Source organism: Miscanthus floridulus, chromosome 8 (genome assembly GCF_019320115.1).
Source record: "Miscanthus floridulus cultivar M001 chromosome 8, ASM1932011v1, whole genome shotgun sequence".
In the NCBI taxonomy this organism is placed as follows: domain Eukaryota; kingdom Viridiplantae; phylum Streptophyta; class Magnoliopsida; order Poales; family Poaceae; genus Miscanthus; species Miscanthus floridulus.
This window is the reverse complement of record NC_089587.1, coordinates 189,208,918-189,276,089: the sequence shown is the minus strand read 5'-3', so window position 1 is coordinate 189,276,089 and position 67,172 is coordinate 189,208,918. Positions and strand designations below refer to the sequence as shown.

Sequence of the window (67,172 nt, the reverse complement as noted above, 5' to 3'; positions counted from 1 at the left end):
GTTTGCACTTGCTTCTGGTGAAGCCCTAGGGGCCAACCAAGCTAAGAGTGTTGCTGCTAAGGTAGAGGGTCCTTCCTCTACCCATGTTCCTACTGAGAAGATCCACACTGATGTAGGATGTAGCAGCAAGGCCATAGAGCTCCTCTCCTCAGCTGTGGGTGCAAAGAGGAAGAGAGGCACCTTTAGTGAGGATGAGATGCTTATGTTGACCAACATGTCTAATGCTATGTGAAAGCATCTAGGCCCCTAGTTGGGTTTCAGTGATTAATGACAATACAAGATTACTATGACTAACATGTGTTTTGCAGATGCAATTAAGTTAGGTCATGGTAATGGAGATCAATTGGGCAATCAAAGTTGTCATGCCCCTACGATGGAAATTATTTTGGTTTTCAAAGGATGGACGACAAGGTTAAGGATGACTAGTTCTAAGTGTTGATTGGAGTTGGAGTGACACTTAGAGTAGTTTAGGACTTTGTTTTTCCTTTGGCCATACTATTAAGCGGGGTATGGACGGGTAGCTTGACCTAGGTGAGTCTAGTGAGTTAGGTGTGGTGCACACTTGTTAAAACTAGCTCTAGGTAGCTCCTATGAATGCCTAAGATCCTTTGGAGCAAACTTCATTCATATATGATTGAGAGTTGGAAGTGAATGGAGGGTCAAATACTGACCAGACGCTGGCCCTGGTGCAACCAGATGCTGGCCACAGGGTCCGGTCAGTTCATTTGATCAACAGACTGTGTTCGGTGCGACCGGACGTTGGAGAGGTCAAGTGACCGGACGCTGAAAGGTAGCGTCCGGTCGACTCTAGTAAGATTCCAGAGAAGGGAATCTGCGATCGGACGCGTCCGGTTAGTACTGACCGGACCCTGGGGGTTCAGTGTCCGGTCGAGTCCAGTAAGGTTCCAGTAAGGGTTTAATGCGACCGGACGCGTCTGGTCAGTGGTGATCGGACCCTGCCAGCGTCCAGTCAACTCATTTTCACTGGTTCGTGGGTTGAACTGACCGGAGCATCCAGTCAGTACGACCGGAGCGTCCGGTCAGTACGACCGGAGCGTCCGGTCACCCCGTAGAAGCTCATAACGGTTTGTTTTTCAGGCTGCCTTATAAATAGAAGCTCCACTTGTGTGTGGAGTCATTTTTGCTCATTCCAACAGCTAAGAAACACATTTGTGAGTGCCAAGAAGAGCAAGGTCCTAGTGAGGTGATTGAGATTCGAGAATCCAAGAGAGTAGCCTCATTAGTGAAGCCTCATTAGTGAATCAAGAGTAGCTAAGTGTGCATCCATCTTCTCATTAGGCTTCGAGTGGTCAAGTGAGAGTTCGTGCTTGCTACTCTTGGTGATCACCATCACCTAGATGGCTTGGTGGTGATTGGGAGCTTGGTGATCACCCAGCGGAGCTTGTGGGTGACCCAACTCAAGTTGTGAGCGGCTTTGGGTGATTCGCCGCGACGGAGTGTCGAAGAATCAACCCGTAGAGAGCACTTGATCCTTGCATGGATCAAGGGGGAGCTACACCCTTGCGCGGGTGCTCCAACAAGGACTAGTGGGGAGTGGTGACTCTCTGATACCTCGGCAAAACATCATCACGTTCCTCTCTCTCTATTTACTTTGAGCATTTACTTTAAGCAATTCAATACTTGTTCTTACATTCATAGAATTGCCATGCTAGAGTAAGTTTAGAACATAGGTTGCAAGTCCGTTGTGCGTTAGATTAATAGAAACACTTTTCTAGGCACAAGGGGTTAATTGGGCTAACCGTAGGATTTGATTATTGCAAGAAAATTTAGAATTAGCCCAATTCACCCCCCTCTTGGGCATCTTGATCCTTTCAATCGATATCAGAGTCTCGTGCTCATGTTTTAAGCTTAACCGCTTAGAGCAAGATGTCTCACGGGGATAGACCTCCTCCTATCTTTGAGGGAGATGACTTTCCATATTGGAAAATTAACATGGAGGCGTACTTAGAAGCTCTAGACGTTGGTATTCTTAGAGCCGCCTCACAAGGCTTCCCAAAACCTCAGGATGCTAATAACCTACAAGGCGATGAGGTTAATTATGAAAAATGGAATGCAAAGGCTCACAACACCATCTTTAGAGGGCTTTGCAAAGATGTGTTCAACCATGTAAGGAACCACAAAGACGCCCATGCACTATGGTCGGACGTTTGTACGCTCCATGAGGGAACCAAGAGTGAGCGTGAGGAACGCTATTATCTTGTGATTAAAAAGCTAAATGCATTTGAAATGCTTCCCAAAGAAAGTGCTAATGAGATGTATTTTTGTTTAAATGTTCTTGTAGAGGAAGTCAATGGGCTTGGAATTACTCAAATGTCACCATCTGATGTTGTGAGAAAGATCTTGAGTGTCATCCCCATTGACAAATATGGGCACATTGTGACCGTGCTACATTAAGGTGATCTTTCCGCCGCTACACCGACACAAATCTTGGGAAAGATCAATGCTCATGAGATGTACATGCACATCACGCCATAAGATGGCTCATCCTCTACAAAGAAGAAAGAGAAGGACTTAGCATTCAAAGCTAGCCAAGATAAGGGCAAAGCAAGACTTGAGTATGAGAGCTCAAGTGATGAAGAAGATGATGAAGAAAGTCTTGCTCTCATGGTGAAGAAGACCGCTAAGATGCTAAAGAAGCTAAACAAGAGTGGCATCAAGTTTGGTGGCAAGAAGAAGAAGTTCTTCACTAGCTCAAGAAGAAAGCTAATCTCTAAGATGGATTGCTACACTTGTGGCGAAATTGGCCATCTAGCTCATCAATGCACAAAGCCCAAGAAAGACAAGTTCAAGAACAAGAATAAGGGCAAGAAAGATGACTCAAGCAATGAAGATAAAGACAAGAAGAAAAAGAATAAGCCATACAAGAAGAGAGATGGCAAAAAGAGGGACTTCTACAAGAAGAAGAAGAGTGGAAAGGCCTACATTGTTGGTGATTGGCTCACGGACATTGATTCATCAAGTGGATCATCCGATGATGATAGTGACAATGAGAAGGTGGCCGCCATTGCTATTGATCTTGCATCTTCACCGCCACCATCGCCATCATCCTCTACACACCTATGCCTTATGGCCAAGGGTGAACGCAAGGTAACTAAGAATGATGATAGTAGTGATGATGAGAAAGCTAGTGATGATGATAGTGATAGTGACGATGATGATTCACCTACATATGATGATCTTGTCAAAATACTAAGAAAATACACTAAGATCATTAGAAAGAGTAGAGCTACAAATGAAAAGCTTGATGCTAAAAATGATTCACTCTTAGCTAAGTACGATACATTGGAAAAGGCTAATGATGAGCTTAGAGAAACTAATGATGCTATATCATCCAAACTCAAAGAGCTCAAATCTTCTAAGAAAGAGCTTAAAGATAAACATGATAAACTTGAGTGGGTGCACAATAAGCTCATCACTAGTCACAACAAGCTAAAAGATGAGTATACAACTCTTAAGATCAATCATGATACTCTTGTCATTGCTCAAGAATTCCTACCAAATGAGCCACATGATGCTACTAACCATGTTGTTAAGATTGATATAGCTACATCATGTGATGATTTGATTGATGAGAGCATTGAGCAAGGATCTAATGGCAAAGGCAAGCAAGTGGTTGAGTGCAATGACTATGATGAATATGTCAAGCTCAAGAACACAAATGAGAAGCTCATGAAAGATCTTGAAGAAATGAAAAGCCACAACACCATTATGCTAGAAACTCTTGATCATGACAAAGAGTTGATTCTTGAGAATGAGAAGCTCAAAGAAGAAAACAAGAAGCTCAAGGAAGAGAAGAAAGATGATGCTCTAAAGGAAGAAAATAAGAAGCTCAAGTTGGAGAAAGAGCATCTCAAGATTGGATTGAACAAGTTTGCTAGAGGCAAGCATTTCCAAAGTGAGCTACTCATGAACACCGTCATGAAGATGGATAGAAGTGGCATTGGATATGTGGCAAGTATACAGAAGAAGAAGGCTCAAGTTCAACAACAACAATCAAAGCCAAAGCCAAAGCCAAAGAGATGTTTTGAGTGTGTACAAGAAGGTTACTTTGCTCATGAGTGTCAAACTCCACCGCCACAACCCTTGCCCAAGCATGCTAGACCCTTTGCCTTCAATGCTCACTACATGCTTAGAAAGGACTCTAGTGGAAAGATAAAAGTCATGTTCTTAGGTCCCCTTAACAAGAATAAGCCTAAGAAGATTTGGGTGGCTAAGTTACTTGTTGAGAAGGTGAAGGGCCCTCAATAAGTTTGGATTTCTAAAGCTTGAATCTCTTGTGTGTAGGTAAACTACAAGACCGGTGGAAGTCATTGGGTTATTGATAGTGGTTGCACTCAACATATGACCAGTGATCCTCGTATGTTCACCTCACTAGATAAAGAGGTAGATGAACAAGAGAAAATAATATTTGGAGATAACTCAAAGGGCAAGGTTAAAGGATTGGGCAAAGTGGCAATATCAAATGATCATTCCATCTCTAATGTTGCTTCATTGAGCTTCAACTTGCTATCCGTTGGACAATTATGTGATCTTGGCTTCCAATGCTTGTTCACCAAGAAGGAGGTTGTTGTATCCAAGGTAGATGACAATCAAGTGATATTCAATAGATTTAGATACAACAACTTATATCTAGTGGACTTCACCTCCGAATATGTAAATTTGAAGATTTGCCTATTCACCAAAACAATACTTGGGTGGCTATGGCATAGAAGACTTGCTCATGTTGGGATGAGCTCACTCAAGAAGCTTATGAAGAATGATTTGGTGAGAGGGTTGAAGAATGTGAAGTTTGAGAAGGACAAGCTTTGTAGTGCATGTCAAGCTGGCAAGCAAGTTGCAAATACTCATTCAACCAAAGCTTTCATGTCAACCATAAGAGTGCTAGAACTCCTATACATGGACTTATTTGGACCAACAACATACAAGAGTTTAGGAGGGAATCTCTATTGTCTTGTGATTGTTGATGACTATTCAAGGTATACATGGGTATTCTTCCTTCATGACAAATCTAAAGTTGCATCTTGCTTCAAGAAGTTTGCCAAGAGAGCTCAAAATGAATTTGAAATGAAGCTCAAGAAGATAAGAAGTGACAATGACAAAGAATTTGATAACATAAACATTGAAGCCTATTGTGATGAAGTTGGGATCAAGCATGAAGTCTCCATAACTTATACTCCTCAACAAAATGGTATGGTTGGGAGGAAGAATCGGACTTTGATCACTCTTGCAAGGACAATGCTAGATGAGTACAACACCCCCAAAGCTCTATGGGTGGAAGCAATCAACATCGCATGTTATGCATCCAACCACCTATTCCTTCAAAAGTTCTTTGGCAAGACTCCTTATGAGTTACTCAATGGGAAGAAGCCGGACGTCTCCTTCTTTAGGGTGTTTGGTTGCAAATGCTACATCTACAAGAAGCGGCAACACCTAGGGAAGTTCCAAAGACGTTGTGATATTGGTTTTATTGTTGGTTACTCATCAAAGTCCAAAGCATATAGAGTATTTAATCATGCCACCGGCTTGGTTGAAGAAACATATGATGTGGAATTTGATAAATCTAACGGCTCCCAAGGAGCACATGAGAATCTTGATGATGTAGGTGATGAACCATTGAGGGAGGCTATGAAAAATATTCTAGTAGGAGATATCAAGCCAAAAGATGATGAAGATGATGTACAAGTCATTGATCAACCTTCTTCATCAAGTGTGCCACAAGATGGTGAAAAAGACGTGAGAGTAGAAAATGAAGATACTCATATCTCACATGAGCAAATGGTGGTACAAGCACAAGATGTTGATGCTCCACAACCTCCTCCTCAAGTGGTCAATACAAGAAATACACCTCTCCTACAAGATCATCCATAAGATCTCATCATAGGGAGTCCATCAAAGGGTGTAATGACTCGATCTCAAAAACTCACTTCATTTATTGCTCATCACTCTTTTGTCTCTTGCTATGAGCCTACCAAGGTAGAAGAAGCTCTTAAAGATCCAGATTGGATCAATGCCATGCATGAAGAGTTGAACAACTTCACTCGCAATGAAGTTTGGACTCTTGAAGAGCGACCAAAAGGTGCAAGAGTCATTGGAACAAAGTGGGTGTTCTGTAATAAGCAAGATGATCAAGGTGTTGTTGTGAGGAACAAGGCAAGACTAGTTACAAAGGGGTTCTCCCAAGTTGAAGGTTTGGATTTTGGAGAGACCTTTGTATTGGTTGCAAGATTAGAAGCCATCCGTATCCTACTTGCATATGCATCACATCATGAAATAAAACTATATCAAATAGATATGAAAAGTGCATTTTTAAATAGCTTTATCAATGAACTAGTCTATGTTGATCAACCTCCTAGGTTTGAAGACCCTAGATATCCTAATTATGTTTATAGGTTGTCCAAGGCACTATATGAACTTAAGCAAGCCCCAAGAGCCTGGTATGAGCGTCTTCAGGACTTCCTCATTGAGAAGGGCTTCACCATTGGGAAGGTCGACACCACACTATTCACCAAGAAGCTTGATGGGCATATCTTCATTTGTTAAGTGTATGTTGATGATATCATCTTTGGATCATCAAATGAAGACTCATGCAAAGAATTTGGTGAATTGATGTCGAAGGAGTTCGAGATGTCCATGATTGGTGAGCTTATATTCTTTCTTGGTTTTCAAGTCAAGCAAATGAAAGAAGGTATCTTCATCTCTCAAGAGAAATACACAAAAGATCTTCTCAAGAGATTCAAGATGGATGAATGTAAGCCAATCAAAACACCAATGCCTACCAATGGACATCTCGACCTAGATGAGGGAGGTAACCCGGTTGATCAAACTCTCTATCGTTCTATGATTGGTAGCTTGTTATATTTAACCGCATCTAGGCCCAACATCATGTTTAGTGTGTGTATGTGTGCTAGATTTCAAGCTAGTCCTAAGGAAACACATTTAATTGCTATAAAAAGAATCTTTAGGTATCTTAAGCACACACCAAGCATTGGTCTTTAGTATCCCAAAGGAGCTATATTTGAATTAGTTGGCTATTCCGATTCGGATTATGCCGGATATAAAGTGGATAGAAAGAGCATATCCGGAGGGTGCCATTTGCTTGGTAGATCACTTGTGTCTTGGTCCTCCAAGAAACAAAATAGTGTGGCTTTGTCCACCACCGAAGCGGAATACATTGCCGCGGGTGCTTGTTGTGCACAAATTTTATACATGAAACAAACTTTGCTAGACTATGGTGTATTTCTAGAAAAAGTACCTCTTTTGTGCGACAATGAAAGTGCGGTAAAACTTACAAATAATCCGGTTCAACACTCTCGCACCAAGCACATAGATATCCGCCACCACTTTCTAAGAGATCATGTTGCTAAAAATGATATATCACTAGAAGGTGTAAGAACCGAAGATCAATTAGCGGATATCTTCACTAAACCGCTAGATGAGGCTATATTTTGTAGATTGCGGGATGAGCTCAATGTACTTGACTTTAGCAACTTCACTAAAAATTGAGCTTTTATTGTCCCTTGCATTCATTGTAATATACAACATGTTTAATTTTTGGCAATGCATATAGGGCTTGTCTAACATGGTTAAGATAACCGCCAAAAAGCATGTGAAGAAGCTTAACCTTGGATCAAACTTGACAAGCAACTAGATTTACTTATAAAGTATTGCATATGCATGGATGTTGTTTTGTCGTTTTGTTCCATTTGCCCTCTTATTACCTATTTTCTTAAAAAAGAATTAAAGCCTAAGGCAAAATATTTTGAAAAATATGAGGGTTTGAGAGAGGTCACTCATATCAGTCCCAATTGGTGTTTATTTGGATCTTATTCAAGTTGGGACTTGATTGGGAACAGGCAGCGTGAAGGAACTGTGAAGATTTGCTGGAAAAGGACCACCGGACGCTGCTCTGGATGCTACTGTCCAGCGTCCGGTCAGTTCACAGGAGGTGAACTGCTGCTGAAGGAGTGACCGGACGCTACGTTTGTGCATCCGATCAGGAAGGGATCCAGCGTTTGGTCGTTTGAAGAAGAAACAGGCTGTATAGACCGAACCCTACCTGCGTCTGGTCATGGACCACCAGACACGTCCGGTCGTGATTCTAGAGGAATTGGACCTCTTTGGAATCGACCGGATGCTGGGTGGTAGCGTTCGGTCGCTACCACTAGAGCGTCCAGTCAGTGGATCTCGTGTGGCGTTAGGACTCTTTTCCCATTTCCTTCTCTGTCGCGTTGGGGGTCCTCATTTAACCGTAGCCGTCGCGTTTTTTCTTGACCTAACCCGCAAGCTCGCCGTAGCTGCCTCCATGCCCTAGCCGCCGCGCCACCACTGCTCCACCATGCCGCCAACCTTTCTTGCCGCCATTCATCTCCAGCCGCTCATGCTCGTCACCATCCATGACTGCCCGTGCCGTGCCCCTCATGCCACCGCATCCGCAGGCCTCCCGCAACCGAGCTGCCGCAGCAGAGCCTCGCACGCCACCGTGCCTCTCCTCGTGCGCTCAAGCCACCGCGTGCCTCTCACGATCCAGCGCCACCGGAGCCGATCTGCTGTGCCCTAGCCCTAGCCCTAGCCTCCTTGTTCGTTGGTAAGGCCAGACCTTTGCTCCCAATTTGATTTGCCTATGACCTATATCAAATTGCAATGCACTGATTTCAAATCACATTCAGAGCTTCGTGAACCCTAACCCTAGCTGGTTTAGTGTTTCCCCGCGTGATGTCTCTTCTTTTTCTGGATCGCTGATCATCAGGTAGCATGCCCATCGCTTCAATTACGTACCTACATTGCTTGCTTCCTAGGGTTTTCACATCTATTAGATATATTGTATTTACTCGTATATCCATCTATTCTATCGTGCAGCGAGTCGGTGCCATTGAGGTTCTTGTGGCAGTTGTCAGTCAACTTGGAGCCAAGCTCACGAGTACGGATCAAGGCCAAGCCTTGGGAGTGTTAGTTTGATAGTTGATCTTCGTCAGCGGCAGTTCATCCTCTTGTTAGATCGGATGGCTTGCACAAAGAATGTTGGTGGAGGTCCAAGAGATGATGATCGGAGGCCCCCGCCTCGCTAGCCTGCAGGATCGAAAGGCAAGGCAATGAAGCAGGTGACATCCAAGAAGCGTAAGTACCCCGACGTAGAGATAGTGAGAGCAGCAGCAGTCGCTGAGGCCGCAGAGCATGCCGAGAGAGGAGGTGCCCACAGTGGAGTCATCATAGCAGATCATCTGGCACTCGATGCGCAGGGTAGACTAAGGGAGATTGAGCGACTTCATGGTAGTCCACCTAGGACTGTTATGATGGCAGGACGTCGTCTGGCTATTGAGGAGCCTCAGCGTCAGGGGGAGTCCTAGCAGGAGCCACAGTAGCAGCCCCCACCAGCAGAGCCTCAGCCAGCTCAGGAGACTCAGGAGGGCTAGTAGACCGAGCCGGCACCCCAGCTACGCCACTTTGGTCATACCAGTGCTATAGTTCCACCTAGGCTAGCTACACAGCGTAGGGGTTCACGCCCACCACCCAGACCATAGGGTCCGCCTCCAGTGGTACACCTTGACTTGAGGGCTGCCATAGCCAGACAGGTTCGCCAGCTAAGGTTTGTTGAGTTTGACGTGTGGTTCCCTCCGAGGAGGGATGAGAGAGCAGCAGAGGGTTTCTATACACCGCTCTAGGAGGATTTCTATAATGCTTATCTCAACAGTGGGGCAGTATTCAGATCTTAGAGGGTCTACAGTATAGAGTCTATTATGGCAGCAGCCGGAGAGCATATTCGCCCCTACTTGTCATATTTGTCGGGGCTCACAGATCCGATTGGCCGAACAGGAGTATATGTACCATCTTGGGTTCGGTAGTTTTATGCTTCACTCTATGTTGATCCGCATCACAACTTCATACACTTTGCATTCAACGATAGAGACTACAGGGTGATGAGTTTCAGGGCCCGGGAGATACTGAGGCTACAGGATCAGCTTGTCAGATTGCATGAGGTATGTTATGGACAGCAGGAGCCTCCCAGGCGTCCTCATGGAGGGTTGGTGCCCCCTACTGATCTTGTGCGCCATTGCTTCAAGGAGCCCTTTGGTGAGGGGTCGAGGAGGAACCCTAGTGACCTGACTCCTACAGCTTGAGTTCTAGAGGCTATTATCAGGAGGACACTACTTCTTAGGTTGGGTTACAGAGAGGGTCTGACTCGCTTACGGCTCTGGCTCCTTATTGCCCTGATGCAGCAGATCGTGTTTGACATTTGGGACCTCCTTCTATCAGAGATGGAGGATACTATAGCTAACGGTTTTAAGGGTCACAGACAACTTCCATATGCACATTGGATTACATTCCTGATGCTCCAGTCTGTGCAGGTTAGGACCCCAGAGATGGTTGCTGAGTACAGAGGTGCCGCCACAGAGTTTCCAGCTTATAACATGGCATAGAGGATCCGGCACAGCACACCATAGGCACCCGCTCGACCCAATCGTCATCCAGATATTCCAGAGTCAGCAGCTCAGCAGGACGAGATCATCAAAGGTATAGCTGCTACTAAGGAGGAGTAGCTTGAAGCACAGCAGGAGATGACCGAGTCCAGTGACAGTTTGGATGATGATTATCAGCCGATTCCTCAGATGCCTCCACGCAGACATGATGTAGAGGCCAGCAGTTCTAGCTTAGCTCCACCTACACCGCAGATGGACCTTGCCCTGATTGCTATTCTTGAGCGGATGCAGCAGGATCAGGCACGATAGGCATAGGAGACCGCTGCTAACTTCGCACAGTTTTAGGCTCGTCAGAACGAGTTCTAGTGGCAGCAGCAGCTCCTTCAGCAGCAGATGCAGTAGCAGCAGTTACTCATGTAGCAGCAGCTTATGGAATTTATGCAGCATGTAGTGACAACACTTGGGGCCCCATAGCCATAGCCCTCGCCCCAGCTTGCTTAGCCTGTCACCACTTCGATGACTCTAGCTGTACAGCCCAGTGGGCTTCAGAGTCAGGGACAGCCTCTAGCTCAGTTTGCTTCACCTACAGTTTAGGTGTCCTAGTAGTTGTCCTCACCAGTGGTTGCCCCACAGTTCACTCTATATCACACGGGCTTCTCACCGGAGCAGTCACCCTCGCTATTCATGCCTGACACGTCAGTCTCCAGAAGTCTTGGAGCATCCTTCAGCGAGTTGACCGACATGCCTACACCGTCTCATATGCATACTGCCAGTCCTTCTACAGTAGCCCTAGTCGCTGTGACTACTTAGAGGCTCCCCTTGTCTGTCGCCTTATTAGATCCTACGACAGACGTCCCAGCAGCATCACAGGCAGCACCTGCCCCAGCTTAGACCTAGACCACTTCAGAGACATTGCCAACCACAAAGGGTCAGTCAGTACAGAGCTCAGGGTCAGATGATGATGGCGTCCAGTTCCAGCTTGCTCCTCATATCTCAGCGCCCGACTCATCCGCTGCAGCCCCACCGACCGACCCTTAGGTTTTGGTGTTTGACGCTAAAGGAGGAGAGGGTTTGAGTATGTAGACTCAGGGGGAGCGACATTTAGGGGGAGCTAGTTATCTAGTATTCACTTATTATATACATTTGGAGTTCTATCTGTGTGATACACTATTACTTTCATGCATTCGTGTGTTACTTTCATGCATATTATTATATCTATGTGATAGTGATATCTACGTGATTGTGATATATGACATGTGTGCTCTCTACTTTGCATTATTTATACGTCATATCACTTGTGTTATGCTCATTTGCCTTTGCTTTCACGTTTATACTTCGATGCAAATAAGCTTTGCTACTTGTACTCATGCTTAATTCATATCCTTTGAGTACATTGTGTTGGCTTGGGTCATATAAGCTTGACTAACACTTTTGTTCTTATCAACAAAAGCTTATATGAACCAAGCCCGTCAAAAACCTCACTCTTTCACATACTCGAGGTGGTATTGTCATCAATCACCAAAAAGGGGGAGATTGAAAGCATCTAGGCTCCTAGTTGGGTTTCGGTGATTAATGACAATACAAGATTACTATGACTAACGTGTGTTTTGCAGATGCAATTAAGTTAGGTCATGGTAATGGAGATCAATTAGGTAATCAAAGTTGTCATGCCCCTACGATGGAAATCGTTTCAGTTTTCAAAGGATGGACGACAAGGTTAAGGATAACTAGTTCTAAGTGTTGATTGGAGTTGGAGTGACACTTAGAGTAGTTTAGGACTTTGTTTTTTCTTTGGCCATACTATTAAGGGGGGTATGGACGGGTCACTTGACCTAGGTGAGTCTAGTGAGTTAGGTGTGGTGCACACTTATTAAAACTAGCTCTAGGTAGCTCCTATGAATGCCTAAGATCCTTTGGAGCAAACTTCATTCATATATGATTGAGAGTTGAAAGTGAATGGAGGGTCAAATGCTGACCGGACACTAGCCACAGGGTCCGGTCAGTTCATTTGATCAACAGACTGCGTTCGGTGCGACCGAATGCTGGAGAGGTCAAGTGACCAGATGCTGAAAGACAGCGTCCGGTTGACTCCAGTAAGGTTCTAGAGAAGGGAATCTACGACCGGACGTGTTCGGTCAGTACTGACCGGACCCTAGGGGTTCAGCGTCCGGTCGAGTCCAGTAAGGTTCCAGTAAGGGTTTAATGCGACCGGGCATGTCTGGTCAGTGGTGACCGGATCCTGCCAGCGTTCGGTCAACTCATTTTCACTAGTTCGCAGGTTGAACTGACCGGAGCGTCCGGTCAGTATGACCGGAGCATCCGGTCACCCCACAGAAGCTCATAACGGTTCATTTTTCAGGCTACCTTATAAATAGAAGCTCCACTCATGTGTGGAGTCACTTTTGCTCATTTCAACAGTTGAGAAACACGTTTGTGAGTGCCAAGAAGAGCAAGGTCCTAGTGAGGTGATTGAGATTTGAGAATCCAAGAGAGTAGCCTCATTAGTGAATCAAGAGTAGCCAAGTGTGCATCCATCTTCTCATTAGGCTTCGAGTGGTCAAGTGAGAGTTCGTGCTTGTTACTCTTGGTGATCGTCATCACCTAGATGGTTTGGTGGTGATTGGGAGCTTGGTGATCACCCGGCGGAGCTTGTGGGTGATCCAACTCAAGTTGTGAGCGGCTTTGGGTGATTCGCCACGACGGAGTGTCGAAGAATCAATCCGTAGAGAGCACTTGATCCTTGCGCGGATCAAGGGGGAGCTACACCCTTGCATGGGTGCTCCAACGAGGACTAGTGGGGAGTGGTGACTCTCCGATACCTCGGCAAAACATCGTCGCGTTCCTCTCTCTCTATTTACTTTGAGCATTTACTTTGAGTAATTCAATACTTGTTCTTACATTTATAGAATTGCCATGCTAGAGTAAGTTTAGAACATAGGTTGCAAGTCCATTGTGCGTTAGATTAATAGAAACACTTTTCTAGGCACAAGGGGTTAATTGGGCTAACCGTAGGATTTGATTATTGCAAGAAAATTTAGAATTAGCCCAATTCACCCCTCCTCTCGGGCATCTTGATCCTTTCACTATGAACAATGCTGCCAATGCTCTTAGGGAGACTAGACAAACCCATGTTGATGCTGACCTCTACCTTACTGTGATGGAGATGCCTGGTTTTACTGAGGAGGCACTGATAGTGGCCTACACCTACCTGTTGGACAACAAGGCCCAAGGCAGGGGCTTTGTTGGCATAAGTGACAGCCATAGGGACATTTGGCTCAGGAACTACCTAGCCAAGAACTACTACATGTAGTTCCTGCACATGTTGGCAACCATGTGCATTGAGGGGGTTGACTGTTGAGATATATAGTTCTTCCACCTCCCTCACCCACTCTCTCTAATTTTGACTATAGTTGAGCTGTAGGTATTTTGTACGGGTTACTTGGCTGACCCACACCTGTCCTTTTGGGTTCTTTCTTGGGAGGGTGGCTAACTATATATGCTAGACGACACCAGGTAGGCATTTGAACCTAGAACTATTGGGCAGAACAATCATGTTGTAAGGCACTATTTGTAGTCTATGTTGGTTACTTTATTTGAGATTAGTTGTTCCTTATTCTCTTACTTATGACCTGTTGGTTTTGTTTCTTTTGATTGGTGGTAACTGTGGAAAATCTATAAGGCCTATGATGCAAACAACATATTCATGAGGTGGCTACCTTGTTTAATTGGTTATTCATGTTTTTTATCACTGCCATGGAACCCTATGTGTGCCCATCCATTCACTTGTGCTGATGGCAGTGAATGGATGTGTACAATAGGGTTTGATGGCAGTCATGACCCTGGATTTGCATTTGTTTGGTGCCTACCCTGTTTACTTGATTATTGTGATTTGTCATGTATGTCACCAAATCCATGTGACAACCATACCCTTGCAACAACCCCTTCTTTCTTGTGCTGATGGCAATGTATGGATGTGCACATGGATTCCATGGCAGCCATGAGCTTGGATTTGTTGAACTACTAGTTTTTATTTTCTATGGCAGCCACCAATGATTTGAACTGAAAGAACACCACCACATTCTAAAGCCGAGGCCAACCTTTTATTATAATACATGTGATGTCAATTCTCTTACATATGAACTTGATGATGCTGGTCATTAGTGGGGGACTTAAGATCAATGATTTGGTTCACCGCAAACCTTAGATCTTCAAGTTTCACACTCATGGCTAGTTTCGTGCTTTACATTTAACTAAGGCTAAACCACTGTTTCATTTCACATAAATGGCAGGGTACTATGTTGTTTTCAATGGGAAGGCTCCTGTGATTTACCTGAGTTGGCATGAGTGCAGTAAGCATATTCTTAGGGTGAGAAATGCTATATACAAGAAGTATAGCAACTATGACCAGGTTGTTAGAGATTTTTAGGCAGCCATGAGAGATGTCCATCCATCTCTTGGAGCAGCTCCTCCCCTCCCCTATAATCCTGTCCCTCATGATGCTTTTGCTCCGATCATTTCTCCTTCTGATGGTAATGGTAAGGTTGGTTGGTGAAAAAAGGTGTTAATCACCTCACTTGTTATCTTGGTGTTTGGTATATGGATGAAGGGGGGCAATACTGGCTGCAATGACTGCCCCACTTAGGCCTGCGATGGGTGCATGATGGATGAGCTGCTGCTGTGTCTTACTAATTTCTGTCATCCATTTCTGTTTCCTATCTCCTATGTGTTGTTCAAGGTCTGCTGCTTACTGATTAGGTTGTTGATGTTGTTATTTTGCCTTGCTTCATTGGTACTTTTATAACTATGGGAATTAGGCCGATGATGACAAATGGATGGGTGCATTAGCTGGCTACATGTGCTTTTTGTTTGTGTAATCCATTTATGTGATCTTCTACCTATGCTGGGCTTCACAGAATTGTCTTTGGTGGCTGACTATGCTGCAAATGGACCTGTTCTTCCTTGCTTACTTCTTTAATTGTACCGTGTAGCCAGCTATGTTATGGATTGATCAACTATTAATTTGTCTGAGGCCTAGTGCTATTAAAAGCACTAATTGTATGGTTTACTTGATCAAAACTATTGTAATGGATCTCCAACTCTTGCTCATTCCATTGCTATAACTGCATTTGTGCATCCTAACTATGGGCCTGGCCGAGGCAGCCAACAACCAAACACAATCTCGGTTTGGTAGTTGGAGTTAGTTGGTTGCTCAGCCCGGCTGCATGTGTGCAAACAAATACAATCTCAAGTGGGCCTAGCCCGTTTATGTCAAACAAGACCTGTTGCACCACTTGGGGCAGGCCTGGACTGGCCTGGGCCAGGCGGGCAAGCCAAGCCGGCCTCAGCCACCCTTCCAAACATACCCCAAATACCCCAAATTAGTTCGGATAGTTTGGGTATTAGTCACCGGTACCCGAACTACCCATTCCTACCCGATATTTAGACAAAAGCCCAACACAATAGCCTCAACCCCCACTAGGCCCCTAGGTTCATTATGGCCCATCGGCCCACTTAACGCCTAGGTCCCTATTGCTCGTACCTAGTCGATAGGTCATAGGAAAAAAATCAAGCAGCGTCTCCCTCTTGGCCTCTTCCTGTCTCCTCTCAGTTCTGCTCCGTCCTCGGTCTGGACTGACGAATCGAGCGTCACCGCCGCACTCACCCGCCTCGCACTGTTTCCACACTCGCTCGCCACTTGTTGTCGTCACACTTGCCCATCGGCACGCTGTCGTCCTCACCCCTCGCTGCTACCTACGTGGCTGTGACATCTCTCTGCCTCTCTGTACCTGGCGCCATATCTCCGTCATGCCCACGCAGACAGCAGTCACGCTAGCTCCTGGCAAGTCGACACCCGCAGCGACACGACTGAAGGCCGACGCCCAACTCTGAACAATTGAGCAATGTATGCAGTATGCCTAATCCTTTCTAACATGTTAGTTTCTGTGAAACTTGGGTACATCTTGTACGCCCGAACCTGAAGCCGAACCCGAACCGGAATTATCGGGTAATGCTTTTCCAGGGCTAAGATTGGGTACCAAATTATTTTACCTGAATTTTCAAATACCTGAGTTACCCGACCTGAAATAATGCCTACTCTTGAGGCTCTTTTTTTGCATGTGGTTTGAAAACGAAAACTCCAGAGCGGTTGAAGACAGCGGCGGATCCAAAGGGGGGGCTGGGGGGCTCCAACCCCCCCTAATTTCTTGATTTCAAGCCTAATCACTGTAGCAAAAGCTTGATTTTACCATTAAATCTTCATGTAAATCAACATCTTCATTGTTTTAGCCCCTTTTATCCAGCATCGTGCATCCGCCACTGGTTGAAGACACATCATCCCATACCGCACAGCTGACAGCTCCCAGGTGACGCCTTGCTATCACAGCACACAACATGTCTTGCCAAACGCTGATATGCATGCAGCCGTTGCCCCCGTTGACGTGGACGGCGGCCTCTCCCCAACCTCCATCGCCTCCCCAATCCCCAGTTCCCCACACGCAAATCTCACTCGCTCACGCAGTCACGCCCCCGGGCACGGCCGAGCACGCCGGGACGCGTGAGCGCCGCTGGCACCGAAACGTGTTTGTTGCTGCCTGCAAGTCCCGTCCGCCGCAGCCTGCCCGCCCTGCCGTACCTGTATACGCAGCATGGGCGCGGGAGCGTGGCGAGGGGCCGGCCGGCCGCCGCCTCCGCATCGCGCGCGGGCCGGGCCCTGGCTGCTGGTGCTAGCAGTTGCGGCATTATTGCGCTTGTGTACCTGTGTGACCGCACCGGCGCCGCGCGTCGTATATCGTACAGACATGGGAGCCACCGAGGCCCGAGGGCCTGGCCGCTACACGCCTCTCGCCTCGCGTGCTCAGCATCAATGCGGCGCCAGCCAATGCATGCCATGCCGTCTGCAGTCCGTAGAAGCGCTGTAGATGGCCAGTCCGGAGCCCACACATGCAGAGGTGGTGAGCCGAGGGCTCTCTCGGGTCTCGCAACCTCTGACCGCATGGGCCCGGCTGGGCAACTCACCGCGACCGTAGAGTGAAAACGAGAGGAAGATAGAAAGAGACGTGCGCCAGCGGCCGAGCGAGCCTGCCCTGCCCTGTGCCTGCGCGGTTATAAAACGCTAGGGTAGGGGAGAGAGGGGAGAGCAAGACGAGAGGGCTTGGCGAGGTGCGGCGGGTGACTATAACCACAAGCGCAGCGCGCAAAGGAGCAAAGGGGGGAATCTCGCCATGGCCACCAGGCCGGGCCCTTTGACTGAATGGCCATGGCAAAGGCTTGGCAACTTCAAGGTGCGTAGCACGGCAGGCATGCGTGCATGCATGATGCTTGCTACTCCCCTCTCCTCTTTCATTCGTATTCTTCATCATCGTCCTTGCTTGGCTTCCGCCTGCGTGTGAGATCTATCATCTATGCGCCATGGCAGTTTCGTTGCTAGCCGTAGGACTACCGTCGTCTGTACTGCTTGCTTGCGTGATGGTGAGCTTGAGAGAGCTTCTTCTTCAGCTAGGAGGTTACTGGGTGTGTGTACATCGCGCGTACGTGAGTAAACAAATTAATTAAAACGAGATTATTCTAGCACTAATTCATGCGTATGTAACTGCTTTCTGCAAGGAGGCGATGGCAGTGTGCTGCCCTTATTTTTTTTTCCACTTCAAAGATGGTGATGACGGCGTTGTCATTATTTAGGACGCTGTTACATTGTCCCCATAGGCCATATATAGCTTTTGGCTTGCTTAAGTCCATCACATTTATCAAGGCATCAACACGTTTCTGTACAGTAGATAATAACGTCCCACAAAAAAAAGAAAGAACTGTTCATACTTTTCCGTATTTATTATTGCCTATACTACTAAAAGAAGGGGGCCAGGGGCAATTTCTTATATAAGAAACTAAAATAAAATAAAAAGCTCATCATCATTTCGTGTTCTTATGTCGGAGACAAAGTTCAAGCGTTTTTTTCCATCTTCTGAGATATAATACTGTAAGCATATAAATGTAGCCAGGCGCATAACAAAGCCAACAATCCTGGGTACAAATAAATGTGTGTGCTCTCCTGGCTCTTTTGGGATAGACATGCATATGGCATGGTTACACTACCAGATCGGCAGATCCGATCATCTGATCGAGATGGACAGGGGATGGGAATTAGGCCCCCGATCATATTTCGCTCTCAGTCCTCACGGATGATCCTCGCCATCAAAGCCAACCTCAAACTGAAGCGCGCGGTGCCACGCCATGCATGCGTTTACCCTGTTCGTTTAATTGTATCAGTCATGCTTATCAGCTATGATACAATATTTTTCTCTCACAACAAAACAGCATCAGCTGACGTATAAGCCATAGAAACGATGAAGCAAACATAGTTCATCAATTACGTACATTCTGAGTGTAATCTGACTGACAGTGACAATAATATCGTCAGCTAGGTAGCTGTTGGTTTGTGGTCTCATTCATGAGTGGAGTGGAATTCATGCATGCAGTACTTGGTGATGGGTCCCGTGGTGGTCCACGGCGCGCGGCGGGTGCTCGCGCGGGGCTGGGGCGACATCGACCTGGCCTTCGCGCTCATCCTGCCGTCGCTGCTGCTGCGGATGGTGCACAACCAGATCTGGATCAGTGCCGCCCGCTACCAGACGGCGCGCAGCAAGCACCGCATCGTCGACCGCGGCATCGAGTTCGACCAGGTCGACAGGGAGCGAGGCTGGTGAGCAAGTGCTGTGCTGCTGGTTCATCGATCTCTTTCTCAGTCTTCGATAGCAAAGCTAGCTAGCTAGCTGTTGCCTGTTGGATCGGCATCAGCAGATGAACATGAGCATGGTCATGCATTGCAGGGACGACCAGATCATCCTCAACGGGCTGATCTTCTACGTGGGCTACCTGACGATCCCGAGCGTGAGGCACTTGCCGGCGTGGAGGACGGACGGCGCCGCCGTGATGGCGCTGCTCCACGCCGGGCCCGTGGAGTTCCTCTACTACTGGTTCCACCGGGCGCTGCACCACCACTTCCTCTACTCGCGGTACCACTCGCACCACCACTCCTCCATCGTCACCGAGCCCATCACCTGTAAGTAATGCTAATGCTGATGCATCGCTTCTACTACTAGCAAGCAATGGACTAAAGGAAGAATAAGTTCGTATGTGCTCTGGCTGAAGCAAGTAACAAAACACATCGATCCGTGTCCTGTTCTGTTCGTTGTAGCTTTACTGAAGAAAACTCGACGTAGTGTCCGAATTTTTTACATTTTAGCCCTTTTTTTAAGTTTCTCACAAATTGCCCTTTTACATTTTAGCTCTTTTTATGAGAAACTTTTAAAAAAAAGAGCTAAAATGTAAAAAATTCGGCGTGTACCTTGTTGATGTAATATTAGAGCCAATAAGAGCCAACAACACATCTCACACAGCAAGTACAGAAAAAATGGCCACACGCGAAGTGAATGGGGGCCTTGCATCGACAGCATCCATACATGATAGTACAGTAACGTGGATGGAGCCGTTTACCCATTTACTGCCCTCCATCCAACCAGAAATGTCTTGGGCCTGGGCCTCTCTATCATTCAAGCCCCCTGACCCATCAACAGTGCGACCCCAGCCACCGCCCTAGGCCCTACCAACCACCACACTACAGGCTACAGATACAGTGTAGTACAGGACCACGTGTGGTCTCAACGACTCTGAGGCGTCTACTGCACGCACTGGATCGGGCTGGGCCCGTCCGGCCCGTTCCACTGTCCTATCTTCTGTGTGAAATAAAAACGGCGCATGTGATTGCTCTGAGAAAGCTGCCGTGGCATGTTTTTTGTTCGGCTAAGAGTTAAGACACCCTTTCCAATATGGACCCAAATTGGGCCGGAAAACACTGGATCTGCTGAGTGAAAGCGACTACTCATGCAACCGTGCAGTGTTTCAGGATGTTAGCGATGAGACTAGCTTGCCCCAAGGATCATTGAAAACCAGCCATCTTAGATTTTATTGGGTTTTACCATGCATCGGTAAATTAAATTTTACTGGGTTTTATTACTGGGGTTTACCATGTATCTTGGAGTCTGCATTAAGGTTTGTGTTGTTCATGTTTCCTTGCTGCAGCTATAACACTGTAGCAGTCATGTACAGATAGACTACTGACCCTGTTATAGTGGACAATTGCTCCTCGATTCGTACTAACGCACTTACCTAATGCAGCGGTGATCCATCCCTTTGCTGAACACATGGTCTACTACTTCCTCTTTGCGATCCCCATGCTGTCGACTATTTACATTGGGAATGCCTCTGTTCTTGGCTTTGTGCTCTACATCGCCTACATCGACTTCATGAACAACATGGGGCACTGCAATTTCGAGCTGGTGCCCAAGTGGATGTTCCAGGTCTTCCCTCCTCTCAAGTACCTCATGTACACGCCATCGTAAGTGCTACACAAAAGTAGCAAAAAAATATTTGGGCTCATTGATTCCTAACATCTCGCAAAACACAATGTAACATTTGTTGTTGTTGTTGTTGTTGATTTCATACAGGTTTCATTCTCTGCACCACACGCAGTTCCGCACAAACTACTCGCTGTTCATGCCATTCTACGACTACATATACAACACCATGGACAAGTCATCTGATCAGCTGTATGAGAGCTCACTCAAGGGAACAGAGGAAACACCTGACCTTGTTCACCTCACGCACATGACCGACCTGCAGTCGGCCTATCATCTACGGATTGGATTCGCCTCCATAGCGTCCAGACCGTCTGACAGCTCCATGTGGTATATGTGGGTGCTGTGGCCTGTTGCGTGGCTGTCAATGGTGCTTGCCTGGGTTTATGGGTCCTCTACGTTTGTGGTTGAGAGAATCAAACTAAGGAAGCTGAAGATGCAGACATGGGCAGTACCAAGATACAACTTCCAAGTAATCAACTTCTCCTCTACGTATGGCTTTCTTTCTATCTGATGGTGTGCAAACTACTGACAGTTTTTTTTTTCTCCCCTGCAGTATGGCCTGAGCTGGGAGAGAGAATCGATCAACGACTTAATTGAAAAGGCGATATTAGATGCTGATGCAAGAGGTGTTAAAGTGCTCAGTCTAGGACTGTTAAACCAGGCAAGAAATTATTACTTTACAACTCTTGTTGAAACTATAAGACTAGGTGCTTACCTCAGTGTGGCCTTTTCTTTGTACCTTCTGGGCGCAGGCGAAACAGCTAAACGGTGGTGGTGAACTATTTAGGCAGAAGTATCCAAAATTAAGAGTTCGCCTTGTCGATGGAAGTGGCTTAGCGACTGCTGTGGTGCTCAAAAGCATTCCTCATGACACAAAGCAAGTTTTTCTTCATGCAGGCCCTTCTAAGATAGCTTCTGCCACAGCTTTCGCATTATGTGAGAGGGGCGTCCAGGTATGTTTATACTTTATACAATCCTGCATATCTTTTTTGCATTATCCTGTACCTACTTACAGTTTTTCACTGAAAATGGCACTACACTTGTTTGGTGGATCAGGTGATCATGAATCCAAAGAAGGAATATGATACGCTTAAGTCACAGATTGCAGATAGCAAAGCAAGCTACTTGAAACACTCCAGCAACAACACGCCTCAGGTAAACGTTTGTTTTAAAATGGGATTTCCCATTTTTTCTATATATTAAAGGAAAGGTGTCAATTGCCAGAAAAAAAAAACTGAGAACCAATCCAGTTAAGTTTTATATGCTCCTTCATAAGGATGTTAATGGGCAGATCTGAAACATTATAGTTACAAAGCATGTACAATTGACAAACCTAATAGATTCTAAACTATGCTGGAAGTTAATATAGGAAGTCAAAAGAAAAGCATTTAACTTGCCTTTGGCATGAAATGTGAGTACAGACTTGATCATGGTGAAAACAGCTGTTGGAGCCTATCAAGTAGTACAGGAGCACAATGCCTTAGTGGATTCTTCTAATAGTAAACAAAGAAAATATCTTATCGTGCGAAATAGCTTATACTGTTTTAAAATGGGAATGTACTAATAAATAAAATTAGCGTACTAAAGAAAAGGTGTTAATTGCCAAGCAGAACCGAGCCAGTTAAGCTTGATATATACTCCATATGTGCTCCTTCATATGGATGTTAATATTGGACAGACCTGAAACATTACAGGAATAGTAAGCATGTCCAGTTAACAAACACTACAGATTGTAAATGATGTTGGAAATAAAAGAAGGGAAAACATTTAATTTAGCCTTTTTCATGAAATGTGAATACAGGCTCAACAAAAGTTACTTGGAGACTAAGTAGGACTGGAGCAGAGTGCCTTGATAGTAGTAACCAAGGATATCCTTTAAAAAAAACTTTTTTTTCAGAAAAATCGAGAAATACTGTCATGGAGTTCAGCTTATACTGATGGTGATTTCTTAAACTGCTGCAGATTTGGCTAGTAGACAACATTGACGATAAAGAACAGAAGATGGCACCACAAGGAGCTATATTCGTTCCAATCTCACAGTTCCCCGTCAAGAAAATTCGCAAGGATTGCACTTACTTGAGCACTCCAGCAATGAAGATCCCTGAAACAATGCAGAATATCCATGCCTGCGAGGTAACAATGATAATGAGTATAGTTAATCCACTTCATCAAATTTGAGGAGGAAAAAAAGGGAAATATAAGGATGTATTTTTACCGAGCCTTTTCTGAGCATGATTTTATATGTTTCCTTGACAGAACTGGCTGCCAAGAAGGGTGATGAGCGCTTGGCGCATCGGCGGAATACTTCACGCCCTGGAAGGATGGACCATGCACGAGTGTGGGGATGCCATGATACATACTGAGAAAGCATGGTCAGCTGCTATCAGGCACGGATTCATTCCTTTGACTAAAGGTTGAGGAGCTTTCAAAGCCCGGACTCTGTAGGCTGGGAGATGTATACAACTGCAGCTCTAGATGGCATTCGACAATGCTGGCAAACTATGTTTCAGCATGATTCTAGCTGCCCGGTATAAAAGCCAACTATGGTCTTGATGAGTCGTCGGGGAGGCACATCATGAATGCCTACCTTGATTCCAATAGCTTAGTAATTATACATATGTTGTGTCATTGTATGATGCAGGTGTGAGAAACTGCTTTATGGCATGTGTGAGAAACTGCTTTATGGCGATTTGGGTTGTCCCTTTGAATTTCTGGTGGGCAGAAAAGACTAGGAGTCATACAGTGTTCAATTTCTGGTGGTGATGCCTACAACAAGACGAGCCCGGGTTCGATTCCCGGCTGGTGCACTTGTCCTTTTTTAATGTAACAATTCTTTTTTTCTGCTAGATAGATAGATGTGTGTGTTTTTTTTTGTTAGCATAAGCTTTTGCCGTCAGTGCGCATACGGAGAGCCGATCTCGCATCGATGCAGAACAAGCAACGTCCCTCGAATCCAACGATAAACTGCGTGATTCAGCAGCCCTGCACACGTGACACAAATTTTATTTTCTCTGAAGACGTTTAGAAAAGCGTGCGCAATCTGCTTGACAGCATCATCGAGGCGACAAAATTTTAATGTCATGTCCAACAAATCATGCAAGAACAGAGAGCAGGTTTCCAAACAGGCAAAGCCGCAAGGAGCCCATGAGCCAGGGTAGTTTGTAGGGTATCAGTTAGCACGACAAGCATTGCAATAAGATGGTCCAAACGACCACAGGATTACCAATTGATAAAAACCCCTAAGTTAACCTAGTCAGATCCGTCGGAGTGCTCAGTCACATTCCACAATTGCTTACATCTCTTGCTGACAAAATAATCGAGAACAATTGTTTCTAGTAAGCCTGGTAGATCAACGTTTCTTGAACCACCCCTGAATCAGTGACCTAGACGACACCATTTGTCCATGCCCCGAGCAACTAACTCTAGATTCAAAGGTAAGCAAGGCATCATCTGTCTTGACGATGAAAGAATGGGACCTAGCACAATTCTGCACCGCCTTGTCTCTCTTGAATATTCTCAGGATAACACCAGAGCTCTAGATTTAGATCCTCCTGTGAAAGCATGTCAGCCTTTACAGTCAGCTGATATAGCCTAAGCGACAAAATATCACCAGCAAAACAACCTATTGAAACAAATTAAGCAATGCTAAATGACTACAAACTCAGATTTTTCGGACACAAAAGTGATTGGGTATATATTTTATCCAGTTGGTGCCGAATCTAATTTGAGTACAATACCATGATGTGTGCCAAATCTAATTTGGGTACAATACCACGGTGCTTGAGACCATATTAATTCTCCAGCAGAGAATTGTTTACACATGAATAGACAGAGAACATAATAATTGCCTAAAAGTAGGAAATAAGCATTAGATCACAAAACATCACCAACAAACAGCACTTTAACCTAATCAATCAAAGTAAAATGGCCACAAGCACAGAATTGAACACAAACTGTTGGAATGTAATATGGCAAGTGGGCCTGTCCACAATGCCTATATATATGTACGCTGACTATTCATGGTAATGCAATGAGAATTCCTCCAATCACTTCTATCATGGTATCACGAGACGGTAACGATCTCTGTTCCTCTCGCTTCCGCAATTAGCGCCGCGCCGCTGCTATTCACGAGCGCCGCGCCGCCGCCGCTGCGATCTCGATCGGCGGCCTCACCCCGCGACCGCGCGTGTCTATGGCGCCTGCGCGACGCGTCCCGTCCTCGCGCGCCCTACTCCTTCCCGCGACGGATCAAGACTCCGCGACGGACCGGGCTTCCGCGACGGATCGCGACATCGCGCATCCGCGACACCCGTCCGCTACTCCGACGTGCATCGCTACTCCGACGTGCCTGCGATCGTCTGATTGGCCAGGTGCATGCGATCTGCTCCAGGCATCCACGTACAGGTGATCAGCCAGGACTACGTTGCTCCAGGCCTTCATCGCGTGATCGGTAGGTGCACGCCATCTGCTCCGGGTGAACGTCTACATCGTCTACGTTGCCCGTCCGGCTGTCGTCTACGTCGCTCGCCCGGCTCCTGATCCGATGGCCGAAACCGACGCCGAGCGCCAGGCCCGCGAGCAGCGCGAACGCGACGCTGAGGAGGCCCGCCGCAAGGCGGCGGCTGATCGCGCCGCGGCTCTCGATGCGTACGAGGCCAAGTACGCCGCCGTCCACGCCGCCGCCATCGCCGTCCTCAACATCAAGGTCCTCGTGCCTCTAGTTCTGGATCGCGCCGCCGACAACTACAACCGGTGGCGGTCCATGTTCCTCGTCGTCCTGGGCAAGTACGCCCTAACGGACCATGTGCTCTCCGACGTCGCCAACGCCGATCGACCGGCGTGGGTGCAGATGAACTGCACCGTGCTCACCTGGATCTACTGCACGATCTACGCCGACCTCCAGCAGTCGACGATGCACCGCAAGCCAAACGCACGCGGCGCATGGCTCTACCTTGAGAACGAGTTTCTCGGCCAGCGCGAATCACGCGCCCTGCTGCTCTCGGCGGAGTTCCGCACGGCAAAACAGGGGTCGGCCTCCATCACCGACTTCTGTTGTCGTCTCGAGACGATGGCGGCAACCCTCAGCGACTACGGCGATCCGATCGGGGATCGAACCCTGGTCCTCACTCTACTCCGCGGGCTCAACGGCAAGTTTCGGCCCATGGTCTCCAACCTCAAAATGCGGCAACCTTTTCCCACCTTCGAGGAGGCTCGCATGCTCCTCCTGCTCGAGGAGATCGACATCGACGACGACGCTGCAAGCGAAGCTGCCGAGGCATCGGACCCGCCGGCATCCTCCACGTCGACCGCGCTCGTCGCCGCCCAGCGCCCTCCTGCTGTGCGCACCTACGCCGGTCAGGGCCAGGGCGGCCATGCTGGCCACGGTCTGGGCGGCTACGCCGGCCACAACCAGGGCGGCCAAGGCGGGAACGCTGGCCAGGGCGGCTCCCAGCGCACCGGCCGTCGCCGCGGCGGCCGCGGCCGCAATCAGCAGCACCAGCAGCAGGCCTCCAATGCTGGAGGCGGTTCTCGTCCCCCGGCACCGTTCTACAACCCGTGGACGGGCACCGTGCAGCTCTGGCCATTTTCGCCGAGTGCTCCGGGGACACCGTTTCGACCTCCGCCGGCCGCCTTCACCGCTGTTCCTCAGCAGCAGCAGCTGCAGTACATGCAGCAGTTGTACGTGCAGCAGCAGGCGTACACCCTCGGTCCCCCTCCAGGCTTCGGCTACGGAGGACCATCATCGCCACAGCAGCAGCAGCCCTGGAACCCCATGCAGGGCGTGTCCTGGGACCCGTCCGCTCTCGTCAGCAACTTCAACACCATGACGCTGACGCCTCCTCCACCAGCCGAATGGTATGCTGACTCCGGTGCGGGTGCTCACATGGTCAACAACGCTGGTATTCTCTCCACCCTTCACCCTCCATCGTCATCTAGTCCTTCATCTATCATTGTTGGTAACGGAGCTTCGCTTCCCGTTACATCTACTGGGTCACACTCTTTTTCCACTATACGACGCCCACTTGTTCTTTCTAATGTCTTAGTGTCCCCTAACATTATTAAGAATTTGATTTTTGTACGTCGTTTCACTATTGATAATAATTGTTCCATTGAGTTTGACCCATTTGGCCTCTCTGTGAAGGACCTTCAGACACGGAGCGTGATCGCCAGGTGCAATAGCACGGGTGATCTCTACCCGTTCTTCCCAGCACCTTCCAGCACCACTGCTGCCCTTGCTACCGCCTCATCGTCAACCTCCCTCTGGCATCGTCGCCTCGGTCATCTTGGACACGCGGCTTTATCCCAGCTCATTAGCTCCAATGCAATTTCATGTAATAAGCACAATATAGACCATGTTTGTCATGCCTGTCAGCTAGGTCGCCATGTGCGCCTACCATTTAGTGTGTCAAACTCGCGTGCCACTCATCCTTTCGATTTAATACATTATGATATTTGGACGTCTCCAGTTGTCAGTGTGTCAGGCTATAAATATTATTTAGTCATTCTTGATGATTGCACTCACTACACCTGGATGTTTCCATTACGTCTTAAATCTGATACTTTCGGTGTTATCACTTTTTTTCCTATGTGCGCACGCAGTTCGACTCCTCCATCAAGGCAGTTCAGTGCGACAACGGCCGCGAGTTTGACCACTCCTCGGCTCGCACGTTCTTCCTCACTCATGGAGTCGTTCTTCGAATGTCGTGTCCCTACACCTCTCAACAGAACGGACATGCTGAACGCACTCTTCGCACCATCAACAACATCGTGCGGTCCCTTCTGTTCCAGGCCAGTCTTCCTCCTGTCTATTGGGCTGACTCCCTTCACACTGCCACCTACCTCCTCAATCGTCACCCAACCAAGACTCTAGACGGCCACACACCTTTTTTTGCTCTCCACGGCACACAGCCCTCCTACGCTCATCTTCGAGTTTTTGGCTGTGCGTGCTATCCCAACCTCTCGTCCACAGCTCCCCACAAATCATCTCCTCGCTCCACCTTGTGTGTCTTCCTCGGGTACTCCTCCGATCATAAAGGATATCGATGTCTCGACCTCCACTCCAATCGGATCATCGTCTCCCGTCACGTTGTGTTCGACGAGACGTTGTTTCCGTTCTCCAAGATGTCCTCCACTCCCTAGGATCCTGACACACTAGCCTTTTTGGACGATGCTGATGATTCATCTTCGCCTATTTGGCCAAGAGCTGTGACTGCAGGTACTCGTCTTCCCGGGGGCATGGATGCCGCCCTAGGGACACTCGGCGCCCCCTCCTCTGGCGCTTCGGCCAGGGCCGGCCACAGCAGCCAGGCGGCTGGCCACGGCCACAGCAACCTAGGCCAGGGCGCCTCCCAGGGCGCCGCCTTCTCCACCGGTTCGGCTGGTGCTGCTGCCCCTGCGGACATAGTGTCCCAGGTCGTTGCCAGCGGCGCCGGACGGACTACCGCTACAGCTCCAGAGGCGATCGTTCCTGTCACTAATGCGCACATCATGCGCACCCGTGGCAAGGACGGTTTTCGACAACCCGTGGATCACCTCAACCTCCACACGACGGCCGCGGCCACCTCTCCGGTGCCGTCGTCCGTCCGCGCCGCCCTCTTGAACCCGGCCTGGCGCCTCGCCATGCAGGCCGAGTTCGACGCTCTGCAGGGCAACGACACCTGGACTCTGGTGCCTCGCCCCCCTGGCGTCAACCTTGTCACCGGCAAGTGGGTTTTTCGTCATAAGTTCAAGTCGGATGGCTCTCTTGACCGCTATAAAGCCCGGTGGGTGCTCCGCGGTTTCACACAGCGTCCGGGCATCGACTATGATGAGACTTTCAGTCCAGTTGTCAAGCCAGCCACCATCAGGGTGGTCCTCACTTTGGCACTGTCTCGCTCCTGGCCAATTCACCAGCTTGATGTGAAGAATGCATTTCTCCATGGCACCCTGCACGAGACAGTCTACTGTGTGCAGCCTACTGGGTTTGTTGACTCTTCCAAACCCAATCATGTCTGTCGCCTGAACAAGTCACTCTATGGATTGAAGCAAGCTCCTCGCGCCTGGCACAGTCGCTTCGCCTCTCACATCACATCCCTTGGGTTTGTTGAGGCCAAGTCTGACACGTCATTGTTCATCTACTGCAGAGGTGCTGACATGGCCTTCCTTATACTATATGTTGATGATATTGTTCTCACTGCGTCTTCTCCGAGTTTCCTTCACCGGATTATCGCAGCTCTTCGCCGGGAATTTTCTATGACAGACATGGGGCATCTTCACCATTTTCTGGGTGTCAGTGTTCAACGCCAAGGTGACAGCTTATTTCTCTCTCAGCGACAGTACATGCTGGATATTCTGGAGCGAGCTGGTATGAATAACTGCAAGCCGAGTAGCACTCCTGTGGACACTCACTCCAAGCTCCCTGCTGATGGTGCCTCTGTTCCAGATCCTAGTCAGTACCGCAGTCTTGCTGGGGCTCTTCAGTATCTCACCTTCACTAGGCCAGATATTGCCTATGCAGTTCAGCAGGTTTGCTTGTATATGCATGACCCTCGGGAGCCCCATCTGAGCGCTCTCAAGCGCATTCTCCAGTACCTTCAGGGCACCTTGGACCTCGGATTGCACCTTCACCGGACCTCTCCAGCTGACCTCACTGTCTACACCGATGCAGATTGGGCAGGTTGTCCTGATACACGCAAATCCACCTCGGGTTATGCGGTATTTCTCGGGGACAATCTCATCTCTTGGTCGTCCAAGCGTCAGCCTACAGTGTCCCGGTCCAGTGCAGAGGCGGAATATCGAGCTGTCGCGAATGGAGTCGCCGAAGCTTGCAGGTTGCGCCAACTCTTGACAGAGCTTCGCTGCCCTCTCCGTCGTGCTACAGTGGTGTACTGTGATAATGTCAGCGCCGTTTATCTCTCCACCAACCCGGTTCAGCATCAGCGAACCAAGCATATTGAGATCGACTTGTACTTCGTCAGAGAACGAGTCGCCCTTGGTGAAGTCCGCGTCCTGCACGTTCCCACTACGTCCCAGTACGCAGACATCTTCACCAAAGGTTTGCCGACGTCCGTGTTCACGGAGTTTAGGTCCAGTCTCAATGTTCGCGGTGCTCCCAGTTTAGATTGCGGGAGAGTGTTGGAATGTAATATGGCAAGTGGGCCTGTCCACAATGCCTATATATATGTACGCTGACTATTCATGGTAATGCAATGAGAATTCCTCCAATCACTTCTATCACAAACGTGATTCAGTATTCATTTACTTAAGTTGGTGCTAAATCTAATTTGAGCCCTAGAGATTAATCACACTGAAGGTTGAAATTATATTCTTTTCTCCCAAAACAAAGCTGGTGAAAAGGCAAAAATATATAATACCAAGGCAGTACTCAGATATATTGAGCGGACCATTCTAATTCTCTAATTCTTGTGCAGAAGTTGTTTACACTCACATAGACAGACAATGTATTTGCCTAAAAGTAAGAAATCAGCATCATTAACATTTTTGTTGAAATTCTAACACAGTTTGTAGTAACTGACTTTCTTCCTTTAGAACTGCAGTAAATGACAGTTTAACGCACCATAAAAGCAACATCCGGACACTTACTTGATATGCGCCTTTTGTCCCGACAAAATTTGCTTCCACAATGGCATTTGAAAGCCTTGACAGGATGGTTGACATCATCAAAATCAATTTCATAGTCCTGCGGTTGGAATGTGCTAAAGATTATTGCATATTCTGTTAGATAACTGAAAGTAGGGCATGATATAGGTTGCCACGGCACCAGGTGGGGCAAGATGGGTAATGCAACCACAGCGGCATAAGCAGCATGGGAATGTGCCAGATTGCATGTGGTGTGCGACATCTATGCAGTCTGTTGGCTAATTTGTTCCAGTTGATTAGGAGATATAGCATCCGTACTCATCGTCCTCTCCCTCTCTGTAGCTCGCTTCAGGGCGACGAGGTGAACAACCTCTGCCACCACCCTAGGATGGAAGAAATTGGTCGTTCCACAAATTTTCCCCTAAAAAATGGCCACTGCACAGCCATGTTCGTTCGTTCACTTGCTATGAGTAGTAAAGTGCAATGGAGGATGAATAACCACAATTGCAGGAACACCACCTACCCATGTCAGTTCTTCAAAAGGCTCTACTTCTCTCGTTGTGAAGAATGCCAGCTGATAAACAAGGAGCAAGAAAAACAAGGTTACAAGGACTCAAATTTAAATTTAAGCTATAGCATCAGTAACATGGTAGCATTGCAATTGTACAGTTGTTGAGTTTCTCTTTATTTTAATAAAACTTTACAGTGGGGGCCTCCCCTGCTGTATTTTCGGTTCAAAAAAAAGGTAGCGTTGCACATACATGATAGTAGTGGTGGTCAGGCGTCTCAATCTCAACAGGAATTGCAATAATATTGCAATCAAAGCATCTGCAGTATACAATAGCATGCCAAGTTATCATGTAGATAGTATTGATTGGACAACATGGCATCAGATCTTTTTGTTTTGTTTAGATGCTGGCATCAGGAAATAATACAACCAGCAATCAAATAATCATTCATCTACTAAATACTTTACATGCATATGTAAAGAGACTGATCAGACAAAGGCAGAACAAGCAAAAATGAATAACGACAAGAAATACAAGCACAATCATGCAGGATATTAGAGATGAGGCCATTGTGGTGTATGGCGGGAGCCAAAGGGCTTCGTAGCTTATGGCCATGACTGTTTTGTTGGTCCTTGGTATTATTTAGTTTTTGTGTTTTCTTCTATTGTAATTGTCATGCCCTTCTAAGGGGTTGTTTGAGTCGCCTAGACTCCTTATTCTCCTTCTTAATATAATGATATGCAGCTCTCCTGCGTTTTCGAGAAAAAAAAAAGAAACACAAGCACAAACAAAGTCTGACCAGCTCATAGAACCATTCAATTCACAAATCGTAGAGCTTCACAAGAATCATAATGACTTTATGATCAAAGGACGTTACCCTAGTTAAGAACCATAAAGAAATATTACCTGTGGTTTATAAACCTCGCCACATTCCCATAAAAAGTACCATCTAGACAGAGGGCTTCCTCATCCTTCAGAACACCTTCAGTGCCCCAGTCAGAATCGAGTAGCACAGGATATGTATGCTTTGCTTTACCAGTCTTTTGGTTATTTTTCCCAGATAGCTCAGTGTTTCGCTCATATAGTTCAGTGTTTGTTAATATTTCACCAACATACTCACAGACAAAAGCACCACGAGGAAGATTTTCAGCAGAGCGCAAGCCCCATCCCTTTTTCCCTGGAGTTAAGAACACCTGAGGACGGAAAAAATTAAGAAGGCATACATATAAGGTGTAGTCAGCTGTTTAGAAAAAGAGTAAACAGAGAATGCATAGAATCCAAGGAAAGGCTTTTTTATTTATTTATGATGATCAGGTAACAAAAAGATGCTACAGATTGGCAGCTTGCAAGCGGCATCATAAATCCATCATATTTGTCTGTTGCACTGATTAGTGTTAATTTTATATCTAGCAGGAAAGGGTAATACCAATGATCTTAAACGGTAATAAGTTACTTCACTTGCCTGCAGCTTGCGAGTAATTCCTCGCTGAACCACACGGTTTCCACAATTTCTGGTGCAACCACATTTTCTCCAGCATTCCTTGATAAATTTCTTAATACGGTGCCCTTTACAAGCTTCAGGTTTGTTTACTCCCTTCATTTGTTCAATAGGACAAACACCCTTGCAGTAGAAGTAAGATCGTTCAAGTGGTTCCCGGAGCATTGAGACACAAGCATCTAGAAATCCTTCCTTAAGCAGGCCATCTCTTGTGTATGCAAATTCTCCACCGGTTTCTCGCGCACAAGCGCAAGGAAGTGGCTCTGCTAGACAATCTCCAAAACAACCAGAACAACAATTTTCATCTCCAATTCTAGCAAGTGAGAGGTTGATATAGGCAGCTTGGAAGGTGGTATTTTGCGATATATAGTAAAATGGAGGAGGAAGAACCCCATCCTCTCCACTGACTATTGGAATGCTCAAACATTCTTCACCCCTCGTTATATCATTGACATCATGATATTGTCTCTTCATGCCTGTGGGTAGATGCTGAATAACCTGCATATTACTAGGATTATTCTGGTTACCTCCAGAATCAGCACTACCACCATTGGGTCCAGAACCCAGATCAAGAATACAATGGCAAGTATCATCCAAAAGTTTCATGAAAGAGAAATTGGGTTCTAGGATCTTGTATGTCCTGAGGCATTTGGCCTCCATTGCCTTGCATATTGATTCAATGCCAGGCATTTGAAAATCAGAACCATTTGCCAAGGAAGGGTTGAACAAGAATGATAGCTTCCCTTTTCCAGAGTTGGACAATTCTACCTCAAAGTTGGTGGAAAAATCTTTGCTGCTTACAATTGCTTGGCTGCTACATGCATCAACCATCTGTCCTTCATGCGCAACCAAAATACCTTTAAACTTCTTATCAGTAGGGTACTTGACACCAGAAATCATGTGAGCATCTTCATGTCCTGAATGATATTGTAACGGCATAGAAAAACGAAATTAGTAATAAGTTAACAAATGTATCAGGAGTCAAGCAAAGAATATGGACAGGAGAGACAAACAAAACAGGAAATGAAACATATATCAACATCCTCATAATAGTTGAGTGTTCATTGTTCAAACATAATTTTCAAATCTGCAACACGTGAAACTATAGCTTCTACCACCATATAAACATAGAGATATGCACGGGCCTTTCTCAAATTGTCTGGCATACTAGCAGCAAGTTCTGTATATAAAAAGAACAGCACTGCAGTTAGCAAAATGATGCCCTAGGGTACTTGAAATTTACGCATCAATTCTCCTAGACCATTAATGATTTTTTCAGCTTGCAAACAGGAATGTAAATCCACTAGTTTTTAGCTTTTTTGTCAAACACATTGGAGAGCCACATATCACTTCATCATAGAAGAAAGTGTACGAGTACAAAATACATACACAAACCTCTTACTACAAGATTATTAGAACATTCATTAAGGGCATCCAAACAAGGCCGAAGTGAAATTGACCCAAAAGCATTTTCTATTCTACTCTCTCTGTTCCAAACTATAGTTTGACCAACACACTTTAACTTTGTCTAAGTCAAACTTCTTTAACTTTGACCAAATTTTAGAAAAATATATCGTCATCTGCAAGTTCAAATAATTGCACTATTAAAATATATTCAATGGAGAGTTCAATGAAACTATATATTGATGTATTTTTCTATAAACTTGATCAAAATTAAAGAAGTTTGATTTAGGACAAAGCCAAAGTGAACTATAATTTGGAATGGTGGGAGTACTATCAGTCGCTGAATCTTCTATCACCTAAACAGATAGTATTATAGAAGCAATTCAAAGATAAATTTATCAAAATAACAACACACTAAACAAAAAGAGACAAAAAAAATGATCCCTTCCTATTGTATGTTTACAACCTCTCCACTCCACTCATTCAATCATAATTCTGATTCCTTGTCAATTTAAATAGCGGGTTTAATGGGGTAAACATTGTTTAGAGAAAACACAAAACAACATCTATTTATTAAGAACAAAAAACAAGTTTCAAAAGATGGAGGAAGTATATGTAGAAGTAGTCGAGTTGAAAATATTTTTGCTGCACCCAAAGCAGCATATATTTATATAAGAAAGAAAAACACCAAAATCTATACATCCAGATAGACATGATAATCTATATTCTTTCCAATGCAATAGAAATGTGAATAATTGTGGGAATCCAAAAACAGAAGCATTAAAGTCTGAAAACCGAATACGCGTCACTGTTAACAAAACGGAAATTATGAGAGTAATCTTATAAAGGTTCATTACCGTTATGACAGCTGGGTTCCAAAACTTCAGGACACATAACTGCAAGTGGGGTCTCAAAGGTGCAAGGATCTTGACTTTCAAGTAAAGTCGAACCGTTTTCACCAATTCTTGTAGTCTCTGCACGACTTATTTTCATTTTTTGTTCCTTACTAATGATAGTTTGTGAAGACTCCAGCAATTGGTTAGCAGTGGTTCTCCCCTCAAGGGATTCTGCTTCTTGCTGACATGGCACTTCAGCCAACTCTCTCTTCACACTGCCATGCATACAAGATTTCGCCTTCTGGCCATGCTCTTTAGTCTTAAGCTTCTTCCTATGGTGGTCTGAATCCAGATTCTTCTTCTCAGCTCGCTTTTTCTGCCCTTCCTGCTACAGTGATGAGTTTGGCTTAAACATGGTAAACTAATGAACTAACAAGAAGAATGGTTCCCATATGTATTAAATTCAGCATCATATATCAGTTTCTTATTTGCCACAAAATCATTGCGCATCATCAGAATTAATTTATGTCGAAAATATGATTGCTTCAAAAAAAACCATTAAATATCTAACTAGAGATCTGAGCAAAGCCTCTACAAAATCAGAATAGAAGGCCAGAACATACTTCGGGATCTGAATCACTAAGTATAGCATCAGCCAAAACAGAATAGTTATCAGCTTCTATATGCTCCCAGTTTCCATCATATACTTTTAGCAGTTTTTTCAATACTCGTACAACAGTTTCCTTTGAGAAACCAAAATCAGCCGTTGATTTAATTGCATCATCAATTTTTTCCATGGAAGTCTTGGATAGTTCCATCCTGCTAGCAATGAAACAAGTAAGCTTCAAACATGATATGAAAAATGACCCCTCAAAGAGCAGATATTAATTTATTCCTAAAAGAATGGGAAAGATATACTTCACATCATGAAATTCGTTAAGAATACTTGCAATGCCAGGTTACAGTGGTTAATAAGCAGGGAAGATATAGGCTATAAGCAGCTTAGATTACCTTGGACTAAGGATTCTTCATTTTCTACATAGAACCATAGTTTTTGAGATTGGATCTCTATAGAAGCGTTAGAACAAGACTTAAGAGACAACTTATTCTTGCTGAATCTGATACTTCGTCCTTATATAACTCATGGACTGGTATTGGAATGGACTCATAGGAAACAAACCATATCTTATGGAAGCTAATTGATACATTCAAAATAAATCCTTATTCTAGGAAAGTAACCAAGTGTATAAGAATGGAGCAAAATAACGTGATTGACACGATGAACTTTCCTAAATTTGGCTGTGTGGACGTTTAGGTCTGCAACAGATCAGAGTGCCATAGAAACAACGCCTCAAAAGGCAATAAGCAGTAAAATTTACATTATTCTTTTAACACCTTTTTACTATCTATGGTAACTTTTAAGTTGTATTCTAACTGTAGTTCTTGTTCCTACTAAATACTAACAGTGGCGGAGCTTGAACAACATTCTATGGGGGCCCATCAGCAAATTAGGAGGGGGGGGGGACTAAGGATGCATGAACCAATTTAGCCATGGATTACTGTATGTTATTAAGAAAAATGAAGAAACTAGGGGTGGCCATTGCTAAACTAAATACTAAACTACAAAAGTATGTATCACCGTCCTACACTTCATCTCTAAGTTATCATCCACACTAGATATATGAAAATGTCTTATCAAATATTTCAGTCTGTTTGATGGAAATAGCAGCAAGGATGAAGAAATACTTTTTCTTTAATTCATGAACACATGATAAACAAACTTCTTTTCATGGGAGCATGGTGCATATATATGGCTACAAGAAGAATCAGAACAGGGCACTAACTAGTAATTGTGTGCAGAAGCCCCAAAAACTCAAAGTGATTACTTTTTTTTTGAAACGCAATGGCAGGAGCACTGCCTTTTCATTAAGATAGGAAAGAGAGTTTATATACAAGTGCTGTAGAGACCCCCGAGCAGGACAAGGGGGTAAAGAGGTGAGAAAAAAAATCGTACAGTCGTCTAGGACGATTACTCTCCCGAAGAATGAGCCATCTTCTTCTGAAGGATGTCCTCTTTCGTTCTTGAGGCCACCTGCATTGCCGTTTCGTGGGTGTTTGTGAATATTCTTCTATTTCTCTCTTTCCAAATGTTCCAGACGGTGTATATTACCAAGCCGTTGAAGCGCTTTCTGTCGTCCTTGGATATCTTGGATTGGACCTCTTCCCACCACGAGATGAAATGGGTTGGATCTTCGGCCGGGAGGATTATGCTCGCATTGAAGTGTTCCCAATGTAGAGTGAGATTCCATACTGCTCTGGTGAATGGACAAAGCAAGGCTAAGTGGAGGCACGTTTCCAACGGGCCGTTGCATAGGGCGCATCGGTCTTGGTGTGGCCAACCTCTCTTTTGTAGATTATCCGCAGTGAGGATTTTCTCTCGCGCCATGGTCCAGGCGAATACTTTGCACTTGTTTTCAGTGAATGCTTTCCATATGAGATCAGTCTGAAATGCTCTGTAGGAACCGCATAATTGTATTCTGTAGGCCGATCGGGTGGAATAGGCTCCGTTGGCTGTCCATTTCCAGGTAATGGTGTCTGGAGTGCCCGGCGTTAGGTGGATATCTTGCAACCTGATCCATAACGAGATGAATTCCTCCACCTGCGATGCTGTAGTGATCTTGCCCCTCAGAGCGGCGATCCAGCCATTGTTACGGAGCTCAAGATGGACTGACCTATTTTTACATCTCACTAATTCGAATAAACTGGGCGCAAGATGCTTTGGAGCCTCATTGTCCAGCCAGTTGTCATGCCAGAAGCGAGCTTTTTGCCCATCACCAATTGTGACTCTCGTAGATGCATTGAAAAGTGCCCGGTCTAGATCGTTGCAGGGAAGCTCCATTCCAGCCCAAGGTTTAGAAGTGTCCACCCAATCCTGCCACAGCCATCTTAAGCGCAATGCCCTGCTGAACTTGTTAAGGTCAGGTATTCCAAGCCCCCCGAGGTCCTTTGGCCTAGTTACTGTCGGCCAATTAACCAGGCAGTGGCCCCCATTGGTGTTTTCCTCTCCTTTCCAGAGAAAGGACCTTCTAATTTTATCGATGCTTTTTCTAGCCCAAGCCGCCAAAGGGAATACCGTTAGATGATAAGTTGGCATTGCTGAGAGAACGGATGAAACTAGGGCGAGGCGACCGGCTCTGTTTAGCCATTTTCCTTTCCATCCAGGCAATCTTTGCCCGATCCGCTCGATGAGCGGCTGGACGTGTACCTTCCGTAACGAACGCGTGTGGAGCTACAGGCCAAGGTAACGGCAAGGGAAAGAGCCCCTGATCCCTGCAAAGGAGGTTAGTACATGGTCTAGATCTATCTCGTCGCATCTGATCGGGTGAACGGAGCTCTTTTCCAAATTTATGTGGAGGCCCGATATATTCCCAAAAGCCTGGAGAATCACCTTGATCGCATCTATGTCTTCCTTTCGAGGGTTTATAAAAATAGCCGCGTCATCTGCGTATAGGGAGGTTCTCCATCTGGCCGTGGATGAGGGGACCGGGGAGAGGGCGCCCATCTGAGTAGCGAATTCAAGAATACGCTGGAGCGGATCCATGGCGAGGATGAAAAGCATTGGCGATAAAGGGTCGCCCTGGCGAACCCCCCTAGCGTGGTGGAAGCTCGGTCCTAGCAGGCCGTTGAGCATTACCCTCGACGTGGCTGTGCGGAAAAGGATGGATACCCATTCACACCATCGTGGGCCGAAGCCAAGGGCGCGTAGGACCTCCAGCAGGTAGCTCCAGTTCACCGTGTCAAAAGCCTTATGGATATCGAGCTTCATGAAAAGTGTGGGAATCTTTTCCTTGTGCATTTGTCTCACCATTGACTGTACATATAGGAAGTTGTCATGAATACTTCTTTTCTTGATGAACGCACTTTGGCAGTTGGAGACTAAGGAGTTGAGGTGGGGGGCGAGTCTGTTGGCCAGGAGTTTTGCAAAAATTTTTGCAAAGCTATGCATGAGGCTAATTGGCCTGTAGTCTGTGATTCTCAAGGCGCCATTCTTTTTTGGAAGCAAGACGATGTTTGCCGAATTCATTAACTCAAAGCCTTGGGAGTGTAGTTGGAAGAGATTGTTGATCGCAGCCAACAAGTCGTCTTTGATTATCTCCCAGCATGCCTTGAAGAAGGCCCCCGTGAAGCCATCAGGCCCTGGGGCTTTCTCGGATGGCATCTCGAGGACAGTACGCCGGACTTCGTCCTGAGTGAATGGTAGCTCTAGCTGCTGTAGGTTTCTTGGAGTATAGCCCAGCGCCTGCCAATTTAAGGACAAGGTCCTTGCTGTAGAGGTGCCCAAGTGCTCGCTGAAATAATCCCCGACCATTTTTTCTTTTTCATCCTGGGAGAAGACTAACCCACCCTCTTTTTGTAGACAGTGAATGTAATTTTTTCTCCGGCGTGCATTGGCTTTCATGTGAAATAGTTTTGTGTTGGCGTCACCACTGCGGATATAGGTAAGCCTGGACCTCTGCCTCATCCGTGCCTTCTCAATTACAGCCAGGCCGGTGCTGCGGGCTTTTAAGCGTTTCCTAAGTTCGTCCTCCTGATCTGAGAGTGGCCTGATTTCTTGTGCCATTTCTAGCTGAAGGATAACCTCTTTGGTGATGGCTAGCTGGAGTTTTGTGTTTCCTATTTTCTCTTTCCGCCATTTCTTCAGTCCCTTTGCAAGTCTAGCCATTTTGATGTGTAAACGTTTGATGGGTAGCATGGTGTTGAGTGGTTTCCCCCATTCAGTTTGCACCACTTCGTGGAAGCCTTCCATCTTGGTCCAGAAATTTTCGAACCGGAAGAAATTGTTGTTGAAATGATCAAGTGCGCCGTGGAGTAGCAGTGGTGTGTGGTCTGACATGAGAGATGGGAGGGAGTGGAGAAAGCACGATGGGAAGAGCAGCTCCCAATCTGGAGTGCAAAGAAGTCTGTCAATCCTAGTCATTGTGGGGTTGGTTTGCTCATTGGTCCAGGTGAAACGGCGGCCGTTTAGCTTAATCTCTTTGAGCCCCAAATCATCAATTGTCGCCTTGAAGGAGCCCATGAGGCGGCGGTTGAGATTTGTGTTATTCTTATCTTCCGCCTGGTAGATCAAATTAAAATCTCCAAGGATAAGCCACCGCTGATGACTGGGCGCGGGGATGTTTTTGACAAAAGTGATTACACCAAAGCAAGGCAACAAAGTAATATGGACAAAAGAAAAACCTCAGTGGTCTCTCAAACGCCATGTTGCAGCACAGCACACAAAAAATGGGCATGTATGAGGTGCAAGAATTTTGAGTTTTTGCACAAGATATTGCTTGTAAGACTAGAGATGCATCAAATACAGGACAACCTAAACTGTCTGGCTATCCAATGCAAGACAATAAGGATTCGGTTCATAACCCCCCCCCCCCCCCTCAAAAAAAAAAGAAAAGAAAAAGAACCCCACGCACAAAGTAAAGGTTTATCAACGTTATTTTACTACCTGGGACACTATAGCTTAATGATGGCTGGAGAACTTAGAAAGTAATTGAAATTGTTAAAACAAATACACCTCCGTTCCAAATTGTAAGCCGTTCTGCCTTTTCTAGATAGATACTCCTTCCATCCCAAATTATAAGTCATTCCAACTTTCTTGAAGAGTCCAAGCATCTCAAGTTTGACCAAAATTATATAGATAATTACAAAGATTTATGACATCAAATAGGTATAATATGAAAATATAATTAATGAAGAATCTAATGATACTTATTTGGTATCATAAATGTTATTATTTTATTATATAAATTTGGTCAAACTTGAGATTCTTTAACTCTCTAAAAAACTTGGAATGACTTATAATTTGGGACGGAGGCAGTAGCTTTTACTCGTCCCTCTTTGGAAAGTTCTTTCGGAAAATCGGGGATCGAGACCCCATTGCCATGTATAATCCTAGCTCTCTTCTATAAAGTGCACTCTGTAATCATCCTTTGGATGATTGATAAAGACAGCTGCAATACACATCGGTTTTCACGTGTCACATCTCATTGGATCAGTCAAATTACATCCATCTAGTTTGAACCCAAATCAAAGAAAACTGGATTTTACCAAATACTCCGTATGCACTATACCCTTTCATGTCACTTGCACCAGAAAAATCCAAACAGTTGCCCAAACATGAGATATATGCATTTATTTTCTCAATGCAACGAAATTTATGTACTTGGGACATAGGATCAAAAGGATATGAAATTGATTGTATTACAAATCATAAAAAAATAAAATTTGTAATCGTATTCATCTCTTCAGTGGGATTGCCAAAACCCTTTCAGAAACATACCTAGAAGTTTTGAGATTCTCTACAAAGATACATGCAGAATAATTGATCTTACATAAGGAAGCAAAATTTTAAGATCAAACTCAACTCCACCGGATGGTATGAAATTTTTCAAACATGTCACTATTCATGTAGTCTTTATCAACTTTATATCTTTCAAATGAAGCTGAGTTTTACCTTAAAATTTTGCAACCTTGTGTAAGATCAGTTATTGTACACGTCGACTTTTTTTAGAGTTTTCCAAAACATAGATATGCCATTGAGAGAGTTTCCGAACAAATCCATATTTACGGTGCACCAAGGAACATCAACATACTTGTCTATCATAAGAGCATCTCCAAGAGTCTTTCTTAAACTCAATCTCTAAATCATCATTTAGAGAGTCATTCGAATAAAAATCGCTCTTTATATCTTTTGTTATCCAACAACTTTTCTATAGGTTGTGAACGCTCTAGAGAGCCAATCTCACTCTGCCATCTTTGGCTATCGAGAAGTCCGGAATAGAAAATGATAATATTTAGAATAATTAAAGAATTAAAGAATCTGTTGAAACTTAATTTTTTCACCAAAATTTTGATTCCTATCAACAAGGATATAGAGAGGTTCTTAGAGTTGCTCTAACAATGCAAGTGGGCACTAGAAAAATGTGTAACAGGCCAGAACAACACCAAAACCTTTACAGAGAAAAGTGACAGAACAATCCCAAAACCACATCACTCTCGGAGAAACAGGCCAGAACAATCCCAAAACCACATCACTCTCGGAGAAACAGGCCGAAACCATCCCAAACCTCGGAGAAACAGCCCAGAACAACCCCAAACGGCCAAATCCATATTAGTCAGTCTCACGGAGAAACACAAACAGGCCAGATCAACATCAAACTCACCTACTCTCGTAAAAACAGGACACAATAACATCCCACATCTAACCCACATTACTCGCAACAGCAACAAGTGAGGCAAGAGACACGCATGTACCTTACCTTGCTCACAACCACCGAACGGACGAAGACCAGAAAACTGAACCACTGCGCCGCCTCTCCCACGCTTCCGCCGAAGGTGAAGCGGACCGAAAACCCCAGACTAGTCGCAGCCAAAGCAACAAAGCGCGTCAGAATTCTCGGAAACGGGCCCGAAAAACCCCACCGTGAAAACCCCATTCCGCAGTCCGCACCACAAACAACACGCAACAAAATGCAAACGCACGTACCAACTGCACGAACGCGCAACAAAATGCAAACGCACGCACCCACTGCACGAACGCGTACCTTCCTAAGTGAGCCGCCGGAGGCGACGAAACCGAGGCAGGCAGGGACGATCGGCGTTCCTCCAGCGGTGTGATCACGCCGCCGCCGGCGCGCCTCCTGCGCGAGCCGCCCGAAACGGACGGCTCCCGCTCACTCCCCGCGACGGACGACGCCAGCCGGCGCGCGATCGCCGCCACCGGGCTAGGGTTTGGAGGCCAAGCGATTCCGAAGAGGAAGAGGCGTCGTTGAGGCGAGAGAGGGCTTTTGGCACGAGGCGTGGCGTTGGCGTGGGAGACCTTTGCCTTCCGAAACAGGGGAGAAAAAGGAAGGGGTTGGCTGTACGACTGGCCAGATGGCAAAAGCGAGCCCAGGCGACGAGGAACAGAGCAAGGGGCCAAATTGCCAAAACAAGCAACACGGTGTTATGATCCCCCCCCCGGTTGCCGGTACGCTCGGCAGCCTCGGCTGTTTATCTTCCCTCGGCCGGTCGGCCCTGCCCCTGCGTGTGGCAGAGGGTTTTGCGAACAGGTCCCCAAAATTATTGCGTTTTTTTTGTTTTCGAAAAACGTGCATGCATGATGTATTGGAGTCCTATGATCATAATCGGAAAATTTAGAGCATCTTTGACAGGGCTTCTGCAGGGGCTTTAGCTTCGGCTCATACAGGAGCTATGCCAAACAGCTGTTTTGGAAAGGGCTCTGCATGGGGAGCCGGTCAAGAGCCAGAGCCATTTTTTACCTACGCAGGAGAAGCCTAAAAAACGAGCTTCGCGCGGCTCCTTGCTGTGGGTTCACGTCGTCTAGTGCGAAGGAGCCGTTTTGGCAAACGTTTTTCAGAACGGCTTCTGCTCCTTCAGAGGAGCCGGAGCCATTTTTAGAGGAGCAGCCCTGCCAAACATGCCCTTAGTACTCCGTCTCCATACGATGCAAATTTCTTCTCACAATCAAACAAGTGGTAAAAGAATATATGATGCCTAATTATACCGTCCAAGGTTTCATTTTTTCCAACGTGCCCCTAGATAAAAAAAAAGACAACCGCATTTTGTTTTCCTTTCTTTTCTCCTCGTCTTGTACCAAAAAATAGCGATCGCAAAAGAAAAATTATTTTGCTTCCTCTTTAGATCTAGGCACGGGGATTAAGAGCCGCAAAAAAAGTGGTGTGGATAGGAAATGAGGAGAGATAGAGATTAAGATGTGTTGGGAGAAAAGAAAGATGCATTGAAAAGTGTGAATGATATTATTATGGGAGAGAAGTCTATCTAGCAACCGATTTTTTGGACCGTCGATCTCCTCGTCCAACGGCTCACGCTCTTCTTTCTCCTCTCAATGCCCACTGTTTTTTTGTTTCTTGCTGGACGAGGAGCCCTACCTTGTCGGGCCGCCGGATCCACCATAGCCAGAACGGGGTGGGGGCGCATGGAGGTGATGGGGCATGGGCATGGGAAGGAGGTCGCCGGAGTTGGGGAAGGATGGGTTGGGGCGGACTCGGGCGTGGGCGTCGATCACCAGAGCTAGGGAGAGAAGGGTTTGGTTCGTGAGGATGTTGTCTAGTACCTCTGTTGAAATTGTCAAACCTTGACGTGCTAAACCGCAAAAATGAGGTCTGAGTGCAATGACTAGCAACATACTCGTTTTGTCCAAAAATAAATGCACATCTCGCCTATCGAGAAGTCAAGCTTCTCTAAATTTGACCAAATATACATACAAAAATATTAAATCTACGATGCGTACTAAGGTCAATTTCAGTGGGAGTTTCGTGTGGGTTTCATTTGCATTAAATAGGTTGCCACATATGCGTTTTTTATGACTTGTCAATGTACTTTCGTCCTAGAAAGAAGACAATTTTAGCACAGTGTCATATTTTAGTACCTTAAGTTTGACCAATTATAGATAAAAAAATACCGATGCTTATAATATCAAATAAATACCATTAGATTAATTATGAAATATATTTTCATAATAAATTAATTTAAAGTCATAAATATGAATATTATTCACTAGAAACTTGATCAAACATGAATAACTTTTCATGGTACGTAACCCATAGTTGCATTCTTTTCAGGACGGAGGTAATATTTAAGAAGAGAGAGAAGAAATGAGTTTCTCTTGGCACGATTACTAACTCTTTATGAGACATGAAATTAAATGCATATGAAAGTCTAGAATGAAATTTTGCATTGTGTTTCATCCTAATTTCATTCCATTGTATATGACATGGCAGTCTTGGAAATAATACCTTTAAACTATCCATTGACACTGATCTAAGTATCATTAGATTGGCTATGGAATATATTTTCATAATAAACTTATTTGAAGATACAAATATTAATATTATTTTCTCTATATTTAGTCAAACCTTAAAAAATTTAACTAATCATAAGCGAGATGTGTATTCCCTCCATCCCTAAATATCTATCGTTTTTGTTTTTCGAGAAACAACGTTGACTAAATATATATTAAAAATATTAATATTTATGATACATAATTAATATCATTAGATAGATATTTGAATCTAGTTTTTTAATAAATCTTGCTAGAGGAGGAGCCCTACCTCGTCGGTCCATCGGATCCGCCATAGCCAGAACGGGGTGGGGCGCATGGAGGTGATGGGGCGCGGGCACGGGAAGGAGGTCGCCGAAGTTGGGAAAGAAGGGGTTGGGGCGGGCTCGGGCGTGGGCGTCGGTCACTGGAGCTAGGGAGAGAAGGGTTTGGTTCGTGAGGATGTTGTCTAGTATCTCTGTAGAAATTATCAAACCTTAACGTGCTAAACTACAAAAATGAGGTCTGAGTGCAATGACTAGCAACATACTCGTTTTGTCCTAAAATAAATGCACATCTCGTCTATCGAGAAGTCAAGCTTTTCTAAATTTGACCAAATATACATACAAAAATATTAAATCTACGATGCGTACTAAGGCCAATCTCAGTGGGAGTTTCATGTGGGTTTTATTTGCATTAAATAGGTTGCCACATATGCATTTTTGATGACTTGTCAGTGTACTTCTGTCCCAGTAAAGAGAGAAGGAATGCGGTGATATTTTGCCGAGGTATCGGAGAGTCACCATTTTCCACTAGTCCTCGTTGGAGCACCCGCGCAAGGGTGTAGCTCCCCCTTGATCCATGCAAGGATCAAGTGCTCTCTATGGATTGATTCCTCGATACTCTGTTATGGTGAATCACCCATAATCGCTCACAACTTGAGTTGGGTCATCCACAAGCTCCACCGGATGATCACCAAACTCACAATCGCCACCAAGCCATCTAGGTGATGGCAATCACCAAGAGTAACAAGTAAGAACTCTTACTTGACCACCACAAGCCTAATGAGAAGGGTGGATACACACTTGCTACTCTCTTTTCACTAATGAGGCCTCTCTCTTGGATTCTCAAATCTCAATCACCTCACTAGGACCTTTGAAAGCTCTAGTTTGGTTTTGATTAATTGATGAAACCCTAAGTGCTAACCTAGTTTATCAAAGTGATTATGAGATAGGTAGCACTACTCCAAGTGATGAAGCAATGGCGAAGATCATGACGATGGTGATGGTATGGTGATGATCAAATGCTTGAACTTGAAAAAGAAGAAAGAGAAAAACAAAAGGCTCAAGGCAAAGGTATAAATAGTAGGAGCCATTTTGTTTTGGTGATCAAGACACTTAGCGAGTGTGATCACATTTAGGTTAGATAGCCGTACTATTAAGAGAGGTGAAACTCGTATTGAAATGTGGTTATCAAAGTGCCACTAGATGATCTAACTCATTGCATATGCATTTAGGATCTAGTGGAGTGCTAACACCCTTGAAATGCTTTGTGAAAATATGCTAACACATGTGCACAAGGTGATATACTTAGTGGTTGGTATATTTGAGCAAGGGTTAGAAACCTCACCGGCACCCTAGACAGAAAGACAAGGGTTCCCAGAGTGACCGAACGCTGGTGGTGTAGTGACCAGACGCTGAGTTTAGAGTCCGGTCAGTAGCAGCAGTGAGCACGTGTCTCGGTCTTGTGATCAGACGCCGATGCGAAGAGTGACCGAACGCTGGCAAGGTGCGTCTGATCAATGCTGATGTACGCTGATGTGTGGTGCGTAGTGGAGACATTGATTGACCGGACACTAGGTGAGACCAGTCGAGCATGACCGGACGCGTCCGGCTGTGAAAATTCACGTTTGAAATCTTACTGAAAACGACCGAATGCTGAGGTCCAGCGTCCGGTCACTTTCTAACTGACACGTTCGGTCATCACTTGACCGTTGAAATCAGGCAATCGGCGTTTGAAGCCGATGACACGTGGTGCACATCGCACGACCGGACGCTGAGGTCCAGCGTCCGGTCAATATGACTGGAGTGTCTAGTCAGCCCGTGTTCAGTGCAGTGAGGAGCCCAACGTCTCTATTTCGTGGAGGCTTCTATTTAAGCCCCATGGTCGGCTCAAGCTCACTCTCTTACACATTTTCATTGACATAGCAACATTGTGAGCTTAGCCAAAGCCCTCCCACTCATCTCCATCATTGATCCATCATCTTTGTGAGATTGGGAGAGAATCCAAGTGCATTGCTTGAGTGATTGCATCTAGGCACTTGGTATTCGTGTTGCGCTGCGGATTTTGCTTGTTACTCTTGGTGGTTGCCACCACCTAGATGGCTCGGTGTAGCAGCGGAGGATCGGAATGAGTTGGTGATTGTTCGTGGCCGTCTCTGGTGATTGTGAGGGGAGTTGTACCTTCCCCGGTGAAGTGTCGAATGGTAACTCTAGTAAATTGCTCGTGTCATTGAGTTACCTCACTTGTGGGTAGGTTCTTACGATGTCTAATCGTATGGACGAGGTTTGTAAAACACCTCTTAGCCGCCAAACCACCAAGTGTTAGTCGACACAACGGGGACTAGCGTGTTGGCAAGCACGTGAACCTTGGGAGAAAAATCGGTTGTCTCTTGCCATTTGATATTCTCCCGGTGATTGGTTTTATATACATCTTATGATTGATTCATTCCTCTACACAGCGGTATAACCATCCTACTCACTTATTTATATTCTTGCAAATTAGTTGTAGCAAGCGCTTTAGTGTAATTAGATTTGAGAGCTTGCTTTGCTATTTAAGTTTGGTTAGTGGAGCTCTTTAGAGTAGAAAGATTGAGAGCTCTTAGTGAGTAGTATCATAGCAAATTATGTGTCTAGCTATCATTGCAACTAGATTTGTTGGATAGGTGGCTTGCAACCCTTATAGAGCTAGAGCAAGTTTGCATTTCACTATTTGTCATACTAATCAAATTGCTCTAGTTGATTTATAGATTTTCAAATAGGCTATTCACCCCTCCTCTAGCCATATTAGGACCTTTCAAGTGGTATCAGAGCCGTGGTCACCGTTTGATTGAAGGCTTAACAACCTCGGTGTCAAATTATGGCTCAAGTTGTGTTCAATCATGTGGGGGACAAACCACCGTTCTTTGATGGCATATGCTATGATTATTGGAAAAGAAAGATAAGAATGTATCTTGGTTCAATCAATGATCAAGTGTAGGAAGTGACCGAGAATGACTATGCTATCATTGATCCTAATGATCCCACCAACCAAGATAAGATCAACAAGCAATGCAATACAATGGCTCTCAACACCATATATAATGCCATTGATTCTAAGGTGTTTGAGCAAATCAAAGATTGTGAAAGAGCAAATAAAGTGTGGAAAAGATTGGAAGAAACTTATGAGGGCACACCGGTGGTGAAGAGTGCCAAGTTGTATATCCTCAAGGATAAATTAACAAGCTTCAAGATGAATGAAGATGAGAGCATTCCGGAGATGTTCCATCGATTGCAAGTGATTATCAATGATTTGAAGGCATTGGGAGAGAAGATCAAGGATGATGATGTCTCTCATCGGTTCTTGATGTGCCTACCTCCAAGATTTGAGATGTTAAGATTGCTCATTATAAGAGGAGGATTGAAGGAGATTACCTCCAACCAAGTACTAAGTGATATCATGATCCAAGAGACATACCGTGTGGAAAAGGAGGGGGATGACAAGGATAATAAGGAAGAAGAAGACAAGAAGAAGAAGAGTATAGTATTCAAGGCTAGCTCATCATCATCCAAGAACAAGGGCAAGTCTAAGAAAGAATCAAGCGATGATGATGATCTTAGTGATATTGATGATGAAGCTATGGCCCTCTTTGTCCGTAAGATGGGAAAATTCATGAAGAAGAAGGGTTATGGTGCAAGAAAGAGAAGAGATCACACCAAGAGCAAAGAGTATGTGAGAAGATGCTACAATTGCAAGAGCCCCGATCATGTTGTAGCAAATTATTCCTACAATAGTAATAATGATGAAGATGAGAAGAAGAAGCACAAGAAAGATAAGAATGAGAAGAAGGAGAAGAAGGAGAAGAGAATGACCTTCTAAAAGAAGAAGAAGGGTGGAGGCTATGTAGTCACTTGGGATAGTGATGGTTCCTCAGATGGTGATAGCTCTAGTGATAATGACAAGAAATCTATCAAGAGAGCACTAGCAAGCATCGCCATCAACAAGAAGCTCTCCATCTTCGACACTCCATCGACATATCTCATGGCAAAGCCTACCAAGGTAAAATATGATGAGAGTGATGATAATGAATATGAAAGTGACTCTTATAGGAATGATAATAATGATGATGATGAGGATAAGGAGTACACCAAGGAGGAGCTCTTGGACATGTATGAGCACGTGCACGCTTGTAATGAGATGAAGAGAAAGGAGTGCAAAGAATTGCGCAAGAAAGTAAAATTTCTTGAGCAATCCTTTGATGAGCTCAATGCTACTCATGAGAGGCTAATGGAAGCCCATGAGAAGCTTGGTAAAGCTCACTCTAAGCTTGAAAAGGCTCACTCCTCTCTCATTGAGCAAGTCAAAATGGAGGAAGCTAAGAAGGAGCAAGTGATCATATCTTGTGATGTGGGACTAACATGTGATCTTATTGATGAATCTTTTTATAAGCCCATTATAGTTGCTCCCACTAACACTTCTTGTAGCACTACTACTTCTACTTCACCTTTGAGTGATGGTCTCACTTGTGATGCCTCATTAATGGTGGAAAATGAGACCCTTAAGAAGGAGGTGAATGAACTCACTCATGCCTTAGGCAATGCCTATGATGGAGATGCCCGCTTGCTAAAGTGCTTAGGTATCCAAAGGTTTTCTCTCAACAAAGAGAGATTAGGCTATACCCCCAAGAAAGGCAAGGCGGCCTTTGTCACTCCTAAAGCTAGCTTTGTAAAGGATAATGGTCGGTTTTACAATAGATGCAAGCAAGTTGGGCATATAGAGCAATATTGCAAGATTAACAAGAACAAGCTACCTAATGTATCCTTAATTAAATTTGATTCTTGTTATATGCTTTTTAAGGGTGCCAATGGTGTGAAGGCTAAGTTCATTGGTACACCAATTGTGGGCCCAAAGAAGAAGGTCATTTGGGTACCAAAGACCTTGGTAACTAACCTTCAAGGATCTAAGCAAGTTTGGGTACCTAAAAAGAATTGATCTTTTTTTGTAGGTTAATTATAAAGCCGGAGGAAGGCATTGGGTGCTTAATAGTGGGTGCACACAACACATGACCGGTGATCTAAGAATGTCCAATTCAATCAATGAAAATAAGTGCAATGGGATTGATAGTATCATATTTGGTGACAATGGCAAAGGCAAGGTCAAAGGGCTTGGTAAGATTGCAATATCCAATGATTTGAGCATCTCTAATGTGCTACTAGTAGAGAGCTTAAACTTCAACCTATTGTCGGTAGCTCAATTGTGTGATCTTGGTTTCAAGTGCATATTTGATGTGGATGATGTAGAGATCATAAGTGTAGATAGCTCTAACTTGATTTTCAAAGGTTTTAGATATGAGAATCTATATTTAGTTGATTTCAATGCTAGAGAAGCTCAATTGTCAACATGTTTGATCACTAAGTCTAGCATTAGTTGGTTATGGCATAAAAGGCTTGGTCATGTTGGAATGAAACAATTGAACAAGTTGATCAAGCATGATTTAGTTAGAGGCTTGAAAGATATCATATTTGAGAAGGATAAGCTATGTAGTGCATATCAAGCCGGAAAGCAAGTTGGTAACACACATCCTAAGAAGAGCATGATGAGCGCATCTAAGGCATTTGAGTTAATGCATATGGACTTGTTTGGACCAACCACATACACTAGTATTGGTGGAAACAAATATGGATTTGTGATTGTAGATTATTTCACTAGATACACATGGGTATTCTTTCTTGTTGACAAGAGTGATGTGTTTGCAACATTTAAATCATTTGTCAAGTGCATTCACAATGAGTTTGAAACAACATCAAGAAAGTTAGAAGTGACAATGGTAGTGAATTCAAGAATACTAGAATTGATGAGTTATGTGATGAATTTGGAATTAGACATTAATTCTTGGCCAAGTACACTCCTCAATCAAATGGCTTAGTTGAAAGGGAGAATAGAACTTTGATTGACATGGCAAGATTAATGTTGAGTGAGTACAATATGAGTCATTCATTTTGGGCCGAAACAATCAACACGGCTTGCTATTATAGCAACCGACTCTATTGTCACCCTATGATGGAGAAGACACCTTATGAGCTATTGAATGGGAGAAAGCCCAACATAGCATACTTTCGGGTCTTTGGTTGTAAATGCTACATATTAAAGAAAGGTACTAGATTGAGCAAGTTTGAAAAGAAATGTGATAAAGGTTTCTTGCTTGGTTACTCCACTACTAGCAAGGCTTATAGAGTTTGGAATTTGACTAGTGGTACTCTTGAGGAGGTTCATAATATGAAGTTTGATGAAACAAATGGTTCCTAAGAGGAAGATGAGAATCTAGATGATGTAAGAGGCACTCAATTGGTCAATGCAATGAAGAACATGGACATTGGTGATATAAGGCCTAGAGAGATGATTGATGTTGAGGATAACAAGAATCAAGTGCTCTCTAACTCAAATGTATAAGCTAGTGGTTTTCATGATCAAGTTCAAGCAAGAACTAGTGATGACAAAGTGCAAGATCAACAACAAGTGGCTAGTTCATCATCTCAACCAAGTGATCTATCAAATGCAAGCAATTAAGTGCAAGTTCTTCAACCAACCAATGTTGCAAGAGATCATTTATTGGACACTATCATTGGTGATATTTCAAGAGGTGTGCAAACTAGATCAAGATTGGTTTTATTTTGTGAGCATTTCTTATTTGTGTCATCCATTGAACCTAAAAAAATAGATGAAGCTTTGAAGAATGTTGATTGGGTCAATGCTATGCATGAAGAGCTAAACAACTTTACAAGAAACCAAGTATGAGAGTTAGTTGAGAGGCCTAAGGGTCATAATATGATTGGAACCAAGTGGGTCTTTCGGAACAAGCAAGATCAAGATAGGATAGCAATAAGAAACAAAGCAAGATTGGTGGCTCAAGGTTATATTCAAGTTAAAGGTCTTGACTTTAGAGAAACATATGCCCCGGTTGTAAGATTGGAAGCAATTAGGATCTTGCTAGCCTATGCTTGTGCCCACAACATCAAGTTGTACCAAATGGATGTGAAAAGTGCATTTCTAAATGGATACATCAATGGGCTTGTGTATGTTGAGCAATCTTCCGGTTTTGAGGATAAAAAGAAACCCAACCATGTGTATAAGTTGAGAAAGGCTTTATATGGATTAAAACAAGCACCTAGAGCATAGTATGAGAGATTGAGGGACTTTCTACTCTCTAAGGGATTTAAGATGGGAAAGGTTGACACCACTCTCTTTATCAAGAAGCTTAGAAATGACTTATTTGTGATGCAAATCTATGTTGATGATATCATTTTTGGGTCAACAAATCAAGAATTTTGTGAGGAGTTTGGTAAAATGATGGCTAATGAGTTTGAAATGTCTATGATTGGAGAGCTTAGCTACTTCCTTGGTCTTCAGATCAAGCAAATGAAGTATGGCATATTTGTGAGTCAAGGCAAGTATATCAAGGACATGCTCAAGAAGTTTGGAATGGATAATGCTAAAGCTATTAGCACACCAATGGGGACAAGTGGAAGCTTGGATAGTGATGCTAGTGGCAACATGGTGGATCAAAAGATATATCGATCCATGATTGGAAGTCTACTCTATGTGACCGCATCAAGGTCGGATGTGATGTTTAGTGTATGCATATGTGCTAGATTTCAAGCCTCACCAAGAGAAAGTCATTTGAAGGCAACTAAGAGAATATTAAGGTACTTGAAGCATACACAACATGTTGGATTATGTTATCCCAAAGGAGCAAGATTTGAGTTGATTGGATATTCGAATTCCGATTATGTGGGATGCAAAGTTGAGAGAAAGAGCACATCGAGCACATGTCAACTATTGGGAAGATCACTCGTGTCTTGGTCATTAAAGAAGCAAAATAGTGTAGCACTTTCAACTGCCGAAGTGGAGTACATTTCGGCTAGTAGTTGTTGTGCTTAATTACTTTGAATGAAGGCTACTTTGAGTGACTTTGGAATCAAATTCAAGCAAGTGCCATTGCTATGTGACAATGAAAGTGTCGTAAAGCTCACCAGCAACCCGGTTCAACACTCAAGAACAAAGCATATTGATGTCCGCCATCATTTCATAAGAGATCACCAACAAAAAGGGGACATTTGCATTGAGAGTGTGGGCACCGAAGATCAACTTGCCGATATCTTCACCAAGCCACTTGATGAAAAGAGGTTTTGCAAGCTAAGGAATGAATTGAACATACTTGACTTCTCCAATATGTGTTGATGCACCCCCACTATATGACATGTCTCTCCTTCGAGCAAAGCAAGGTAAAATTGATTGACATGTCATCCATCCATCCATTGCTAAGGACTTGTTTAGTGCATCTAGTCATTCCTATCATGTCCTAGGCTCATTCATGAAAATCAAATAAATTTGATGCTTGTATGGTACAACTATTGCTTGTATGCTTGAAATGATCTAGTGGTACCATATGACATGTTTGTGGGCTTATAAACCTAGTGTTTGATCTATAAAATGAGCTATAAGTGTTTAACTCAACATGGTACAAGATAACACTTATTTGAAGGTGTGAAGAAGCTTGTCCTTAGATCAAACCGAGTTAAATAACTTTTGCAAGTAATCTAGATTGAACCAATTTGGGAAAAATGATCCTCACTTCACATGGTTTTACCCTAACCTATCTAAAATTTGAGCCCTCTTTTTGTGCTAATTATTGACAAAGGGGGAGAGAAATTCACAAAGATAGTAAGATAGGAGGAGCAAACAAATGAAAAGACATTGTAAGGGGATCAATCAAAATTGCATACAAGTAGGGGGAGCAAGCTCATAAACTTGTACGATGCATTTGAATGTGCATTTCATATATTTGCTTGCATGGTACAAGTTCTTAATTTCAATATCTATGCTTGTGTAGTGTATGCTAGTTGTAGGTTTGAATGTTGAAATGAAAACTAGCAAGCATAGGCTAAAGAAACTAGACCTATGTTCATTCTATGAAAACTAGACCCTTATTTGTAATATTGATCCCATGGGGTATTCTAGTTTTTGTGTATGTTTAGTTACTAATGGTGCTAAGGATGGTATATTGGTGCACTCCGATTTGTATCACGCTTCAAAGATCCATCTCTTATACCTTAGCATCATTTGGTAGAAATTGACTCCTATATTTCCTATCTAAGTATATGTGCAAGCTACAATCTAAACTCTTAGCACATATGTAGGGGGAGCAATTGCTACAATTTGGAGTTCATGAAACTTGTCCATATTCCTTTACACATGGTAAATATGCTTGGGCAAGCAACATGGATTCAATTAAATTTCAACTCATATCTTTGTGAAAGGGTTGTCATCAATTACCAAAAAGGGGAGATTGAAAGCTCTAGTTTGGTTTGGTTAATTGATAAAACCCTAAGTGCTAACCTAGTTTATCAAAGTGATTATGAGATAGGTAGCACTACTCCAAGTGATGAAGCAATGGCGAAGATCATGACGATGGTGATGGCATGGTGATGATCAAATGCTTGAACTTGGAAAAGAAGAAAGAGAAAAACAAAAGGCTCAAGGCAAAGGTATAAATAGTAGGAGCTATTTTGTTTTGGTGATCAAGACACTTAGCGAGTGTGATCACATTTAGGTTAGATAGCCGTACTATTTAGAGGGGTGAAACTCGTATTGAAATGCGGTTATCAAAGTGCCACTAGATGATCTAACTCATTACATATGCATTTAGGATCTAGTGGAGTGCTAACACTCTTGAAATGCTTTGTGAAAATATGCTAACACATGTGCACAAGGTGATACACTTAGTGGTTGGCACATTTGAGCAAGGGTTAGAAATATCACCGGCAAAGTGTCCACCCGTAGAGTACGGATAGTCCGACGGTACCACCGGTGCCCTAGACAGAAAAGACAAGAGGTTCACAGAGTGACCGGACGCTAGTGGTGTAGTGACCGGACGCTAGGTTCAGAGTCCAGTCAGTAGCAGCAGTGAGCACGCGTCTTGGTCTTGTGACCGAACACCAGTGCGAAGAGTGACCGGACGCTGGCAAGGTGCCTCTAATCAATGCTAACGTACGCTGACGTGTGGTGCGCAGTGGAGACATTGAGTGACCGGACGCTGGGTGAGACCAGTCGAGCATGATCGGATGCGTCCGGTCGTGAAAATTCGCGTTTGGAACCTTACTGGAAACGACCAGACGCTGAGGTCCAATATCCGGTCACTTTCTAACTAACGCGTCCGGTCATCACTTGACCATTGAAATCAGACGATCGACGTTTGAAGCCAATGACACACGGCGCACATCGCACGACCGGACGCTAAGGTCCAGCGTCCGGTCAATATGACCGGAGCGTCCGGTCGGCCCGTGTTCAGTGCAGTGAGGAGCCCAATGGCTCTATTTCGTGGAGGCTTCTATTTAAGCCCCATGGCCGACTCAAGCTCACTCTCTTACACATTTTTCATTAACATAGCAACCTTGTGAGCTTAGCCAAAGTCCTCCCACTCATCTACATCATTGATCCATTATCTTTATGAGATTGGGAGAGAATCCAAGTGCATTGCTTGAGTGATTGCATCTAGAGGCACTTGGTATTCATGTTGCGCTATGGATTTCGCTTGTTACTCTTAGTGGTTGCCACCACCTAGACGGCTCGGTGCAGCGGTGGAGAATCAGCACGAGTTGGTGATTGTTCGTGGCTGTCTCCGGTGATTGTGAGGGGAGTTGTACCTTCCTCGGCAGAGTGCCAAAAGGTAACTCTAGTAAATTGCTCGTGTCATTGAGTTACCTCACTTGTGGGTATGTTCTTACGGTGTCCAATCGTGTGGACGAGGTTTGTGAAACACTTCTTAGCCGCCGAACCACCAAGTGTTGGTTGACACAACGGGGACTAGCGTGTTGGCAAGCACGTGAACCTCGAGAGAAAAATTGGTTGTCTCTTGCCATTTGATATTCTCCCGGTGATTGGTTTTATATACATCTTGTGATTGATTCATTCCTCTACACGGCGGTATAACCATCCTACTCGCTCTCTTATATTCTTGCAAATTAGTTGTAGCAAGCGCTTTAGTGTAATTAGATTTGAGAGCTTGCTTTGCTATTTAAGTTTGGTTAGTGGAGCTCTTTAGAGTAGAAAGATTGAGAGCTCTTAGTGAGTAGCATCATAGCAAATTATGTGTCTAGCTATCATTGCAACTAGATTTGTTGGATAGGTGGTTTGCAATCCTTATAGCGCTAGAGCAAGTTTGTATTTCGCTATTTGTCATACTAATCAAATTGCTCTAGTTGATTTATAGATTTTCAAATAGGCTATTCACCCCTTCTCTAGCCATATTAGGACCTTTCAACCTTGCTCTTTTTGGCACTCTTAATGGTGTTTCTCAGCTATTGAAATGAGCAAAAGTGATCCCTTCAGTGAATAGATGAAGTATTTATAATCCCTCATTCAAAACGAAACATTATGTGCCACTGTGGGGTGACCGGACGCTTCGGTCAAGGTGACTGGATGCTCCGATCAGTTCTCCCCGCAACCGAGCAGTTAAGTTGTGACTGGACTCTGACCAGCGTCCGGTTTATAAAAAGTGCTCTCTGGAACCTTACTGATATTGACTGGACTTTGGTACTCAGCGTTCGGTCACTTTGCTGCTCAACGTACGGTCAGTAGCTGAACTCTAGCCAGCGTCCGGTCAGCACTAACCGGACACATCTGATTATGATTCTCCCTCCCTGTAACCTTACTGGAGTTGACCGGACTCTGGCACACAGCGTCCGATTACACTGGAACTAGCGTCCGGTCAATATTTGACCCTCCATTCACTTCCAACTCGTAATCATATGTGAAAGAAGTTGCTCCAATTGATCTAAGAGCTATTTAGGAGCTACCTAGTGCTAGTTTTGATAAGTGTGCACCACACCTAACCCACTAGACTCACCTAGGTCAAGCTACCCGTCCATACCTCCCTTAATAGTACGGCCAAAGGAAAAATAAAATCCTAAACTACTCTAAGTGTCTCTTCAACATCAAACGACACTTAGAACTAGTCTATTTTTAACCTTGTCGTCCATCCTTTGAAAACTGAAACGATTTCCATCGTAGGGGCATGACAACCATGATTGCCTAATCAATTGCCATTACCATGACCTAACTTAATTGTATCTATAAAACACACGTTAATCACAGTAATCTCGTATAGTCATTAATCACCGAAATCCAACAAGGAGCATAGATGCTTTCATGAGACATGAAATTAAATGCATATGAAAGTCTAGAATGAAATTTTGCATTGTGTTTCATCCTAATTTCATTCCATTGTATATGACATGACAGTCTTGGAAACCACGCCTTTAAACTATCTACTGAGACTGATCTAAGTATCATTAGATTGGTTATGGAATATATTTTCATAATAAACTTATTCAAAGATACAAATATTAATATTATTTTCTCTCTATTTAGTCAAACCTTAAAAAATTTAACTAATCATAAGCGAGATGTGTACTCCCTCCATCTCTAAATATTTGTCGTTTTCGTTTTTTGAGAAACAACTTTGACTAAATATATATTAAAAATATTAATATTTATGATACATAATTAATATCATTAGATAGATATTTGAATCTAGTTTTTTTAATAAATTTATTTGAAGATATAAATATTCCACGTATTTTCTATAAATCGAGTCAAATTTTTTAGCACGCAAACCAATTACGACTGTTAATCAAGGGCAGAAGGATATTTATTATGCGACAAGAAGACGAAACGACATGTCACGAAGGAATCATTTTTTTAAGAAAAAAATCGAAGGCATCTTTCACCCTTTTGATCACGTTCAGCAAACGCTGCAGGGCTGGAGTTTGCGTGGAAACGCGAGCCATGAAGTTTTGGAGTTTGGAACCGTTCCTAAAGAGTTTTGCTACAAAATTTGCGCTTAAGTTTAAAAAGTTTATAATAGAATATGTGTAACATCTGCATCTTTAAATAAGTTTATTATAAAAATATATTCAAAGATTTATTCAATTATACTAATTATATACTATAAATATTAATATTACATATATATATTTATTTAATCAAAGTTGAAAATATTTAACTTTCCGAAAAATGAGAATGACACTCTTTCTGGTACGGAGGGAGTATTTTAATTAACTGTCGTGCTTACTCATCGAGAAGTCAAACTACACAATTTTAACCAAATATAGTCCTACAAATGCTTAATTTTCCAACAATTGTGGAAGTTAACTCTTAAATATTATTATATTTTTATTAAAGCAATATTTTCTAAAATTAAAAGGAAAGAGAAATTAAAAGTGAAAATTATGCACTCGGTTATTCTATCACAAACCCTTAAAGCTATTTCAAAATAAAAATCTCGCTCTACTTTTTTTGTTCCTCGCTTAGAATTCTTTGAATCTTATATGCTCTCCTCAAATTTGAAACTAGACCAAATATGAAATGAACGATGCATATTAAGACAAAAATTCTTTCAGGTCGCAGTGTGAATCACCATACAAACCGCTGTGCAAACTAGAAAAAACGTTGCCTCGGCAACAATGTCTTGATCATCACGACATGCATGGTAACTTAAAAAACATATAATTTAAGTTATGATTGCACATTAGGCCTCCTTTGGAACAGAGGATTTCCGAAGGAAAAACTCAGGAACCAGCAATCCTTAGGAATAGATACTATAGAGCCCTTTGGTTTGCAGGATTCATACGCAGGAAAGGTTCAGGAAATTTTCCTTCATTGGTGACTTTGAACGTATTCTACAGGAATTGAAACATCCACTCTAGCCTCATTTTTTTACTCTTGCTTGTGTAGGACCGAGGCATCACTAGTGATTAGTACACCCCGGTAGACCTTGGGAGTGCATTTAAAGTAATCAGTTTGAAAAGTGATCTGCCATGCCATTAATTAAATGAATAAATGTGGGTTATACGGTTCCTAATATTCCTATTCCTATAAATTTCCCGTGAGTACCCAAACATCTACTTCTACCGTATTTCTATAGTTTTAATCCTCTATTTTACAATTGAATTCCTATAAAATGCCTATCCTTTTTCCATCCCTAAACTTTTGCTATCTACGTTCCAAAGGGGCCTAAGAACATGTATCATGTGGTTTAACTTTGTAGCAGCTTAGGGGCTTCATCAGCCTGTTCGTTTCGGCTGAAACAATCGTGGATTATTACTGCTGACTGGTTTGGTATGAGAAAAAAATACTATTATGACTTATAATTCACGATCGTTTACGATCAAACGAGCAGGTTGCATGACGATGACATGTGTAGATTTATTGGACTATTAGTCCTTGTTTAGTTACCCCAAATCCAAACTTTAGTACTATGCAAAAAGAAGATTCCCCGTCACATCAAACTTGCGATACATGCATGGAGTACTAAATGTTGACGAAATCAAAAACTAATTGCACAGTTTGGTTGTACTTTGCGAGACGAACGTTTTAAGTCTAATTAGTCAACGATTGAATAATTATTACCAAATACAAATGAAATACTACACTGCGCTACAGTGATGAACGAATCCGGCGACGCCAACCTCGGCCGGCAACTAAACGGGGCCTTAGCCACAGCCGACAAACTCTGAACCAACGCGACCACTTCCTCGTTCGTCGTGGCCATCGTAGTTCTACGCACGTGGCGAGAACACATGATCGAGCACGAATGCAGTTCGGACGAGTTCAACATGCCAGATTTCATGCGTTTCCTAAAATCTTGTTCTATTCTATGGTGCAAAAAAAATATAGAGCACGCTTTTAGGAAAAAGTAAGGAATTGGTTTCATATTTTTCTTAAGTGAAATAAGTTTGCTAACATTAAATCATATTTTAGTATTTACAAATGTGTATTTTTAGGGAAAATTTTAGATAATTCTTTTAAAAAATTTATATTTTTTCAAAGTCAATTGACCTCCTTGAACTATCCTAAAAGCCTTATTTATCTTTCTTCTCGCTGCTTGACGCCATGTATAATAGTTGGCGTAGTGCTATGTTAATCAAAACTGTTTAGTGAGGTAAATGGAGCGGCTTTAAGAGTTGGAGGAGTCATTTTTTTTTAAATTTTGGTTCATTTTATGGAAAGAAACAAAATGGGCTCGCAAAGTAAAAGAAGGAGGCCACATGGATTTTCTAGCGTATGTTTGGTTCGAGGTCATGGATAGGTTGAACCTAACCTAGAGTTTAGGGATGGGATGAACCCGTGTGCTGTTTGGTTGAGAAGGCTAGATTCAACCTAGTTTTGTGTTTGGTTTCGAGGATCCGAAGGAGTGAAATGAGACACCAACTCGTGGGGTCACATGACAGCTTTATACCCTCTTCTTCTACCTCTAGCTATGAAACTGCTTCCCACGTAGTCCGGCATCGTCTTGATCTTGCCCGCACGCCCCGGGCCACTGCTCCTTTGCGGTCGCAGCTAGTCCTCCGCAGCCCGCTCTTGCTACTCCGTCTAGATCTGCCCACTGCCCGCTCTGTGGCTCCTCCGCCCGGCCACTCCAGCTCGCCTAGGTCATGTCGCCTCCGTGAGCCCAAGTCGTGTTGGCGTGTCGCTGTCGTCATGGCAGGATTGTCGCCCCCCGCTCGTCCAGGACTCGTGCGAGACGAAGTGGGTCGAGCCGGTTTCTTCAATTTGGATGGACAGATTAAACCCGCATCCTAGAGAAATATTTCACTATTGGTCGAACCTAGCCTAACTAATCTCAACCAAACACATGTAAAAATGGGTCCAGCCAACCCAACCCAACCCAACCCAACCCAGTTAACCAAACATAGCTTAGAAAACAAGCCTAGCAGCGGCCCAGCCCGTAAAAACACCATCCAAGGTCCAAACCGCCTCCCACGAACCACGAGAACCAGAGAGCCCCCTCCCGCGCGGCCGGGCGGAGCCGGCGCCACCACACGGGACGGGATCACGGGACGATGCGCTGCTCGCCTCAGCTATCCCGCCGCGACTTCGTCGCCGTGCTCTCCCGCTGCTCCACCCGCGCGCACCTCGAGCAGCTCCATGCCCACGCCTTCGTCACGGGGTGCGCCGCCGCACAGGCCACCACCTTCCACCTGCTCCGCTTCGCCGCTCTCCGCCTTTCCTGCCTCACCTATGCCCGCCACCTCTTCGACGCCACGCCCCACCCCAACGTCTTCCTCTACTCCGCTATTCTCTCTGCATATGTCTCCGCCGCAGCCGCGGCCTCACCTTCATCCTACGCCCACGCCCGCGACGCGCTCGCCCTCTTCTTTCGCATGCTTCGTCACTGCCGCCCAGCGCCTAACCAGTTCGTGTACCCGCTCGTGCTCCGCGCTGCCTGCGACGTCGGCGTCGGCGTCGGCATTGTCAGGTCGATCCACTCCCACGCCTGCAAGAGCTGCTTCTGTGGATACGATGTCATAAGGACCTCACTCCTCCATGGTTATTCGAGGCACGGTATGATGGCCGACGCGCGCAAGCTGTTTGACGGTTTGACCGAGAGGAACGTGGTCTCCTGGACCGTGCTGGTGTCTGTTATGAACGACGTATAAGAATATGAAGTAAAGAATCAAGCCACAGAGGAGACACACGATTTAACGTGGAAAACCCCTCCGATGTGAAGGGGAAAAACCACGGGCACCAGCCAGCAACAATCTCACTATCTCAAGAGTTTTGGGTTACACGCCTATGGCGGCTTACAAGAGAATCAAGTCTCCACGAAACCCTAGCAAGGGTGTATATACCGTACCGTACCCTTCTAGAGTAATCATCAATAATTGTAAGCATGTAACGAGCACCACCAAGTGAGGTCTTACGGGAAGGACCCCATAAATCAGCATGAACATAATCAAGAGTACCTTTAGTGGTGTGAACAGAAGTGTTGAAATGTACCCTTTTATGCTTCCCGAAAATACAATGCTCACAAAACTTTATTTTACTCGAAGTGCAGCCATCCATCAGGTTTCTCTTCATCAATTCTGCCATACCATGGTGACTCATATGTCCCAAACGCATATGCCAAAGGTTAGTTTTACTAGGTTCATCATTAGTAACAGCAGCAACAGCGGAATCAGAACCAGGTAAAGTACACCCTCTAAGGACATATAACTTTGCAGAATTAAGATCACCTTTCAAGCAAACAAGAGAACCTTTTGATACCTTCAGAACGCCATCTGAACCGGAATATTTGTAACCTTCTGCATCAAGCGTGCTCAATGAGATAAGATTTCTGGACATCCCTGGTATATACCTGACGTTTTTCAGCGTGCGTGTCATGCCATCATCAGTCTTGATCTGAACTGATCCAATCCCCACAATGTCACACGGGTTATCATCTCCCATCCGCACAACATCCCCTTTCTGCACAGACTTATACGAGCTAAACCAATTTCTGTTAGTGCAAATATGAAATGAACATGCGGAATCGAGAATCCATTCATCATGACCAGCAACACAACCAGCAAATACTACCAGACAATCTCCAGAATCATCATCAGACGCAGCAGCAGCAACAGAGACCTTACCAGCCGACTTGTTTTTCCTCTTCTCCTTATTCTGTACTTTTCTGCAATCCTCAACATTATGATTTGTCAGCTTGCAATAAACACAGAACTTTTTATTACCATGCGGCTTGGACTTTGAACGGCCTCTCCTTTCGTAGTTCTTTCTACCATCATTGCCATCATTGGAGGATCTGTTTTCAGTTCTGCCTCTCACATGCAAAGCATCGCCCTTGGAGGACGACGTCCCGTCATTCTGCACCATGCCTCTCATCTTCTCCCTAGACTGGAGAGCCTCATAAACTTCCTTTAGGGTTAGTTCATCACGGCTCAAAAGTATGGTGTCACGAAAATTTGCATACGAATTTGGCAAAGAACATAGCAGCAAAAGACCTAAGTCCTCATCATCATACTTCACCTCCATCGACACTAGGTCGGCGACGATCTTCTTGAATTCAGCGATGTGGCTCATCACTGAATCCTCCTCCTTCATCTTCAGGGTGAACAGCTTCATCTTCATCTGCATCTTACTGGTTAGATCCTTGGACATACAGATCGATTCCAGTTTCAGCCATAGTTCTGCAGCAGTTTTCTCTTTCAGACACTCCTGCAAAATATCATTATGAAGATGCAACTGAATTAGGGCGAGCACCTTCTGATCCTTGCGGATCTCTTCTGGAGTCCACTCGGCCTTCCTCTTTCCGAAACTATCCAGCGCCTCATCATAGTCATGAGTCTGCGCCAGAATCCCCCGCATCTTGACTTGCCATAGCGAGAACCGCGTGTCGTAGTTCAGCAGCGGAAGATCGAACTTCATCGACGTCGTCATGAACCCTAACAGCCCAAAGCTCCGGTACCACTTGTTATGAACGACGTATAAGAATATGAAGTAAAGAATCAAGCCACAGAGGAGACACACGATTTAACGTGGAAAACCCCTCCGATGTGAAGGGGAAAAACCACGGGCACCAGCCAGCAACAATCTCACTATCTCAAGAGTTTTGGGTTACACGCCTATGACGGCTTACAGGAGAATCAAGTCTCCACGAAACCCTAGCAAGGGTGTATACGCTCCGGCCCAAGCCTCCGGCGGCGGGTCTCCGCTTCGCTCCGTCAGAAGCCTGGCCTATATCCTGGAGTGAATTTGGAACAACTCCAACAGTGTCCGGGTATGCAAGGGCAGGGAAGGTTGGGGATGCGATCGTGCTCTTCGAGCGGATGCCCAAAAGGGACGTGGCTGCATGGAACGCAATCATCGCAGGCTGCTCTCAGAACGGGCTGTTTGTGGAGGCGGTTGGGATTTTTGGGAGGATGGTGGACGCGGGGTTCTGGCCAAATGCAACCACCGTTTCTTGTGTACTATCTGCGTGTGGGCATCTTGGGATGCTGAAGATCGGGAAGTTGATCCACTGCTACGCGTGGAGGACCTGTGTTGGTTTTGGCTCATCCGTTCTGAATGGGTTGATTGATATGTACGGTAAATGTGGGAATCTGGAGGGGGCAAGGTGGATCTTTGATGAGGTTTCTGATAGAAGCCTAGCAACTTGGAATTCTCTGATCAATTGTCTGGCACTGCATGGGCACAGCAAGTGTGCAATATCGGTGTTTAATGAGATGAGGGGTGAAGGGATTGAACCTGATGTGGTTACTTTCGTTGGACTGTTGAATGCATGCACTCATGGAGGGTTCGTTGATGAAGGCATTAAGTACTTTGAATTGATGCAGCATGAGCACAGACTTGAACCGGAGATTGAACATTATGGGTGTATCATCGACCTTCTTGGTAGGGCAGGCCGGTTTCAGGATGCATTGAATGTTATCAGCGATATGAGAATTGAAGCAGATGAAGTCATATGAGGGTCATTGCTCAGTGCATGTAGAGTACACAGACAAGTAGAACTTTCTGAGTTAGCAATTCGAAAGTTACTAGAGTTGGATCCAAATAATGCAAACTACGTGGTGATGCTGGCAAATGTATACAGTGAAGGTGGCTTGTGGGAAGAGGTGATGAAAGTAAGAAAATTCGTGAAGGAGGAGAATATAGGCAAGAAGCTGCCTGGTTGTAGCTGGATTGAGGTGGACCGCAAGACACACCGGTTTTACTCTGGTGATGATGTTCATCCTGAGTCAGAGAATATATATGACACTCTTGAGGATTTAGCTGCCTCAATGGAATTATGAAAAAAATATACTGCCAGCTAACCATGTTTCCAGAAACTTGCATAGCTGCATAACTTTCATAAATTTTCTTCATTATTGGAAAGTCATGAGCTTAACTTCTGTGTGGTAAACAAAGTGGGCTTCCCTAAGACAAACATTTGACCTAGCTCACACATTTATTGGAGGTAAACAAGAAGGTGTTCCATCAAAGGCTCAAAGCCTTGTATCAAGCTACGTCATGCAAGGGGTACAGCAAAAGTTAGTTCTAATGCAAAAGTTGATTCATATTGCTCATTCAAATTATCTATTTGCAAAGATACTTTATTTATCTTCTTCATTTGATGCTGGAGTAGAAGTGCTTCTATCAGCTGTATATTCAACTCACATGAAGAGCTTTCTATATACCATTTACACTTTCTTTTTTGGTCTGGCCATTTACCCATTGCTTCATGTTCATGTTGCCTGTCAGTTTGGGGTTGTATTGCCTAACATGTGCTTTCTTTTCCCTTATGGCCGTTTAATTGCTAAATTCCTCATGGGGGTGGCAGCTATCCTCTTATCTTCTACTTATGAATTGCCATATTTTACATGCCAACTAGAGATGGATTGGTGCCCACTTTCATATCCCCTGTTGCCTGCAAAATAAGCCCAAACACGCGGAAACGAACATATGCTAATGAGGACAAGAGGCCACAAATGATTGATGCTGACTCTGTAATATGTGGCAGTAATCATCTTTGAAGAAAAAGAACCGATTTTGATTATTCCATATTTGTTCCAACATGTGCCAGTGTGTTCTTAGTTTGCGGTGCCAAACTGGTGGGATAATCACCCAATTTAGTGTGATATTGATACATTTTGTGTGAAATAATTGAAGCAAACTAAAAAGGTACTGTGAGATTGCCAGTAGTATATTTGTCTTATTATTTCTACTGCCAGTATAACAAATTACCATGCTTTGGAACTATCTTGTTGCTGATAGTTAATGCTTCCACACAGTTATGTAGATGCTGATGAAGTGATGATAATGGAACTTGGGAAGGTTGATAAGAAAAATGAAAAAAAATCAGAATCCGGAGTCTGGAGAAGAGCCTTGCGATTGCTGATAGAATGATAGTCAAACTACATCTTTTACCATTTGTGGTGTCCATTAGTGATTACTGGTTTGATCTTGACATTTCACAACCAGTGTATATAGTGGAAATGACTGAAGCAAACTAGAAAGGTGTTGTCCAGTTACTTGAACCAGTAGTATATTTTTCACATTCATTGTACTGTTGATATAACAAATTGCCATTCTTGGAACTGTCTTTTTGTTGGTACTCAATGTCTGTCCACTGTTCTTCAAATCAGATGAGAATGGAACATGGGAAGGGTAGATCAAGAAAAATGAAATTCAAAATCTGAAAACTGGAGAAGATCCTTCCAATCGTTGATGGTTAAGACATCTTTCCCTACACACCAGTTAGTGACTACTTTTTTTGAGCCTGTCATTTCACAACAGACGTTGCTCCATAGCTATGTTTATGGCTTGTTTGATTGCACTCTAATCCACCCCAAGCCATGTGGGTTGGGAGGGCACCTCAATCCTCCCAACCCTTAGGTGGATGCTCCTGAGTCCTGACCTAGAAACCCTGTTCCATTTAGGGGTATTTGGTTTGAGTACTGAGAGGATGATGGGTCATTGATCATAGCTCTGAACCTAAGCCTCTTGTTTGGTATGAGGAATGGAATGGGTTGATCCACCACCAATTCACCACCTCCTTTGTCACAAGCATATTGTTAGCATGATTTGAGGAATTGTGTCATTGCACCAAAATTCATGCATTGATCTTCAAACAAAGTACAAAATGCCTTATTAAAATCATCATGTTTGCCCAAGGGATGTTGCATGCTGCATCTTTGGAAGGATCATACGATCATGAGGCCCGAAACTGGCAAACTGTGCAACCTGCAGTTTAGTACACGAGTTTATCCTCATCTCTTCCTGGTACTTTCTCAACTTGATATTATCTCACACTTGGTAATACCATAATTATGTTATTGTTTCATAGGCTGGTTTTACCTAAACCTATATGCTCAGTGGTAATTAACAATCACTGTTATTTAGAGCGACTGATGACCTTGTCTCTTACCACTATTTGATTACTTGTGCCTTCTTTTCATGTACAGTACAAAGGTGTAAAAAAGGAAGGGTGATGGGAGAAGCTGAAGATGAACCGAATAAAACTGCCATCTATTGCCATTTACTGTTTCAGATTTACAGATGATAATTCCATATTTTAACCTACTCAGCTTGTGGAATTCCATTGCAGATGCTAGTATCAACCGTGCTGTACCCAACAAGAAACTTTGAATTTGCAGACGTGAGAGCTGTTTGGACGACCAATAACCCTCCTAATTCAGTTGAATGTATGATGGAAGTCAGAATCAGTTATACATCTTCTGGTATTACTAGCATTGGAAGTGCCAAAGGCCAAAAGCGTTTCCTTGGATGAACTGTGGTGCCATTGTCCTAAGAATATTTTGTGTCCGTGTTGTACCATTCCATTGCTGTTTCCTTTTTTTAGCTTAGCTGCATAGCTGGGTTCTTATTGGATTTATCCCAGTCGTCCCCAACATATTCTTCCAACTCAGAACTTTTCCTCTTTTTAACTTGTTTACCAATTCATTTTTTTTTGAAAGGGTATCGATCCATTGTTGGTTCATGCCATCCTTTGATTGTATCACTTGGTGAAAAGGAGATTCTTTGATCGAAGAGATTCAAGGCTCTGGATGGAGATAGGTGATGGTCGTCA

The 67,172-nt window shown here is 44.4% G+C and overlaps 3 protein-coding genes across 5 annotated transcripts; 2 read left to right on the top strand and 1 right to left on the bottom strand.

Annotated features, from left to right (window-relative positions):
* The first annotated feature begins 17,573 nt into the window (after positions 1 to 17,573).
* On the top strand, positions 17,574 to 23,537 carry LOC136477785 (very-long-chain aldehyde decarbonylase GL1-4). Its single transcript, XM_066476037.1, has 10 exons — positions 17,574 to 17,716; positions 18,908 to 19,131; positions 19,259 to 19,491; positions 20,607 to 20,826; positions 20,936 to 21,317; positions 21,402 to 21,509; positions 21,601 to 21,801; positions 21,905 to 22,003; positions 22,811 to 22,981; positions 23,105 to 23,537. Exons 1-10 carry the CDS (start codon positions 17,657 to 17,659, stop codon positions 23,264 to 23,266), a joined length of 1,860 nt encoding a protein of 619 aa, XP_066332134.1. The 5' UTR covers positions 17,574 to 17,656; the 3' UTR covers positions 23,267 to 23,537.
* A 504-nt stretch (positions 23,538 to 24,041) lies between these two features.
* LOC136477783 (histone-lysine N-methyltransferase SUVR4-like) lies at positions 24,042 to 42,637 on the bottom strand. Of its 3 annotated transcripts, none has more exons than XM_066476035.1 (9): positions 42,273 to 42,637; positions 35,298 to 35,493; positions 34,696 to 35,062; positions 32,399 to 33,351; positions 31,843 to 32,129; positions 31,189 to 31,255; positions 30,951 to 31,001; positions 30,431 to 30,527; positions 24,042 to 24,399 (listed from the first exon to the last, which is right to left on the bottom strand). In XM_066476035.1, the coding sequence occupies exons 2-9, from the start codon at positions 35,490 to 35,492 to the stop codon at positions 24,365 to 24,367; spliced, it is 2,052 nt and encodes a 683-aa protein (XP_066332132.1). In that variant the 5' UTR covers position 35,493; positions 42,273 to 42,637; the 3' UTR covers positions 24,042 to 24,364. The 3 variants fall into 3 exon arrangements, with proteins under 3 accessions (XP_066332132.1, XP_066332131.1, XP_066332133.1); XM_066476034.1 differs by lacking the exon at positions 42,273 to 42,637 and adding an exon at positions 35,686 to 35,859; XM_066476036.1 differs by lacking the exon at positions 42,273 to 42,637 and adding an exon at positions 35,686 to 35,859 and having other exon boundaries at positions 34,696 to 35,059.
* An 18,032-nt stretch (positions 42,638 to 60,669) lies between these two features.
* On the top strand, positions 60,670 to 64,071 carry LOC136470370 (pentatricopeptide repeat-containing protein At1g33350-like). Its single transcript, XM_066468238.1, has 2 exons — positions 60,670 to 61,204; positions 63,245 to 64,071. The coding sequence occupies exons 1-2, from the start codon at positions 60,670 to 60,672 to the stop codon at positions 64,069 to 64,071; spliced, it is 1,362 nt and encodes a 453-aa protein (XP_066324335.1).
* Positions 64,072 to 67,172: the final 3,101 nt, after the last annotated feature.

Coding starts and splice junctions, on each gene's coding strand:
- LOC136477785 (XM_066476037.1), top strand. CDS start 17,657: ATGGCCACCAGGCCGGGCCCTTTGACTGAATGGCCATGGCAAAGGCTT. Junction 21,802..21,904: donor TATGTGAGAGGGGCGTCCAG/GTATGTTTATAC, acceptor TTGGTGGATCAG/GTGATCATGAATCCAAAGAA. Junction 22,004..22,810: donor CCAGCAACAACACGCCTCAG/GTAAACGTTTGT, acceptor AAACTGCTGCAG/ATTTGGCTAGTAGACAACAT.
- LOC136477783 (XM_066476035.1), bottom strand. CDS start 35,492: ATGGAACTATCCAAGACTTCCATGGAAAAAATTGATGATGCAATTAAA. Junction 33,352..34,695: donor GGAACCCAGCTGTCATAACG/GTAATGAACCTT, acceptor AATATCATTCAG/GACATGAAGATGCTCACATG. Junction 32,130..32,398: donor GAATTACTCGCAAGCTGCAG/GCAAGTGAAGTA, acceptor TTCCGTCCTCAG/GTGTTCTTAACTCCAGGGAA.
- LOC136470370 (XM_066468238.1), top strand. CDS start 60,670: ATGCGCTGCTCGCCTCAGCTATCCCGCCGCGACTTCGTCGCCGTGCTC. Junction 61,205..63,244: donor CGCGCGCAAGCTGTTTGACG/GTTTGACCGAGA, acceptor GACGGCTTACAG/GAGAATCAAGTCTCCACGAA.